General features: G+C 41.6%; 4 protein-coding genes across 5 annotated transcripts; all 4 read left to right on the forward strand.

The window, feature by feature from the left end:
- Window positions 1-19692: 19692 nt before the first annotated feature.
- LOC122328338 (forkhead box protein Q1-like) lies at window positions 19693-21048 on the forward strand. Its single transcript, XM_043223980.1, has one exon. The coding sequence runs from the start codon at window positions 19835-19837 to the stop codon at window positions 20651-20653; it is 819 nt and encodes a 272-aa protein (XP_043079915.1). The 5' UTR covers window positions 19693-19834; the 3' UTR covers window positions 20654-21048.
- Window positions 21049-23205: 2157 nt separating this feature from the next.
- On the forward strand, window positions 23206-26844 carry foxf2a (forkhead box F2a). 2 transcript variants are annotated; one of them, XM_043223961.1, is made up of 2 exons: window positions 23206-25147; window positions 26081-26844. In XM_043223961.1, exons 1-2 carry the CDS (start codon window positions 24163-24165, stop codon window positions 26248-26250), a joined length of 1155 nt encoding a protein of 384 aa, XP_043079896.1. In that variant the 5' UTR covers window positions 23206-24162; the 3' UTR covers window positions 26251-26844. The 2 variants fall into 2 exon arrangements, with proteins under 2 accessions (XP_043079896.1, XP_043079903.1); XM_043223968.1 differs by having other exon boundaries at window positions 23210-25147; window positions 26084-26844.
- A 6610-nt stretch (window positions 26845-33454) lies between these two features.
- Window positions 33455-34463, forward strand: LOC122361055 (stonustoxin subunit beta-like). The gene is made up of 2 exons (XM_043261999.1): window positions 33455-33810; window positions 33994-34463. Exons 1-2 carry the CDS (start codon window positions 33726-33728, stop codon window positions 34461-34463), a joined length of 555 nt encoding a protein of 184 aa, XP_043117934.1. The 5' UTR covers window positions 33455-33725.
- Window positions 34464-44215: 9752 nt separating this feature from the next.
- LOC122355892 (forkhead box C1-A-like) lies at window positions 44216-46259 on the forward strand. The gene is given in 2 exon segments (XM_043254486.1): window positions 44216-45206; window positions 45209-46259. Coding segments are annotated over 2 exon segments (1455 nt in total). The 5' UTR covers window positions 44216-44402; the 3' UTR covers window positions 45860-46259.
- The last annotated feature ends 25830 nt before the right edge of the window (window positions 46260-72089 follow it).

Here is a 72089-nt window from a genome sequence, read left to right on the forward strand (position 1 = left end):
GTGTTTGTCGCTGGCTCTGCAGATGGTGACCAGGACCTTTGCTTTCATGTTTTGCAGGTCTCAGATGAAGGAAACTGGGTAGAGTACTTACAAATTGTAAAGTGTTACTGATCTCAAATGACATGACGAAAAAATTGTAGTCAGTAACATAATCCATTACATTCTGTCTCACATTGATGTAAATATAAAAGAGAAAGAACATGTATAACGTAGATTGTTTTAAACTACATCGTGGTTTCCTGAATTGGGGTTGTGAGCTTAATGAAAAGCTAATTAAAAGTAATTAAATCACATGAAATGTACAATTAAAATAATCTCAGGTTCAGCTTGGTTCAGTTGGCAAAAAGAGAAATAATGTGAATTTGTGCATTTTAATGTGTTCAATGTGACAGAAGCCTTGAAAGACATGGATTTTGCTTGCATGAAAATTTGCAGAATAACTTTACATTTAACCACATCTACTGCAGCTGTAATGGCTGTGACTATAACAAACATGGTGATGCAGATATTACTGGAAAGTCTAACCACAGCCGAGGCAAGTTCATCCTTCAAATCTTAATTAACCCGACATCAGATCTTTTTCTTTCTTTTGGACGAGAACATTTGAGTCACAAATGTTCGCAATGGAGACGCAAAGCGTCTGCTGAAACCAAATGCGAATACACACGTTATTCACCCTGAGTCGTGACAATTAACAAGCTCTATGAACTCTACTGTGATCTGCTGCTCTGTGAGTAACTTAGAAGCAAAAGATAACCTTGGCCTGATAGCGCACGTACATCATGGAGCAAGATGAATTTGTAATGTTTGCTCATCTGCAATCGTTAATACCGTGTTTTCCACGAAACGTCACATAGCGTTTATTAGATGCCTTTACGATACCATGACCTTGGCTTTGAGCGGTGTTTATCACAATGTAACTTACGCTGCACAGCTATCCTGGGTTGTGTTCTGGCTTAGAGATCTTTTGACGAATCAGCTTCAAGCAAAGTGACACAAGTCTGATGCCACCACTGCCCCGGTTTCTCTTACTCCAAATTAAAGTACATTACATAGTAAAACATTTTTAAAGATCAAATGGCCTGATTTTTAGAGATGCTTATATTTACAATTGTTCATTTAATTATTATGTCCTACAAGCTAGCTTAGTTTAATAGTAATTATTAAGCTTTTGTGCTAAATCACTCTCTAGGCAAAAGTCTCTAAACTCGTCCTTTCTATTCGTTCTACTACTTGTCTCCTTCAAACCATTTCTCTCGGTTGTACCTGCTCTTACTCACATCATTAACTCATCCCTTCACACTATTGCTTTTCCTGCAGCATTTAGACAGACTCGTATAATCCCACTACTTCCCATCTCTTTTTTAGAACTGCAGGTTTGACTTCTTTTGTTGTGAAACACTTGAATTAGTTGTGTTCAACCAAGTCTCTGCTTTTCTTATACAGAACAACTTCCTTAACAACAGCAACCAGTCTGGTTTCAGATGTGAGCATTTAACTGGGACAGTTGTTGAAGACCTAAGACTGGCGAGAGCAGATTCCTAATCTACCTTGTTGCTTTTAACACGATTAACCACCAGATCCTTCTGTCAACCCTATTGGCAAAGGACATCTCAGGAACTCCAGTGGTTTGAGTCTTACCTCTGAGAACGGTCCTTGAGGTATCTTGAAGAGGTAAGGCGTCCAATCACAGCATCTAACTACCGGTGTGCCTCAGGGCTCAGTTCTTGACCGCTTCTCTTCTCTGTCTTCATGACATCACAAGGCTCTATCTTTCAGAAACCCGACTTTTCATATCACTGCTAGGCTGATGACACTCAACTCTACTTCTCATTTTATCCTGATCATCTGATGATAGCTGCTCTCATCTCAGCTTGTCAAAGAGACATTTCTTCCTGGATGAAGGACCATCACTTTCAACTAAGACGGAGCTGCTTGTCGTTCCATAAAACCCATAGTTTCATCACATTTTTACCATTCACTTGGGCTCATCAACCATTAGTCTTTAAGAAAAACAGCCAGCAACCATGGAGTTGAATTTCTCAGATCCCATTGCTAAAAATGTCTGGTCCTGCAGATTTGTTTTATTTAACACAAAGAAGACCAGGCCCTTTCTTGCTTCACAACTCCTTGTTCAAGCTCTTTAAACATGAGCAAACCACATTACAACATTTTGGCAATTTGCCTACAATACATAATCATGGTGGTGCTTTACAACAAGCACTTCTCAAAAAGTAAGATTTTACAGGATCTGTTCAAATTTCTCAGTGGGAAAAACAGAGCAGACTCACATAAGCCTTCAAAATATCTTGGCATGCAATGCAAACAGGTTTTTTAATGGTATTATTGTCTTCATCCCCTTAACTAACTGGTCTTGTGTGCTGTGGGCTTTTCAGGCCGGTTGTTCTGTGCGTGAGACGACTGTTTGCCGTGGCTTTGTTTTTGTTTCTTTAGTCTTGTCACTGAAAGTATGTGTTGTCAGACGGCGCTCATATCAGCCCGCTCAATCCTTTGGCAGGTGTTTCAAAGCCGGTTTCATCTGACTTACAATCTCGCTGTAAAGATGATGGCTGGCCAAACATTTCATGAGTCTCTTTAAGTACGGGCTTGGAATGCGAAAGCCCTTCCTACGTCATCGTGACTCGGTCTTATTTTCCCCGTCTGATCCGCATAGTTGCACTTCTTCACAAAAGCAAACAGGAAGTGCTTGGAGGTGCCCATCAAAAGCATATTTCCTGATCGATCCGATGAGATGCGTCCAAGAACCACACTCTTTCATTCAAAGTCCTGTCATCGGGGTGTTGCTGCGCAGCCTCATTTTTTAAATGACTGAAGATGTTTATATAAAAGTGATTTGTGCCGTTCGTCTGATAGCTGTAATCTGACGGCAGGTGGAATGATTGGTGAAATGAAGCGGAACGAGCTCTCACGCACCTCCTGAGCAACGACTAAATGAGTCATTACTCACACCTGAGACGTGAGATTGCATCAACAAACATTCAGTGGAACACAAATTACCATTTACCTTTTATATTGCCTTTCTAAATAAACATAACCCTGGCAAATGGCCCATTTTTAACACGTTGTCATAATACTCGTTATCCACATTTGTAAAACCGATTAATATCAAAATAATATTTAAAAACGACAGGAACAGTTCACCCTCGGGTCATCCAAGATTAGGGTTTCTTCATCAGGTTTGTAGAAATGTATCTCTGCATCAGTGGATGCTCAGTGAATGGGTGCCGTCACAATCAAAGTCTGAACTGATGATAGAAACATCACAATAATACCACTCCGGTCCTTCGGTTAACATCTCGAGAAGACATTTTTTATTTTTTGATGCATTTGTAATGCTAAACCATTGCTTTTGGATAAATAGTGCATAAATAGTCCATCAATATCAATAATAACGTTTCCACCAGCAAAAGTCCATCTCCTGTTGCCTCTCACGTCACAGATTTGTTTAGAGCTGTTCTGAACTGTTTTGGTTCAGAAACGCTGCTTAATTTGAGCAGATTTCTGATCACTTTTTCACTGGAGGAAGCGTTAGTGTGACCTATGGACTTTAAAGTAAAAAGAAAAGCATCTTAATTTTGTTTTGTTACAAAGATGCATCTTTTGCTTTCTCCAGATTCCTGTGGATTATTGTAATATTTTTTTCAGCTGCTCGGACTCTCGTTCTGACGGCACCCATTCACTTCAGTGTTTGTGTCGCTTAATGCAACAGGAAAGAGACCTCATGTATATCTAGCTGAATGAATCCCAATCCTGTATACACTGGGAGAAAACAGTATGTCTTTTACTTTATTTAAGAAAGGATTCTGCCAGTTCTGCCTATAACCACTAAGCTTGGATGTTTTTTACATTTTACATATTACATTATATTTATGTTAAGGGCCCATTATTTGTAATTAGTTGCTTGTTAAATTACTGGCATATTGGTTGTTTATTAGTATTTATAAAGCAAATATTAATGTGCATGAGCATATTTTGGGCTCCTTAATCTTAAACACACTTACTATTAATAAGAAGCAAATTAGGAGTTTAGTGAGGCAAATGGCGTAGTAAATAGCTAATAGCGAGAATTAGTGCCCAAACTCTTTTTATACAAGGCATATTTTATGAGATCAAATAGACAAATGATGGTAGTTGTTGGCTGCAGCCCTAACTGCTTTATGAACTCTTGGCAAATACTGTGTAATGAGTTATTAGATGGCTTTGATCTTACTTTGATCAGCTATTTATGTAATTAACACACCCTAAAATTGAAATTATAAAGAAACACTAGATTGCACCACTTATTTCCATTTACAGCGTCTTCAGTCACGAGAGGCGTTCCTTTGAAAACGACGGAGCGCATTTTAAGTAGGATTCTTACTTGTGGATTTCTAAGAGATATGTAGGATTTGGCTTGCTTGTGCTAATCTTCTGTTTACATAGCGGCCCATCCTAATACACAAGCTGTAATAAAGAGGCTGTTGATTGGCTGTGGTCTCCGTAGCCTCGCTGTCTTTGTGCTGCTGAAATCAGAGCTGTTTGTTATGGATGCTTCAGAAACGCCCTTGGCATTGAGTTCCCACCTGTGCTCCAGTGTGTACCTTCACAGTTGTGTATTAACTCCCGTCCTGTTCGGGAATCCAGGACATTACTCCTGAAGCGCTATGACGAGTTAATCTCTAAATCAGACAGGACTTACTTGCAGCATTGCTTAATTTCACATCTCTTGGTTGCACAGAAGCACATAGCTCATAGACTTTTTCCATGTAGCTAAAAAAACAAGTATGATAAATGAAAATATAAATTAGTGCCGTCGAATGATTAACCATGATTTATTGCATCCGAAATAAAAAAGGCTATGTGTGTATGCTGTGTCCATTTATTACGCACACCTGTATCAAATATTTTTTTACATTTATATATTAATTTATAACTTATGACTAAAAATGCATAAATATACACCGTATGTGTGTGTATTGATATATACGTCATGTAATAAAAGTTTGTATGTACCTGTGTTTATTTGGATGTGATTAATCACAACACTAAAAATAAATGAATACATTTTTTTTTTTAAAGCTTTTTCAACATTTTAATGAATATTACACAAACAGTCAAAGCAATTTTTCACCTAGAAATGGCTAGTACATTTCAGAAATAATTACAAACATATGGCGAGTTATTTTTGACAGTGCTGGTTTTTGTAAGTTCTTCCAGATGCAGGTAAACACTTTAAAGTTTAGTACATTAAACAAAACACAACCCGCAACAACAATAGCATCGTCTGTGTACATGATATAAAACGCCCAGAGACTCCAAAACTGAATAGGCCAAGCGGATAAGTCAATAAAGCTTTTTGCGAAGCCTTAACAAACCTGGTCCAACTGTAATGTTATAAATAGTCCGTGCATAAACCCGATCTAATGTCAACACCCAGGTGAGAGTTTACAGGACTAAACTCTATTACCTGTGCGGTTGCATTCCTCATACTGACGTCCATTTTGACGTCAAACCCCTGCCTGACATAAAAGCCAGCCATAAATCATTTGAACTTATTAGATGGTTGATGGCGATTGGGTGGGGGCCGGCGGTGGCCACATATACAATCCCTGCCTATTTTTAGACACATGTAATAGGCGACTGACAAAAGACCGTAATATGACACGGTTCAGGTGGAAACCCAAATACACACGAGATGAATCACGGCATTAGACACAAGCAGACGTCACGGAAGCCACACACACACACACACACACACACACACACACACACACACACACACACACACACACACACACACGCATGCACGCACGCACACGCCCTTAACAAACAGATGTCGAAGCAGCTCAGACCTAAACGTGTGTAGAAACGGCTAGAAACCGTGAGTTTCCAACAAAAACGCCGCTCTTCGCGTGAGACCTGCGCAAAGCGAGACCTTTTTCAAATCTTGTTCGTTTGCGTGGAGGCGCTTTCCAACTGGCGGCCTTGACCGCATGCGACGAAGTACTAAAAATGCACGTAAACTATTTGAATCCCTTGATGTAAACCACTTAAAGGCTACTGTAAATATTGTCAGGAAGAGCTGGAAAGAGAACGAGATCAAGCCGTCGTCGTAAAAATCTCTGCACAAGGACGAGAGGTAAACAAGCGAAGGTGTGATTACGAGGAAATCAGCCGCGGCCTCCGCAAGCAAACGGGCCGAAGTGTGTGACGAGTCTCCGGCGTCGGGAGCGAGAGTCCCACCGAGGCACTCCAATTAGCTAAACAACTACAAAAAGAAGGTTCATCAAGGAAATGAGGAAACTTTTTGACCTTAATTGGTCAGGTGTAGGGTTTGGCTTCGGACGCAGCACAAAACCATCTCTGGTGTGGAGGACCTGAGGTAGAAGAAAGAGTAAAAGAAGACTTGCAGATAAAATAGGCACACTGCTCTCTTTACTGAATCATTTTACTTCAAACCTGTTCATTCGTGTCGTATTTCTCACTTAAACACTGTTAGACACCAGAAAAATGTGCATTTTTGTCTTCTTTCATACTGATTACTTATTAATATGATTGAACTTTTTATTGTTATTATCTGTCGCACCTACTGCTTTCTACCGCTCAGTTACTTAAACCATATTATTAAAGATCGACCTAAAAAAAGCATCCATATATTATGATTCAAAGTAAAAAAGAAGGCCATTTATCTCTATAATATTTTGCCGTATCAATATCAATGGCTTGTCGTGTTCAATCACATTCAACGACTAAACACGTGACGCCATTCAAAATAAAACTATATATAAAAACTAAACGCTTTGCATCACTTGGCTTGTTTGTTGTTTGTCTAATATTTCTCTCATTAAATAATAATGTGAACTCTTTGACAGCTGGGAGTGATTTCAGACTAAATCCAGATCCAGACTAAAAATGTGGTCCTTGGAGCGTCTTGTAGCATGCAGTTTATCAAATGCTTCGTGTGCCTCGCCGTGTCGTGTGATTGTATAAACGCTCAGAGACTGAAGGAAACACCCTTCACTTGTAATCATCAGCGTCGGCGTGTCTTCTCTGACTGATGTTCCTCACTCTTATGTAAACATCTGAGCATGCGGCGCGTCCGGCAGCAAGGATGACGACCAAATAACAGACACACGCTGACATAACGCTCCTGCTCATTAGACACAAACAGCTCCAGCTCTTTATATACCCTAGTGCTTTATTTAGTGAGATCTAACCGTTCTACTTGTCCTCTCTAGACAGTCCTCCAGTATGAGACTGTAACCCGGATTACATTAAATGATGCCAAAAATTAAGATACTCATAGCTAAACTATATTGTATGTTTATCATACTTGTAATCAAGCTACAGTCATTTTTATTGATTATAATTTTCAATCAACAGTAATAAATTATTCATATCTCTCTAATTCTTCTTTTGAAATGTGTCTTTTTCCTGCTGATATTCACACAGTATTTTATGGAAGTATTTCAATGTTTTATCAACGACTGGTTGAACGATCTCTCAGTGGGTTATTTAATCATATTTGACGTTTTTATTTTGACTGTTGATACTTAATAATGTAATTGTAATTTTTTTCTGATTTAATCAGTGTATTCAATTGCGAAGCTCCTGTAAGTTCCTTCCTGTAACTCGCTTCATGTTGTGAATAGAAATAAATGGAATACGTTTTCATTCTTTTGCATTTTTATACTGGTTATCCTATTTATTTCAAACGCGTTGGATCAAAAGCAATCTAAAAGTAGTCATATATTTCATACTAGTCATAGATAATCTATTACATTGCACATTTTAGCTAGTATTATGTTACTAAGTCTTCGTGTAATTTGGAATCCATAACAGACTTAATTATTAATCTACCCAGCATTGGCCCTTTAATATTTCTATCAAAAAACATTGCGCCACTAAGCCATAGAAGAAGCTTTTTTTTCTCCAAATGGCTCCATAAAGAAGCTTTAACATCCGAAGAACCTTTTTTTTTGGCCAAATAAAGATTTTAAAACAGAAAGCGTCGGTTCTTTGACTGAACTTTGTGTCTGTGAACCACCTCTCAAGCACCTTTATTTTAAGGGTGTTTAGTCTAATACTAAATTTATCACTTTGTCCACCTTTACAGCTTCCTCTTTCTTTAATTTAATTGGCATCTCAATCGTTTGGACACTGACAAACACTTTTATGTCCTAGTGTTAGTCAGTATTGGATTCATTGGCCTGTCCTCTCCGTATTTCACAGTAAAGCGTCACACGCAGGATTAAATAAGAGCGGGCACAGCTCCTAACAGATTGCATGTTCAGGGATCCCCTTGGAAGACACTATTTTAAAAAAAATTTCGTAATTCTGCTCGGGTGTTGCCAGTGGCGCGAGAAACGACACGCTTCAGCTTGAAGCGCGACCCGGCCGTGATCGGCGCGAGGGGAGGAAATAAATATTGTGAAACGGGCCTGTCAGCTTTGATTGCGTCACGGCGAACGCGCTGCCATTGATCAAACCCCTGCCTACGTCTCCTCAGACATCTGCTCGGACCACCAGCGAGCTCTGTTTACGAAAGCCCGCGGCAGACACGCAGCCGTCCTCCCCCAGCGGCTTGACTTTCTTCAGTCGGGAGGCAAAACATGGACTCGATCCCCCCCCACGCCGGCCATCGAGAGCCGACTCGAATGTCATAACTCACTCCTGTTTTTCACTTATCTAAATCTGTTGTGACAGGGAGGCTGTCTGTTAAAGAAACTGAGAAAGGCGGGGGCTCTGCGTGACTCTTCCTTCAAAAAAGGAGGCGAGCGACTGGGTCAAGCAGGTACGGACCCGCCAGCCACGGCAGCAAACAGCGCTCTAATGCGAGCACAATGAAAGCACTGCGCTTACGAAACATGTCCCTCGAGTGACTCGTGTTTTCGCTGGCGAAGCGTGAACCTTTGAACCGTTTCTACGCATGTGGCCGTTTCGTGCAAAGCCCACGTTTCCAAGCGCTCACCTGAAGGGAGTTCCTAGCGTCGTTTGCACGCAGGCCTCATTGTTGCTGCGGCTGCATTTTTCCCCTCGCGCTTCTCCCTCCCCTCGCGTTTCGAAAATAACCCAAACAGGTTCTGCGTGTAGTAACCGTGATATTATCTAAGCTGCCTTCACCTGCAGGGGATCCCGGTTGAGTCTGCACGAAAGAGGCCCGGGGCCAAACAAGAGGAGCAGCACCCAGACAAGACCGGCCCTGCTGGCACCTCCGACTCCAGCCCGATACTTCCAGCGCCGGTTTCACCCCGCGACGCTCTGCGGTCGGGTTCGGGGGCCTCGGCTTTTGATTGTGATTGACAACTGCGAAAACATAGCAACAAAAATAGTCATCTGTCAAGCTCGGGCTGCTGCGCTGGCATGCGAAGGGTGTAACTGTTTACTCTGATGCGCTTCGGATCTAAAATAGATGAAGTGGGCCAGGAGCGCCAAGCTGTTAGACTGAAAAAAACACAAAAAAAAAAAACGGTTTTCGATGCATTTCATGAATAATGACACATAAACAAGAAGCAGCTAAGGTTTTGTTTACATCGTATATGTGTGTGTGTGTACTGTGTATTTGTATTATCTAAAAATAAATTCTATTATATACATAATATTAATTATACATACATCAATGTACATATTTTCTAAATATGTACTGTACGTGTGTATATTATGCACATAATAAATATAAAACGTACTATATATTATGCAAACAAAAGCTTTTTTTGCATGCGATTAATCGACTCACTGGTTAATTGCTTTAAACTAGTGATACCTTTTTAAAAGAGTAACTTTTAATACTTCCTTGTAAATTAAAAAGTAATGCAAAACTTTACCAGTTAAAAGTAATCTGATTCTCAAATTAAGTGTCATGCGGTCTCCTCAAAAAATGCTAGATCTTATTAAAATATGAAAATAAAAACAGGGTGAAGTTCATGTACTCTAGACAGGATCTCTAGACAGGATCGCCTCTGTTATTTAACGTCAAGAAAAGACAGCTTTCTGTTTCATTGTCACTGTTTGACTACTTTTTAGATTATTTATGGGTGTTTTATGATTAACGTAACATATAAAGCTGAGAGAACATCTAGCAACTTATTAAGTTAATTGTCCAGGAATCCATCCAGAAACCTCTGTCTGTAAACACAGTCCTCAGAGTCGCATGCAGAAGACAACTAAAGCTCTGTCATGATAAAAGGAAGACGTGTGTGAACATGGTCCAGAAGTATGTTGTGTCCTGTGGACCAAGACTCTTTTAAAACGGACTGTTTCAAAGTGTTTTTTGGTCCAGACCTGATATTCTTGTTCTAATGAACAGACTGTCCTCTGAGCTAAAGAAGAGATCTTCAGTGTGTTTCAGTTGAGTTCAGAAGCAGTATCTCTGATGGTATGGAGGTGTATAAGTGTATACCGTACGAGCAGCTTCATGTTCTGGAAGAAGACACTATGAATGCTGAAAGGTATATAAAGGTTTTAGAGGAACATATGCTCCCCTCCGGATGACGTCTATTTCAGGGAAGGTCTGGTGTGTTTCAGAAGGACAATACTAAACCACATCCTGCAGATATTACAACAGCATGACTTCATAGAAGAAGAGTCCAGATCTTTCACCTGTAGAGAACATCTGGAGCATCATTAAAAATATCTCAAACCACCAACTCTTCAGCAGCTGGAAACCTATATCAGACAAGAAGGAACCCAACTCCAGAAACTCATAACCTCGATGCCCAGACGTCTTCAGACTGTATTAAAAGAAGAGGAGACGCTACACCGTGATGAACATGACCCTGCCACAACTATTCTGACATCGGATTAGAAACCAGGTTGCTGAGAGCGAATCAGCCAGTGTGAACGGACATGATGAATAACGCTGTCTGGCATCGTATGCCGTGATGATGGCTCTCTGCAGCACTTCTCTCTCAGGTTATCAGTGATTCATGAAAATATGTTTGGAAGTCCCAGAGATTTTCAATGGGATCATTCACAGAGCAGACAGAAAACAAGCATTCTGCTTTGCATTTGCTTCCCTTAACTGCGCATTTGAATGTAATTGACACTGTGTAAGCTGCCGTGGTTTTGGGAGAGAGATAAGATTGTTGGTGTGTCTTCGCAAACCGTGCACTTCGATTTTCGCCATAATAGTCGACATTGTGACACTTCGGCATCCAGACAACTGTATGCAAACCAGCGTGAACCTATCAACGTTCAGCAGGTGACCGGGTTCGGCTCTGCCCACAGAACACAATGGATGTCCAGACTAACAGAAGAACTGGAGAGAAGTGGCCCAGAAGCATCACATCAGATAAAACACTTGACTCCGGCAAGCGCAGTTTGGTGTTATTCAAATCTCCCTTCTCCCTTCGTTTGCGGCCTCGCAGCAAGTGAACCTTTCAACTCTGTGAAAAATAAACGGCGATGCTGTAAATAACCTGGACGGCTTTGTGAGGAGCAGGCTCTTGCCTGCCGAAGTTTCTATTTTGGTTGTGTTGTCTTCTCACCTCAGGGCTGCGGTAAACAATCTGTCAGAGCAGGTGGAAGCAAAAATGCACCGGTACCATCAATTAAGATTGCGAGAAACCAAGTTCACGTACAGGTGAGGAGAAGCACTGTGTTCCCTCCTTCGTTTCTGTGCCAGCTGTAATTGCTGTCTTTAATGGTTTCGTTGTGAAAGCTGCGCACAAAAATAAAAGCGTAAAATGTCAACACGAATCTGGATTCATCCTGACTTTTACCAAAAAAACACCTTAAGACCGACTGAGATCATCGTGGCACTTATTGCGCTGCAATTATTGCACTTTAAAATTAAGCAAGCGCTTAGCAACCACACAGCAACACGCTAAACACCTTAACAACCGCATTGCACCAGCCTGCCGTGAGGATGAGGGATGATGGATGTAGGTCGCTGTGGAGCAATATCACAACTTTTAGTGTGGTTTACGGGCATTATTAGCATTTCTATGCAAGCAGGGGGATTGCAGTTAGGGTTGTAACGCTTTGTGAAAATTATTCAGACTGTATAAAGAGCCTAGATTCCCTTTTGAGACCGAAAAAAAGATTTTTTATCACATAATTACATTCCAGTAAATTCACACATAAATAAGCGAATTAAAATAAATCTTATTCGGCATTTAAATAAATAAATGCACAACCGAACAAGAAAGCAATTAGTGGAAGGGGTGTGAAAACGTACTTTATATATTACCTAAAAAAAGTATGCAGTTTTGCATTCATTTGTTTGTTTCTTTTGGGTATTTTTTATTCAATTATTTAATTTTACAGCAAATTTAGAATTTTTTTAAGGGCTTACTATGTTCAACTGATAGATTTGGCACTGAATATTTGGTTACCACTGTGTCTGTGGCTTTCTAGTTTTACAAGTTAATGCATTAACAATATTTATATATATATCAACATTTCTCAAGCTATGCATCATTAAATGAACTGCACTCATATTTTTACCCTGTAACGGCTAGACGCCGCTCAACAGCTCTGCATACCAGCTTACAAATGTCAGTCAAGAAGTAAACTATTAGCGCCCTTGTTAAGAGCTGTCATTATACAATCAGCTGCTTGAAAGCTCTCCTGTTTCACGCCGCTCTCTGCAGCTCCTGGCCTGTCACGGCTTGCTCCACATATCTCACAGTGGCCAAGCTGCGTTTGAAATATAACCTTGACAAGTAGAGCGAACAAATAAAACGCTACAGTCCTCTGACTTCAGGATCTGTGTGCGTGCGTGCGTGTGTGTGTGCGTGTGTGTGTGCGTGTGTGTGTGTGTGTGTGTGTGCGTGTGTGTGTGTGCGTGTGTGTGTGTGTGTGTGTGCGTGTGTGTAAATGGTAGCCGGCTGTGAATGTAAATGTTCCACTGAAAGCTGTCGAAGGCTAGGAGACACGGTGAACTCCAGGCAGAAGCAGGGTTTCAGCTCTGTGTGTGTTCTGATGTATTCCTATCTCTTCATCCATTACTGATGTAGTAAACTCTAGTAGCCATGAAAAGCACAAATTTGAAAATGCACTGAAAAAACTCTTTTTGTTCCTAACCGTTTCTTGTGCATGTGTCTTGAATTCAAGGGACGGTTCATCAGGAAGATATAAGATTGTAAGAATGTTGGGTTGATGGTAGCCATAGTGTGAAAACACTACCAGAAACTGTTTGGTTACAGCAGAGGAAAGAAAATCATACAGCTTTGAAACAACGTGAGGAAATTATGACATAGTTTTAATTTTTGGGTGAAATATCCCAAAACATTTGTTTTTATTGTCAAAATTAGTTATAAATAAAATAAATAATTGTTAAAATAATAGAATTTAATATGATATGCATATTATATATATATATATATATATATATATATATATATATATATATATATATATATATATATATATATATATAAATAAAAGTCAGAATAAGCATGTTGTTAAATTTTTATATAAATATTGTGTTCCGCTGAATGACAATGTAGCATAATTTCAACCAAATTATGACATTTTATTCTTCAAAAACCTATTTATTATGCTTTTATTATAAGTGGAATATTAGTAAAAAAATACTAATGACTCTAAACTGTTTTTTGGCCATTAAAATGTAAAGAATTGTCGCACTGAGAGCAAATGGAGATTTCTGTGTGAAGATGTTTTTCTATAGAAAAGATCTTCTCTGATCTTCCATCGAGCGTCAGAGATCTCAACCTGATCTCAAGCACTTCCTCCGTGACCTTTTCCCTGGGCGTTTTGTAGCTCTTACAATAATTGTCCCAGTTATCTATTATAATTTCTGATTTTAGGAGAAACGCGTACAGTAGAGTGGATACCGGACTGAAACTCAGTGATTTGTCCTGAAGCATGAACGAGCATGGATCCTCCGGCCGAGAAGAGAGATCTGCAAAGCAGCCGTTTCTGTCATCTGTAATCTGAGGACGATCAGTGTTTCTGAGCTTCAGCAGAGAGAGAGAGAGAGAGAGAGATCCTGGGGAGGGACGGACGGATCTCGTGCAAGCCTCCTGCGTGAGTAAGTTGTTTGGCTCTTTTTCAAGTTTAGACAGAAAAAAAAAAAAAAAAAAAAAAAAGTAGCGCGAGGAGGAGGGAAGGTTAGCGTGGATCCCTGATTCTCATCAGAGCCCATCTCTCTCTCTCTGAACGACACAAACATCAAAGCTGTGCTAGTCACCATTTAAACCCTTAAGAAGTGGATTTTCAAACATTTTAAACGGTAAATGTCATCGGTGCGTTATATTACGTACGCATTTAAGAATAAGTATTTTAGTACATATTAGTACAATAGAGTACAATAGAGTATTTTAATGCCCAATTAAATGCGTATTTTTTTGAGGGGGCTAATTTACATGATTTTGTAGGATTCAGTGACGAGGAGGTTTAGGGGTTAGCTGTAGCTCATTCAGACGACTTCATACCAACTTGTAGAATACGTAGACTTGTGATTAGCCACCTCTTAAAATACATACAGATTTCTGTGAGATCAGGCTGAAATAACCTGTGTATGTCCTCCAACTCTATAACTTTAAAAAGTACTTAAATGTAAGTATATGTGTGTGTGTGTGTGTGTGAGTGTGTGTGTGTGTGTGTGTGTGTGTGTGTGTGTGTGTGTGTGTGTGTGTGTGTGAGTGTGTGTGTGAGTGTGTGTGTTTGAGTGTGTGTCTGTGTGTGTGTGTGCGTGTGTGAGTGTGTGTGTGTGTGTGTGTGTGAGTGTGAGTGTGTGTGTGTGTGTGTGTGTGTGTGTGTGTGTGTGAGTGTGTGTGTGTGTGTGTGTGTGTGTGTGTGTGTGAGTGTGTGTGTGTGTGTGTGAGTGTGTGTGTGTGTGTGTGTGTGTGTGTGTGTGTGTGTGTGTGTGAGTGTGAGTGTGTGTGTGTGTGTGTGTGTAGATAGCAGCTTCTGTCCTCGTTTCTCAGGAGTGTCTTGGAGACACAGTTCTTGTAGATCGAGTCTCAGTTTGTTCTGTAACTTCATGTCGTTCCAGACAGACTCAAATCTCAATGAATTATTATAATTAAGGGCCAGCTGAACGTTTGGAGATGTACGCTGATATTTCTCAATGCACTACAGCAAGATACCGTTTTTAGAAGATACAAGCGTGTTAACGCTGCATATACACAAGACATATTCTGATTAGACGCTGTCCTCGTGAAGATCTCGAGTGTTTTAACGTGGGCTAGCTGTCATCGTGTGACTGAAGAATTCACTTCTGAGCACTTTTGTTCTCTCTTGTTTTAAATGCCGGTCTCGTTGTATTCTTGTTCGTGTCGAGGTTTTTTTATACAGTATCAAGGTGAGAGACCTCGGCAGGTCCAGACCTGTCTCTGTTTCTAGTCCTCACATCAAAGAACGTGAAAGAACTTGAACCCGGTTCACCTTCATCTGCTGATCCTTTACTGTAATTACATCAGCATTTCAGCAGGGAGTCTAATATCCAATCAAACCTTCTTTGCCATCGCACTCATATCATGTTTTAATCCAGACGGTGAAACTCTTCATTTCAAGATTCAGTTCGAATCGGGAACACGGGTTTATCTGATCAAGTCTTCAGGACTTTTATAATGCACGCACATTTCCAAACAACCGTCATGCTTTTAAAGGTAATTATGGAACAGAAAGTGCTAACGACTGTTATTATTTTCTAGTGAAAAAATAATGTGAAGAATGCATTGTATTATGAATTAGGCAGAGGTGTTAAAACTATGCTTGGCATCACAGGCATGTTCCCTTTAAGGTGTTTGTGTCCGGCCCTGGTCTGGAATCTTTATTCATCCAGAAATAAAAACAAGCATCGGTTGTCAGTCACGTCAGGAGCAAAGCGTTTTTAACGCTGCGTTTTCTTTCTTGAAGTCAGCGAAGAAAAGAGGATGCACGTAAAGGGAAGGTCTGCTTAATTTGCTAAATTTCTGGCAAATGGCCAAAACTCTTACAAAAACAAACAAACTGCGCTTTTGAGGAAAACTGATAAAGTTTAGTTTGGGGAGCAGTTTTCTGTGTTTTCCCTCAAAAAACTCCTAATCCGCTGCTTATTAATAGTTAGTAAAGTAGTTGTTAATATATGATACACGATGAAGACTGTAGTTAGTAATGTAATCTAGGTTACTCGTTTTAGGTAATGTAATCTGATTACTTCTGGGATTACTTTAAGATTTTTATACTATAAAGCAAGACATATTGATATAAAAAACAAAGAGAAAGAAAATATACTTCATGACCATTACTGCATTATCATTAAAAATACCATTAAAATATTAATTGCCAAATAAATATTGTTTTATCATTAAAAAAAAAAACACTGAATTCAGGAAAACAAAGAATTAAAAAAATGCAAAGATATACAGATTGTCAAGACAACAAAGATCATAAACAATCATGAAATGCATGCTCTCTCAGAATTAATAATGATTTACTGCCATTGTGTGAAAAATAAGTTGTCATATGTAAACAGAAAACTCTCAATTCTCAAAAATCATGTTTTTTTTTTAATAGGACAGAAGTTGTTATAAATACAGCTATAAAAATAATAATTTAAAAAGCATGACTTATCTGATATTGCACATAAACTCGTCATATGTGATTTATAAATACTAATAAATGGATAATGTGGTAGTAATATGCATGCTAATAAACAACTAGAATGCTTCCACTCAGCCCTATCCTAATAAAACATGAAAACCTAATAATCAGATTAATAAGTGTATTATTAGTTGTATTGGTTGAGCAACAAAGCCCTCATTCTGTGTTTTTATTTATGTTTAAGTAGCATATAGGTCACACCAAAGAAGAAAATGTATTTGATAGCTCTCCTGATAACTTCACTTCACTACTCTTCATGCGTCACACCTTGACAAGCATTTCTTCAGTTAACTGAAGAGAGCGAGAGACTCTGCGCCAGTTTCTGGATGATTTTTGCTATTACGGATGACTCCAGGCCTGAATCCCGAATGCTCCGTCTCTGTTTGCGATTATAAACAAGCGTTACAGAAGAAGGCCGTGGAAAACCGATCACGGCGGTGGTTCTTCTACCAGTTTTTGGATCAAAATGTAGCCGAGATGCTCAGTTGATAACGCAGGCCTGGATCCGAAGAAGATTAGAACGTATTAAAAGAGATTAAAAGAGTCTGAAGGTTATTGCTGGCGTCGGTAGGAGATCGTCTCGACAAAACAATGGAGCGAAGAGCGATAGGACGAGTTTAGCTGTGAGAAATTTCTCAATTCCAGCCGCATTGTTCAAGAAAAAGCCCATCAGGTCTGGCCTGCGCTCAGGACTGTTTATGCTCAGGCCTGTTAGTTGTGCGCTCCAGATTACTGGAAACAATTTCAATCTGGAAAGCCACATATAAACACAGGAGGGGAAAATTAGAGGGTGCACATGCCTGTAACTCCACTGGTCCATCATATTTTTTTTTGTTGAACCTGCCCTGCAGAAGGCAGCTCTGCAGACCGCAGTATGCGCCGTATTTATTTGGCTAGGCCGGCGAGGAGTAAGCAGGTCCAGGCCAGGCTTTCAGAGAGGAATACCCATTCATTCCCCGCTGCTGGAAGAAAAATAACCCTGCCTCTGACATTTCACATCACCAATTGGGCCAAGTTTTAACGAACCGCATTCAAATATCGGTACGGGGTCCAAAATCGTACGCTCATTAGAGCACATGAAAACCTTTCGTCGAAGTGTAGAAACCCAGGTGGCGTGCGTTTATTGCGCGCTTTTGACCAGTTTGAAAAAACGCCCCGATTTCACACAAATCTCTCGCGTGCATCAAAAACGAGCTTCGCGTTTCCCATTCCGCGTATGACAATAATTACATTTGTCCGATTTAATTAGCTCTGACTGCTTCAAAAAATGAGCGAACCTTGAAATGATATTTACAAATCTAATTGAAATCATACATTAGTCACCAAATAGAGCAGTCCTGCCTTTAGAACTGCAGAGGTGAGATCTCAATCAGGCGTTGTGGGCATTTAATACACAGCTTATTTTAATTGATTCATTAGCAAGGGACTGTATGCCTCATGCTTTTTCCCCGTCACACCCTGAACCTGTTTTTACGGTCAGTGAAAGGTGATTAGCTGCTAACGAGGCGCTCAGGTGTACTGGAAGTGGAAGCCCTGCTTCATCCGGTGTAGTAAACCTCTCCTCGGCACGTTAATGAGGATCCGCCGAGCACTTCAGATATAAATATTTGAGTTATGGTTCAGACCGCTGGACTCTCTCGCTGGAAACACAGACCCAACGTAGAAAACAAGAAGCGGTCAACGGATGGCTCTTCACAAGGATGAGATGGGAGGACGGTGATGTGCGTCTCAAACTGATTCTGGAACTAAATGAACGTCAGCAGCACACACAAAACCACTGACACTTACGAATGTTACTCTAAATATGCAAACATGTAAAGCATGCGTTTGAACTATTGAGTACGCTCTGAAGCCGAGGCATTACCTTTTCAAAAGGTGCGCTTTTCTACCTGTTAGGATCCAACGCGTACACTTAAAGTACTGATATGTGTCTTTAAGGTACCGAAATGGACAAACGCGAACCTTTTGCAAAGCTACCGCCCCAGAGACAGCTTTTGAGCTTTTATTTCTGAGAGAAGACTAGGAGAAAACGGAATGAGCGCATGCATCCAAACTATTTGAATTGAATGCATCTCCTACGTCGTTCATCAGAGACAGAAAGTGATCAGATGTTAAATGCTTATTGAACGTAGACCAATCTAGCATTTAGTTCAATAATTATATTATTTATTTCATTTATTTGTGCAATTGCATTGACAAAAGGAGGAAGACGCAAACACAAATAAATGAACTCCTTAAAGTTGTGTGATTTTCTGTTTTTTGAGGGGCTTTTCTTCATTGTGGCATTAGTATGAATGACATTTTCAATTTAAACCCTCCTCCCCAACAAGTAACATTTAAAAACGCACAGAATCATACATTTAAGACAATATATGTATGAAATGCGTACGTTTTCTTTGAGTCTGCAGACCCAAATGAGTGTCATGACACTGAAGCATGCATCCATTATCTGAGGAAATCATTACACATTTTTTTGCATGCTATCCTTGTTTGTGGAGTGTAAGCTGTTTTTTGATGCATTATGCAATTAATGTGTCCTTTCAGTGTTTAACGACAAATCTTTAATGCAACCTCATTTACCTGCATGACGACAATCATCGTTAATTTGTATCTCCATGTATAAATGGGACGCTAAGCAACTGCACAGGCAGGACATCATAGTTTTTCTTTTTAAAACGTCCTCTTCTGCAGTAATTTTAATGCTCCAACCGAGTGTTTTCCACCAGAGGTTTAATATCATAAACAACTGTCATGTAAGGCACTGCAGGTAATGACTGATGAGTGAGGTGATTGACGGGTTAGTAACAGGAGCGTTCCTCCTACAGGTGAAGCCATGTCTGATAAACGCACGCCACCTGCTTTCCTGAGGAGAAATTCTTCTGCGGAGCAAAGGTGAGCGAGGACGCAGGTGAAGCCTCGCTGTGACGAAACTCGACACAAACACGAGCAGTTCATCACGGGCCTGTCTGATGTCTGTCCACACACACACACACACACACACACACACGCACACACATTTCAAAACAGGGTGTGCGCGACCCATGTGTTTTTCTAAGAGTGATTTTAAGACTTAAAGACAGGCCCCGCCCCTGTAGGCATACCCAGAGGTGAGCGCCTATATTAGAGAGCCGAGCGCGCGCGAGGGATGTGAAGAGCACTTATCTGCAGCAGGTACAGGTCCTGTCAGTCTCGCGCGCTGGATCGTGTTTGACAGCTCCGCGTGGCTCTTCTAGCGCGCCGTCTCCGGTGTTTTCTCGCTCAAGTGCCACGAGCTCAGCCGATGAAGCTGGAGGTTTTCCGCGGGGGTCACTTCGACTCCAAGCCCGCGGAGCTCTGCAGCGACGCCGAGGGCAGCGTCCCGTCGCCGATGTCCGCGGAGGAAGAGCTGGGCTCGGATGGAGACTGCGTGGCGCACAGCCCCGCACCTGCTCCTCCGGGCGCCGAGGGCAAAGGCAAGCCCTACACCAGGAGACCCAAGCCTCCGTACTCGTACATCGCTCTGATCGCCATGGCCATCCGCGACTCGAACTCGGGCCGCCTGACTTTGGCCGAAATCAACGACTACCTCATGAAAAAGTTCCCGTTCTTCAGAGGCAGCTACACCGGCTGGAGGAACTCGGTGCGCCACAACCTGTCTCTCAACGACTGCTTCCTCAAGGTGCTGCGGGATCCCTCCAGACCGTGGGGCAAGGACAACTACTGGATGCTGAACCCACACAGCGAGTACACCTTCGCGGACGGAGTGTTTCGTCGGAGGAGAAAGCGCATCAGCAAAAAAGCGGGCAAGGAGCCAGAGGGGCCGGGCCAAGCTCCCGCGGTGGACGCTATCGCCACGCCTCCCTCCAGCGCCAAGTTCACGAGCTCCTTCGCCATCGACAGCATCCTCAGCCGACCTTTCAGGAAGGAGGAACGCAAAGCCGACCCCTGGCACGGCGGATACGTCATGCGGGGCTCGCCCGCGCTCGGACCCTTTGGAGCCCCGGAGGACTTCCGTCACCAGCGGGACTTTCTCCCGTTTCAGCTGACGGCCGAATGCCTGTCGGTGCCGCGCGCGTCCGCGGGCTTTCACCCGTTCAAGATCGACTATTTGCTGTCGTAACGCCGCGTGGCACTTTCTCTCTGGCACTTTCTGAGCACTTGTGACTCGACGAAGACGTATACATTTCACGCGTAAAGATCGCCCGGGAAGGTTTTACGCGGAATGACGAGGAGTGAAAGTTGAGAACTATTTCATGTCACTGTCCTGCTGAGCGGCTGCCTCGTTTCGAGCCGTCGACCCTGTATTTATTTGTCCCTTGTGTCTGTCCTGAGTGTGTTGAAGCAGGTGCCTCGAGAGGTTCTCATAAGAGCGAGCTCGTTTTAAGGAGACCAGCTCGATTTGAGTTCTCGTGAGGCTGCTGCATCTAAACTGGAATTGTTGTAAACTATTTTGTTTCTGAGAGAATGCATGCGCATTTTATATTGAATAAAAAAAAAACATGTTTTCAAATGAAACACGAACTGATTGTCATTCATCCAGATTTGTCTATATTATTGTCATCATATTTCCACGAATACCCGAGTATGTTGAGATAATTACATACGATTTCTAAAACGAACTAAAAGCTACACACAAAAGCTAACCCTGAATGTAATGATGGCAGGAGACTTTGAAAGCAGGTGGTGTTATGATCATGCCCTTCTCTCTTCACACCCCCTGCATCCTCATCCTGAACGCGTGTGTATTAATAGAAGAGACTTTGCTGAGGGACACTAATGGCTTCAGGTTCCATACGTTTCCACGAGCTGTCCACGGTCCTGAAGATAAGATGAAGTACAGGATCTACCTGATCAGAAGCCTGTCCTTTAAACGTTACCCGTCTCGAGCATTTCGTTATTACAAGTAATAGGAGCACTTTTTATCATCGTTTTTACGGTCGTTCGTTTTTATTTTTTATTCATCTATGCATTTACTTGTTTGTTTTTTTATATTCGTTTTAGTATTATTATTATTATTATTATTATATTTTTTTGGGATTGCGTAACTATATTAATCCTTGTTGTTATCTTGAAGCTTTCTTTTGACAAACAGAGGCGTATCGAATATATATATATATAAATAATTCTAACAAAGCATACGTTTCAGAAGCACGAATTATATCAAATAATCCACAATAAATCGATTTATTAAATGAATTGAGTGGGAATAAACCCCATCATTTCAAACGTGGACATGATTCGATTTAATTTTTTTTTTTGAATCATTCATATCTCCTAAATGTCGCTCACAAATGCTGTTCTGCTCCTCTGATCTGTTCTAAATGACAGACATCGTTAATCACGCGCCGCTCGCTCCCGCCAAACTAAGACGAAATGAATGGAGCTCAGCTTCTACGTCAGACGCGCAGCGTGACGTCACCGATCAACCTGACGGGGCCTGTGGCCATTTATGGAGTTTAAAGGGTTCATCCTCTGGAGAGACTATACTGCGACCTACAGGATGTAACGTTCACTCTCCGCCGCGCACGCGTGACATTACCTCGTTCGGTCCCCTTTTACGAAATATAGCGTTTGCGGAGCACATCTTCGTAGCTATCCAAATGTGTTTATTTGTCGTATTCTTCGCATCGAAATGAAGACCCGCGTCAGTAAATCCCCCGAGAGCGCAATCTCTGTTACCATCGCGCGGTTTATTTGTTTGATTGCCATTTAAACAATCTCTAGTCTCTGGACTCGAGAGGGAGAGAAACAGGCGCCTCGAGAACTCAGGGCTTTGTTTTCTCTTCGCAGAGTTTCCCCGAGAGCGGACACGGATATATTTAGCAGCTCAATATTTATATTTTCTGTCCAGAACTGCAGATATCCGTCCCCCGAAGCGGCCCTGTCACGCGGAGAGTAAAGCGCGTCGATATCGCCGTCATTCGGAGGCTCGACGTCGACCGAAAGGTCACCTGCAGCAGCAGAGGAATCCAGCAGTCTGGTACAACAACACTATCCCCGCGACCAGAAACCTTCAAAGTCTCTCGCGTATTTTTCTTCTGCACCGAGCGCGGCTTTTCCCAAACCAAGCGTGCATCCTGAGCGCAGCGGGGACGGCGGGTTTGATGTCGCCGGGGATTTTTGGGCCGATTATTTTCTTTACCTTTATTGTTATGACGAGGGCTGATGTTATCTCCACATCCTTTTGTTGCCTTTGATAGAGATGTGAGGCCGCTTGTTGCTGCCCGCGAATATTGCCCTCGCGCGTTTTATCGAACAGAAAAAGAGGCCTTGTCGAAACGGCAAGAGGCCGGTAAACAGTAGTGGAATAGATTCGTTTACAGAGCAAATAAACACATCTACTCGGACTCAGGGAATCGTTTTAAACGGGCCTAAGCGAGGGACGATAATAAAATTAAATTCGTTAACAATAGAACCGACTGCTTAGATTACGCGATCCTGAAAACTGCATCGAGCTATTATTATTATTATTATTATTATTATTATTTTTTTATTATGCACGCACGCTCGCGTTTTCGATCAAACATTTATTGTTTAAACGTCTCATCGAAACGCGCGCGCGCTTATATTGTTTTTCTCGTTATTGGAGACCTTTCCCTTCTTTTTTGATTTCTTTTTTTTCGCATGGCCAATTAAGCTCACTTTCCACAATTAATTAGGCCCTCTCTCGGGGGGGATGATAGGGGTCCGGGACGGTAAACCGACACTGCGCTGTGTGTGGTATCCGAGCCCTGGCGCAGCGGCTGATGGAAAAAGCCTGCTTCCACTCATGTCAAAATCATTTATCCAGAACAGCCCTTTACAAGAACTTGTATACACTCGGAGACGGGCTTTTTTTTCTCGCCCACCCCCATCACGCGCGCTCGACGAGATGCGCGCGCGGGTCACCGCCTTACGGGCTCGCGCTCTTCGCTCTTAGGCGAGGAGATGGACTCGTTCCCTCGACGGCCGAGCGCGCCATTACACCGTGCCACTCACTAGAAGTGCTTTTCAGCTTCGACCTCCCGTCCTCCAGCGCCAGAACTCTCACCAAAGCACGCCATTAATTACTGGAGCCCTGACAGCCTTCGCCCCGGTGTTTGGCGTGTGGCGCTGTTGATTGAAACGTCGGACTAGGCTTGATAAATGGCGTTATTGCGTGTATTTAGGCTGTCAGAGGGGAGGTGGGGAGTCTCTCTGCTCGGACTCTGCACAGCCTCCTGCCAGACCGATAGCTGGAGGCATGCCAGACATGGAAAAGGGGTGGGTCTCCGCAGTTTGAGGAGATTTCTTGGAGGAATTTAGCGGGGATCTAGGGGCAGAGAGAGATTTACGAATTGATAGGTGGTCGCGTTTTGTTTGGCCGCACGTCTTTGCGCCAGAGGACTCTGGAGCATTGAGTTTCCTTCTCTTAAAGGATTAGTCTTCGCGATGGCCACCAAGAGACTAAGGAGGGGTCGCTATCCTGGCGACACACAGCTGGTGGCTTCAACCGGGAGCACAATTGTGGCGCACTGACCTCGGACAGACGCTGGCTTTTAGCAGAGATTTGCTCGGAGTACGCGCGGTTTCCTCCCGTATTTTTAGCCCCAGACTCTTACTCCCTGAAGACCGAACCCGTCTTTTAACGTCCGTCCAGCTTCCTCCGCGATGACGACCGAGAGCTCCCAGCAGCCGCTGGACACGCCGGCTCCCATCAGGTCCAGCCCCGCGTCCAGCGCCATGCACTCGGCGCTTCAGAGCACGCAGACGGCGCTGGAGAGCACGGCCGCCACCGGCAGCAAGGGCAAGAAGTCCAACTCGGGCATGAGGCGCCCCGAAAAGCCCCCGTACTCGTACATCGCCCTCATAGTCATGGCGATACAGAGCTCTCCGACCAAAAGGTTAACGCTGAGCGAGATCTATCAGTTCCTCCAGGCGCGCTTCCCGTTTTTTCGGGGCTCCTACCAGGGCTGGAAAAACTCGGTCAGACACAATTTGTCTCTTAACGAGTGCTTCATCAAGCTCCCCAAAGGCCTCGGGCGGCCGGGGAAAGGCCACTACTGGACCATCGACCCCGGCAGCGAGTTCATGTTCGAGGAGGGCTCCTTCCGACGCAGGCCCCGGGGTTTCCGAAGGAAATGCCAGGCGCTCAAACCCATGTACCGCATGATGAACGGCATCGGCTTCGGCGCCTCCATGCTGCCCCAGAACTTCGACTTCCAGTCGCCCTCCGCGTCCCTGGCCTGCCACGCCAACGGCTACAACCTGGACATGATGAGCAACCCGGTGCCCGGCGTCCACGCGGGATACGACAGCCTCGGCACGGGCCACCACGTCTCCCACATGTCGCCCAGCTCGGGCTCCACGTACATGACGGCGTGCCAGGTCGCTTCCAACGGCGAGTACGGCCCGGAAAACAGCAACAGCCCGCTGCACTCTCCCCCGAGCGGCATGAGCGGCTCCCTGGAGTGCCACTCTCCGTACGGGGCCGCCTCGGCGCACTGGGCTTCTTCAGGCGTGTCTCCTTACATTAAACAGCAGCCGCTGGCCTCCAGCAGCCCGAACTCCTCTGGACTACACTCGAGCATGCCTCCTTACTCTCTGGAGCAGGGCTACCTGCATCACAACGGCAGAGAATCGGCGGACATCTCAGGTGCGTCTCGACTTTATATTTCCGCAGCTCTCTAAAAAACGCCAGAAACGGGCTAAAGCAACCCAGTTTAATATATTTAAAAAAATGCCACGCGTTAGTATCTGGCGTAGTTTCCCGTAAATAAAAACGCGGTTTAAAACGAAAAGCCTGCCTGAATTAAATCACAAATCAAGTGCGGCGCGGTTTTCCGAAGCGATTTCGTTAATGCTTTTAAAAAGGCGTGCTGTATTTACAAACAACATTTACAGAAAAGTGCAGATAGCCGTGCGAGCGTACAATCATATTTTATTTTTATAAATTGTATCGTATCTCTGTCCCCGAGGCCTACGAGCTTTAATGCGGTGTGTTAGGAGCACGATTAAAGTTCGTTTTCGGCCGCTTTTCCTTCGGCGCTGTTTTGGAGACGCGAGATAATTCGGAAAATGACTCGAAAGGCCTTTGTGAGCCGTTTGGGATTTTCCCCGTCGTTTCCCGGCGGTTCGGTGACGAAAACCCGAGCTTGACCCGAACTGAAGAGGATTTTACGCGCGTGCTCGGTTTAACCGATCGAGCCCCGAGGCTTCGTAGGAGGCCCAGGTGAACAGCAGACACACACCTACACACACAAAAGGCTTTCCGATAGAAGAAAACACAAGAAATGTGCCGAGAATAATCGTTATCATTATAACAGCGCGCTTAAAAATAAAAAAACCGAGGAAGTTTGACATCGCTTGAACTAAGTCCACTTAGAGAAAACAATGGCATTGTTCTTGAAAATGCTGGAAGCACTAGAATGCATTCTGTCTGAGCTGATAATAAGCATAAAAATAAAAACGTAAAAAGCGCTAAACTGAAACGCAAGCTCCACTTCCGCGCATGCTTCCGATAAAGAAATTATTCCAGCAATATATTAATGGTGTTTTGTTTTTTATTTTTATTATTATTATTCTCCAGCAGGAATGTCTCGATACCAGAGCCACTCATCGCCGGTCTGCGACAGAAAAGACTTTGTGCTGAACTTCAACGGCATCACGTCGTTTCACCCGTCCGGCAGCGGGTCCTACTACCACCACCAGCTCCATCACCAAGGAGTCTGCCAAGACGTGAAGCCCTGCGTGATGTAACCGAACTCTGAGCGGCCAAAATAAAAATAATACACCCGAGAGTACGGAGCGAACTCTGAAGTCCCGAAGAACGCGTGAAACGAGCGGAAGTCGATCTGAGAAACTACGAAGAAGAAGAAGAAGAAGAAGAAGAAGAAGAAGAAGAAGAAGTCGAGTGACCGCAGCAGAGGAAAGCGTTCGGGCTTCTGCTTCTTTTCTTGTTTTTGTTTTCTTTGGAAAGATTATGACGTATATTTACTATCTGGGAAAAAAAAAAAAACCTCGAAATGTCCGCGACGTTGTTTTAATCCAAGCCGTTTATCGAGTCCGCGAGCGTTTGGTTCGAGCGCGTTTCCAAAGAGAGAGAGAGGATACTACGGGAAAGCGCTCAGAAGCCGAGGATCAGGACACAGCCCGTGCATGTCGATCAAAGAAGTATCTCGTTTGTCTAAACCTTCTGTGTGTGTGTTTCTGACGGCTCTTATATCTTCAGGGGTCAATGGGGCCTACGAAAACCGTATTAGAATAATAATGATTGCACTTTTGTTAGTTTAAAAAGTTGACAAATTACAGTTATGTACAGTACAATAAAACTATGTATTCTCAAAAAAAAAAGAAAAGCAGATCAATAAGTGTATTTATTTATTTATTGCTTAACCGAGTTATTTTGTTTTTGCGCAAAACGCGACAAAGACTTTCTGGTTTAACGCGAATTATATTTTTATAGCTTGGTAATAATTAAAAAGCGGTCTTCAAACGGGACGTGCTTCTTCCGATTAAAATACATGTTTGGAGGCAGAACATTGCGTCTGAGAAAGAGTTTAGTAGAAATAAGAAGAAGCCGCTTCTTCGAAAGAAAAGAGCGAGTCTTTATTAGACTGCTGTAAAAATAAATACAGTTTACTTAATAAAAGACGTGCTGAAGAATAAAACGCCGAGCTGTGAAAGAAAGAAAGCCTCTCGTTTGATTCACGGGGTTTCTGAGACACTGAGCTTTTAAAACGCTATTTATAGGCCTGATATCAAGCACTATACCATTCATTAATTAAATGCATTTCGTGTTTCAATGCAATCGAATTTAAAAGCTATTTAACACTGAATCGGCGCCAGACGGCTGAAGTCTCTGCTGGGTTTGAGGATCACTGAGATGATCAACGAATAGAGATGAAGTCGCTTGAACCCGATGATCGGGGCAGTGTCTCCATCTACCGGTTCACCGGCGCCGGACGAGCAGCAGCACGGATACATACAGATATACAGATAGATATAGATATAGATATAGATGCGTTCATATTCTGAAACCTATTTAAATGTAGCCTGCATTATTTTCCTTCGAAGTGATACGAAACAATTAAATGACCTGAAAGAAAACACAAATAATAATAAAATAATAATCAAACAGTAGAACCTCAGCCGCCCGAAATGACCGATGTTTAAAAACAGCTAAATAACTAACACGATGAGATATTAATTTAAACCGTGCATGTTTCTTAAAAAGCGCTCGGAAATGTACTTGTCAGCTAAAAATAAAATAAAGCAGGCTATTCATTTTGTAATACTGCAACATCAGGCTGTGTGAAAGTAAAGAAGTGCACGGAGTCACCTTCATTTCGTTGTTCATCTTTATTATTATTATTATTATTATTATTATTATTATTATATTGTTCTGCCGCGGATGCCGTATAATAATGTCACTTTTCCTCACAGCACGTTTTTGTTAGGACTGTATTTTAAGGAAACAAAATGTTCTCCAAAGCGTTTATCAGGAGCTTCAAGACGTTCTGTAGAAACGCAACGAATCGCGCCGTTCCTTAGAGCTTTAATACAATCAAACGACATGTTGCTTGTGGTTTGTAGTGTGTTATTTAAAATATATGTATATAAAAAAATTAAAACATTAGATGAGCGAACACATTCACAATTAAATGATCATTTTCCCGCCATAAAACTGTTTCTATGAGGAAGGCTCAGGAATATAATCGCCTGTGCTAGTAATATTCATGCTAAAAAGCAAGCAGTTAATATTGAATATTGTTCCCGGATCGAAAGTGTTACCAGTTTCTTGTATATTTAGTAAACGCGTAAAAGCTGTGAAGAACTGAGAAGAGTTTCCTAAAATCGGTTCTTTACAAATGAGGAGATGGGCTTCGGTGGGCACGACTCTAATAAAGATAATAAAGTTGATAAAGTTGATAAAGTTAATAAAGCGCTCTGTGATTCTGAACGAGTGCGCGTGAAGCGTGAAGCGCGCGTTTAAAGGCGTTCCGTGTCACTTCCGCGCGTTCAGCCACACGAGGATTACATTCAAATATCCCACACACCGATGCAAAATAATAATAATAATAATAATAATAATAATAATAATAATAAAATGACCAAAAGGGTTTCGAGAAGCTCAGATGTAAAGGACTAATGGACTCAAGCGCGTATCTCAAAACAAGAAGATGAAATAAAACACACTGTTCTTAAATGAAGCTTTACGCGTCTTCAGGATATATGTTCAAACATCTCTGAGACGTCTTTAAGACGTCCTGAAGGTCAGGTCTGAAGGAGATGAAGAGCCTGCTCTGTTCTTTCTGTTGTTGAGGGCTCAGACTCTTATTACAATCGAGAATTATTTTGCCCGTTTTGGTACAATCCCTCGATGGAAAATAGCAAACATTATCAGATCAAACGGTATTATATTATAACATCATCATGACTTTAGAAAAACAGTATAATAATAAACACGAGAACACAATAAAATCGATTTAAAATAATGATTTTAATCATTTCTTTTCACGTAGCTTATACTTTATAGTTTTCACGTTTGTTCTTGTCCTGTTTTTAATTTAACATTTTATTATTCGTTCCTGATCGAAATGTTATTATTGAGCATTAAGCTTATTTTGCTCTGTTCAAATCTTAAACGTAATTTCTGAGTATCGTTTGATTGTTTTTAACCCGCACGGGCTTTAACTAGAATTAAACTAGTCCTTCGACCAGTTCTTGACTTCGGTCCCAGGCTTGCAGTGAAGGTGAGGAAGAGGAGGAGGAGGAGGACAGTGTTCACTAAGAAGACCTTCACTGACCTCCTCTCCAGAGATACTTCACTGTGCTGGTTAGTTGTGTTATAGTTGACTAGTTGTCTCCTGTAGCGGGTTGATGTGTGTTCAGTTAGGTTTTGATCTGAATGCACGCGACTTTAGCTCTCTAAAGCTCAGCTATGATTAATTAACATAACAATATTAATATCCGGTATAATATCGGTTGCAATTCCCCATTAGCAGTTCATCCATGATTTTGTGATCTTATAATCACTCTGATCAATACAAATTCAAGCACGCCTTGTTACTGAGAGAAAAAACAGTAACTAACTGATGTGTGTCCGACTGCACTGTACTGTAGTGAATCATTGAAAACAAAATGAACAAGTGAAGAATATTCATGCATATAAATTAAATTAGACAATAAAACACTCTCCTAAACATCAGTTTGGTCACACGCACGCGCACACACACACACACACACACACACACACACACACACACACACACACACACACACACATCCTCCTGAAGTACACAGCCCCCTCTAGAGGTAACAACCGGAACTGATCGTCCTTCTCATCTCCTGAGAGCTCGGGGTTTGATTCCCTTCAGGGAAGATATTAATATATTAGACAGGACTGCTGGGTGTTGTAGATGTTGTGGAATATCTATAAATGTGTTAAAATGATGAGACAGACTGCAGTATTGTCGTTACTTCTGATTCAGTGTGACTGTATCTGGGTTAAATCTGGACAGATCCACCCTGGGTTACTGCCCGGAAGGATGGGTCAACCAACTCAACCAACTGTTAGTCTCTGGGGTGTATTTAACCCAGCTGTTTTTAGTCTATTAATGATGGGTAAGTGTTTATTATATCTTGTGAATCAGTGCGAATCACTAGAAGATCTATCTATCTATCTATCTATCTAATGGGTGGACATTTTTCCCGATTCAATTCATAACAATTGCTGGGGCCCCAATTCGATTAAAAATTGATTGACGATTTCTAATAACGATTTATTATTTTTCGTCGAATATTTTGCACACACTGGACATGAATACATACGAGATGGGAGGAAATATATATATTTCAGTGTTTCTCTCGCAATTTTATTCGTGGGACACTTTAGTTATTCATTTTTAAATTAAACATTTTAATATTTGGATAATTTGCGAGCCATTATCTTTTTTTTTCCTCCAGAAATATTTAATATAAGCCATTTGTTGCTTGCAAAAAAAAGTATTTCTTAAGAAGATCATGCTACGTCTGTGTGAGGCTGACACCTGCTGGAGACTTCTATTATGTAGCTAAAGCTAAGCTAAATGGCTAAAGGCTAAGTTGAACGGCCGGGGTTCAGCTGGTTTTTAACTAATAGGATTAATAAAATCTTCATCGCTCTTCGTTTCGGGTCGGTTCAGGTTCTCTGAGGTTGTGGTGGGCTGTAAAAACATGTTTCTCAATCATAGCATGCTGTGAAGAGGAGCTCTTTTATAAAAACGGACCCAAACCAAAAAAATCTGAGAAACTATACAGGATTTATTTTCACTATTTTCTTTGATCATTCTTTCAGGGTGCCAATATAATTCTGAACACGTCTCCCTCTCCTTCTCTCTCTGAAACAGTTGCTTCATGTATAATATAATAAATGACAAAAATAAAAATACAGCTTTTAATCTTCTACAGAAGAAGAACTAATACTTGAGGAAGGCAGACGCTTCTGAAGACGAGAACTTATAAACCCCCAGGAGATGATGAACTGAACCAGACACACCTGAAGACAATGAGACCCTTAACTGAAGACAGAAAGTAGGTCACACACAGCAAACAACAACTAACACAAATATGAGACAACTTTACATAAGAATTCATTACAAATAGATTTATAGGCATTCATTTTTTTTTTTATTCATGCTTTTTATTTTTGAGCAATGAAGACGGAGAGATCCCTCTGATATTTAAATACAATACAACACACTATTAATCAACTGTTTTATTCAGTACAAACTGTGCTATAATATATGATCAAGATAGATGTTCATGTTTGCATTTTTACTATATATATATATATATATATATATATATATATATATATATATATATATATATATATATAAACCATAACTCATACTGATTTTATATTATATAGAGCATCATAAGAAATGTAGACTCAGTGAAGCCTCTGTCATTTCAGTCGCTTTTAAACACTTTTAGAAAAAACAAATACTTTCACATCGTATTGCTATCCATCTCATAGAACATAAACAAACCAAAAGACGTCCTGGCATCGTAAGACAGATGCACTGAATCATAATGTTTCTGATTATTCATTTAGTCAGGAAGTATAGTTTGAAAATGAGTGAAACTAGTCAAACGTGTATAAGAAAAGAAGATCTGTGAGCGCGTCTCAGTACATGTAGCCTGCAAATATAACATGATTTTGTAGTCATACAGTATATTCTTAGTGATTTGTGAAGAGTATTAATAATAAACGTGGTCTGAACAGTCTTCATGCTCTCACATTGAAGATTCAAGGAAGCCTGATATAGAGCTGAGCTTAGAAACATCATTACGTCTAAATAAATGTAGATGCAATGAAGTGCCTGTCATATTCAAAATGTTTCACTCGATTTCAAACATTTTAGTCTGCAAGCATAGTTTAAAAGAAGCAGTAAATGTGTTCAATTTTAGCTTTTATAACAATTTTATAACTCTTGATGAAGATCGCTCTGTTGCCGGTCAGCTTGTGCGTCGCATCTCGAGGCAAACTCATCAGTTCTTCTTTTCAGGCCCATTTTCACCCCTGGAGATTACTCCTGTGCTTCCTCTGGCCACCGGATGCTTCAGGAAGATCTATCATGTGGTCATTCCTCTGCCGAGTGTACTGGTTCCCATCGCATCTAGATCAGGCACAATGTGAGTAGAGTATCAATAGAGAAAGAACTTATAAACTACTGCGTGACTCAGTGCCTGCTTCAGTCCAGGTAACCTTCAGTTTTGTGTTTTTGGTTTTTTAAAGTAGCGAACAAGCAGGTATATTGATCATATATATGACCAATGTGGGTTTTTCTTTCTTTTTACTGGAATATATATACACACACACACACACACATGCACGCGCACACACGCACACATGCACGCACACACACACACATGCACGCACACACACGCGCGCACGCGCACACACACACACATGCACGCGCGCACACACACACACACACACACACACACACACACACACACGCGCGCACACACACACACGCGCGCACACACACACACACACATGCACGCGCACACACACACACACACACACACACACACACGTGACTTCGTTTTTTGTTTTTGAACAACCACAATAAAAAAAGAATACACTTATACAAATAATCTCTTCCCAGCCCAAATTATTTCACTCAAAAAAGGGATAAAAAAAATAAACAAGTAATTAAAAAATAAAATCTGTATAATAGTTTTTGCACCCAGGAGAGTACAAAGCATAAGATGGATTTATGAACCTGATATTTTAGTAGTTCTGGGTCTAACTACAAGTCCTGACTCCTCAGATGTTTTTTATCTATCAGTTATTACAACCAAATAAGCCATATGTTGCTTGCAAGACGTATTTCGTAAAAATGTCATGCTAATTAGCCAAACCTTGACTCTTGGGTCGTCCAAGCAGTTTCCCAGAGTCTGTACGAGACTGACACCTAGTGGACATTTATATGATCCTGTGATTTACAGACACGCCTCTCAAACACAGAACAGGAAGAAGAAAGAAAGAAAGGAAAATAAGAGCACGTCTTCCTGATCGACATACACATGTCCAGGAGCATGCAGAAAAAACACGGTGCAGTTATAAACAGGGCTATTTAATATACCGACGTTTAAAAAAGACAAAAAACCAACAAAAACTCATACTGTAAAATAATGAGTGCAAGTAAATCTACTCAACCCTACAATGAGACTCAACTGATGTGTTTGAGTAGACTGATGTTCTCAGCAGACGTATTCTCATCCAAACAATATAGTTTGCATATAGTCTAAGTGGTAAATGTTAGAATCTGTACATGTAATGTGATTTCATGAATACAAGAAGAACGAGGCTGATGCTGTGAAAGTGCTGGGTTGAGGTGTGATACTAAACACCAGCCGAATCAACAAGAGCCACACAAATCTGATGTTTCAACAAGTGTGGAGTTGATGAGTTTTTTCTGTTTTCTGTAGAGTCTCCAGTCTCTCTCAGCTCCTCCTGAATCTACAGACATAAATGATGATCTCTTCGGTTCTCTTGTTTCTTTTGATGATCTGAGAGAATCTGTTCATCAGCTGAGAGACAAACTGGAGGATTTCTGTAAAGAAGAGCTGAAGAAGATCTCAGACAGAGGTAAAGTCCTGGAGATTGATCTGCTCTCAGAAACCAGTCCATCATCATCTCATATCAGGGAGAACATCATATCAGAAATGTCTTAGGAATGATGCAGGATCATGAGAATAACTCTGTTTCCACAGTCACCTTCACCAACATTGTTCCCAGAACCAGGAACCACTTCCTACAATGTAAGTCAGTAAGAAAACAAGCAGGAAACTCACTGAGTGTGTTCATGTTCTTCTGTAGAAGGTGGAATAATTGACGATGTAGATGATGATTATGACAGATATCTGCTCACTGATCATACACTGAACATGAACAGATCAAACAGATTGATAATTCCTGATTCTGAAGTGTTTTATCTTCATCAGATTCCCGTCAGTTCACTCTGGATCTGAACACAGTGAATGAACTTCTTCGTCTGTCTGAGAACAACAGAATCGTTCCTCACACTAACACAGTCCAGTCGTATCCTGATCATCCAGACAGATTTGAAGGTGTGTGTCAGGTGTTGTGTAGAGAGAGTGTGTGTGGACGCTGTTACTGGGAGCTGGAGTGGAGCGGATGTGTGTGTATATCAGTGTCATATAAGAGCATCAGCAGGAAAGGACGGCGTAATGAAGGTGTGTTTGGATCTAATGATCAGTCCTGGAGTTTGATCTGCTCTCCATCCAGATACTCATTCAGACACAATAAGATAAAGACTGATCTCTCTGTAGAGTCCTGTAGAGTGTTTGATGATGATGATGATGATGATGATGATGATGGTGGTGGTATCAGGAGAGTAGGAGTGTTTGTGGATCATGGAGCAGGTCCTTCTACAGCAGCGTCTCTGACATAATGACCCTCATCCACACAGTCCAGACCACATTCACTCAGACGCTCTGTCCTGGGTGCCAGATTCCACAGATAAAATATGCCGCAATTTAAATATTTAGGTGAACTATTCCTTTAAAAGACGTTATTAATGATGCTCACGAGAAACAATGACATCTGACTTTTAAAACATTAAACACTGTACTAGCTTTACATCATTTGGATCTTCACATCACCAGGTCCTGCTAATAAATAGACTCTGGACACTCAGTGAAGCACGGTGACAGCGGGGTCTGCTCAAACACAAACACTCTTTTTCAGATGGGAGAAAAACGTCAACATTTAAATGAAGTTGTGGACTGCGGCCTTTTGTGACACAGATGTACTGTTAGGGTGTTTTCCCCTAATCCCTTGCCAGGATTGCTGTATCGCTTTGATTCAAAGTACCTCAAGATCATTTTAAATGTTGATGTCGTAGACCAAAGCCAAAGCTTAGATATTTTAGGCAACATAGAAATCCTGGTCAGGGAAAAATTGCTCTTATGGTCAACCTTTATGTTCACATAGTTGTTATTACAAAGAATATCCCCTGGGATAGAAAAACATGCAATAAATGGTCAAACTTTTCGCACAACATGAGAGACACTGAATTTCAACATAAATGTTTTGTAGAGCTGAAAACAGCCAAAGCTAGACCCCGATGGTTTACCCGTTTGCCCGTTAGTACTCTGGGAATAAAGGTGGATAGGGAAATGAATTTGGTCTGGATTCAAATGTTCTTAAAGGATGTTCTTGCTTTGTAAAAGTAAGTTACAGCTACAACAGATTATGGGTTATTTCTAAGATTCGGTGCCATTCGAGTCCCCACGACATGATGTGGTATTTTTAGAGTAAAAAAGGGTTAATACTTGTTTCTGGGTGCTAGTCTTACTTGCTGTAATTAAAGAACAACTGTAGATATGTGTGAGGGGTATGATTAGGAGGTAAGGATATAAAAGAATACAATCTGTACAGCAGATTACCAGATTACACCATTACTATGTCCTCTAAAACTGTAAACGTTCATTGGTAGAATACATTGATAAACCTGTCTGGTAGCCTAATAAAGGGATAGATAAGGTCTTACGACAGCAGACTTTAATGTGATAGAAGGCCTTATATGCTCTACATCTTGTATACAGAACTGTTTATCTGTTATAGTAATCGTATGCTTCTTGTATTAGGCAGCATGTTGAAATATACTATGGTTTAGTGGTGTGACGTCCACCCTGTAACCTCTGGTTGTTGGTTTTTGTTATATTATCTCTTTCAGCAATCATTGTCGCAAAAAACAAGCCCGTTATCAGAGCCGTGGTGTTTATTATATAAGCCATACGTTGCTTGCAAAACATATTTTCTGAATATATCATGCTTGACTCTTGGTTCAAGCAGCTCCCAGTTTCCCGGAGTCGGTCTGAGACGGACACCTAGTGGACTTTCAAACACAGAACAGGAAGAAGAAACCCAAACTCACGGAGATTACAGTAAATGGCTGTGTATCAAACCGAAGAGTGCTAAATCTTGTTTTGAAGAAGTACAGCGTTTTCTTTATTTCATATTTCATGTCTCGTAGAGGGCCAGCATTTGCCATCTACACCTGAGCTAAGCTACTTTAGGTAAAACGTATTTTATCATTACATTTCATAAATATGTGTGACATAGCGTCTTCTTCTTCTTATGATTGCTGATACACTTAGGTTGCTAACATGTGGCCATGCTAAATTCTGGCTTTAAAGCTGTAGGCTAACTAAAGGAAGTGTGCGTGGTACATAACTCAGATCATGCCGTCCTTACTTCCTGTACTCATCGTCTCATAGGTTGTTCATTTCTGATTCTCGAACCAGCAACACTGTTGTGAATAAAGCGGTGAGAATTAAGAAGTTAGCTGGGAGAGATTAGAGACAGCTCCAATGATGGACGATTTTGATTTATGATTCACAAAGCGTCCCTCGATCACTGGATTCCCATAAAACTCTAGTTATGAACTAAATAACACCTGAAATAGTCAGTCGAGGTCTTCAGGATTACCAGGGAACGTTAGCTTCCAGGCAGACGAGACGGATCAAGTTAAACTCTGAATCTCTAGACCGGGAATGGTTGTCTTTTATCTTCAGGACTGAATGCTCTAGAACAGAGCGCTTTGCAAAAATCTAAATGTTTGACTTAATTTGTTTATACTGGATTTTTTAGATTCGGATCTTATTGGAATCAAAACTAGGAATCCATAAGAATCTGAATATATATATATAGAGTTAACTAAACGAGTCCTGCCTCCTATATGCCCTGCTGAGTGTTCGAGGTGTTTTTATTTTATCCAAAACTTTGGTTAAAGTCAATATGAAGTAAATAAGTAACACGTTTTCTAATTGAAAATTTGTGCTGCAGTTCCTTGATGACAAAAAACGTTCTTAAGATGGCTTGTGGAGTCAACTAAACCAACGATTTAGGGGCCAATGTGACCTAAAAACATAGCTTTTTGTATGTTTGGTCACTCATTTACACAACGACAGCATCCTGGGGGTCTGTAAATGCAGACTTTTGTGAAACAAAAGACAAATGACTCATTTAAATTCATTTTATTGCTTAAACAAATCCTTCATTATAAACCAGGATGCACATACGTAATGACTACGAACGAAAAACCCAGTTGAAGATCATCAGAGAGAAATGCATTGGTTTTCATGGTTTTCTCTAGATATACTCTTCATGTCTGTGAAGGAGTTTCAGGTCAAGTTCACGTGAAGAGCTCCAGTTCGTGGAGATGAATGTTACAAGGTTGCTGCTACTTGCTTGTTCCAATGATAAAGACATAAACAAAAAATGTGCATGCTTACAGAGCAACACGGCTTTTTTAGCAGCTTTTGCGGTATCTGTGTGACAGAAAATATTTGAACACATCTTTTAGAGAGGCCTAACTTAAAAAAAGAAATGAGGTAGCACTCAACAGTTAAGACTAAAACTCCTTCCAGTCGTTTCTAAGGATCTGTTACTGCTATTACCTAGAGATCCTAAATAACCTATCAAACAACTAAATTCTTCCTTACTGATGTGCTTTTTCGCTCTATATCTGTACAGTAACACCACGTCACCTTCTTCTGATCAACAGCTTTTCATTTGATCATAGTTTAGCTCGCTTTAAAGCCCAGCGTCTGACAGATGAACACTTCCTGAAGAAAACACAAGACTCTGATGAGGAACAGCTGACACCAATCAAAAACACACACATAGATACAGATACGAACAGTAAATATATGTATATGTGTATATACAGCAAACACTCTGCTGGCTGGAAGTAACTTGCAATTTTCCTTAAGAATAATTTTTATTTCATCTTTGTTATCATAAATAAGAACAGATGCCAAAAAAGAAAAGTAGCGCAAACAATATTGGATTCCTTTTTAAGTGTACTTACAAGAAGCAGTTGAACAGAGTATAGGACCATTGGTTCGTCTCTTTTCAGTAATCTGATGAACCTTCTTGCACAAAGCAGCTTTTGTGAAGCAGATGTTCTTCAGACGTTTACAGAACCATTCAGACAAAAAGGTTCCTCTGAGTTCTGGTGAAGCACCTTTGTTTTTAGAAGTGTATGGTCAGGTGACCCAGGCTTGTTAGTCCTCAGTCTTCTTTTACTTCATACCAGGATTACCGCTCCTTAACACTATTCACATGTTTTATTTCTATTTAAAAGCCCCAGTGCTTCTCATCACAAGCCTCTATTGCTCGAGACACTAAAACACAGTTATTAAGAGACAGACAGAGAGAGAGAGAGAGAGAGAGAGAGAGAGAGAGAGAGAGAGAGAGAGAGAGAGAGAGAGAGAGAGAGAGAGAGAGAGAGAGAGAGAGAGAGAGAGAGAGAGAGAGAGAGAGAGAGAGAGAGAGAGAGAGAGAGAGAGAGAGAGAGAGAGAGAGAGAGAGAGAGAGAGAGAGAGAGAGAGAGAGAGAGAGAGAGAGAGAGAGAGAGAGAGAGACAGAGAGAGAGAGAGAGAGAGAGAGAGAGAGAGAGAGAGAGAGAGAGAGAGAGAGAGAGAGAGAGAGAGAGAGAGAGAGAGAGAGAGAGAGAGAGAGAGAGAGAGAGAGAGAGAGAGAGAGAGAGAGAGAGAGAGAGAGAGAGAGAGAGAGAGAGAGAGAGAGAGAGAGAGAGAGAGAGAGAGAGAGAGAGAGAGAGAGAGAGAGAGAGAGAGAGAGAGAGAGAGAGAGAGAGAGAGAGAGAGAGAGAGAGAGAGAGAGAGAGAGAGAGAGAGAGAGAGAGAGAGAGAGAGAGAGAGAGAGAGAGAGAGAGAGAGAGAGAGAGAGAGAGAGAGAGACAGAGAGAGAGAGAGAGAGAGACAGAGAGAGAGACAGAGAGAGAGAGAGAGAGAGAGAGAGAGAGAGAGAGAGAGAGAGAGAGAGAGAGAGAGAGAGAGAGAGAGAGAGAGAGAGAGAGACAGAGAGAGAGAGAGAGAGAGAGAGAGAGAGAGAGAGAGAGAGAGAGAGAGAGAGAGAGAGAGAGAGAGAGAGAGAGAGAGAGAGAGAGAGAGAGAGAGAGAGAGAGAGAGAGAGAGAGAGAGAGAGAGAGAGAGAGAGAGAGAGAGAGAGAGAGAGAGAGAGAGAGAGAGAGAGAGAGAGAGAGAGAGAGAGAGAGAGAGAGAGAGAGAGAGAGAGAGAGAGAGAGAGAGAGAGAGAGAGAGAGAGAGAGAGAGAGAGAGAGAGAGAGAGAGAGAGAGAGAGAGAGAGAGAGAGAGAGAGAGAGAGAGAGAGAGAGAGAGAGAGAGAGAGAGAGAGAGAGAGAGAGAGAGAGAGAGAGAGAGAGAGAGAGAGAGAGAGAGAGAGAGAGAGAGAGAGAGAGAGAGAGAGAGAGAGAGAGAGAGAGAGAGAGAGAGAGAGAGAGAGAGAGAGAGAGAGAGACAGAGAGAGAGAGAGAGAGAGAGAGAGAGAGAGAGAGAGACAGAGAGAGACAGAGAGAGACAGAGAGAGAGAGAGAGAGAGAGAGAGAGAGAGAAAGTAAGTGTCCTGCGTCTCTAAAGTGTTCGGTGGTGGATCTACAAGGAAGCTGTAAGTTTAACTTTAAAAACACTGCTTCAGTCGCTTCAGACACTTTCCTCTACAGATACCAACAAACCATCAACTTCTCACCATTAAAACCATCAGAAACGTTCTTCTGTAGTGTGTTCGGGTTTAAAAATTACCAGAAGAAGCTCAATGTGGAATGTTTTATTACCTTTAAAACGTTACACTTTTCGGTGTTGTTTTTCAAGAAGAAAGCGTACCTAAATATATATTACATAGACATTTTTAGTCATTTTTATCCCCTTATTAGTCGTGTTTATTGGCTCGTCTGATGACTTTGAATGGACTTTAAAAGAAGTGATTGAAACTAATACAGTTAACACAGCTGGAACTGCTGCTTACTTTAAACATACTTTCATGTGGTAAGAGCGGCTGGTGAGGAGTAATACTACCGCTCAGGTGTGAGTGTAAAGAGGAAATAAACACTCACCAGAAAACATCCCAAAACATCCCAAAACATCCCAAAGCATCCCAAAACATCCCAGGACTCTTCCCTTTCAGGTCTGACGTTCAGTGAGGGTTAAGAATGGCACTGTAATAATCCCACAGATACTTTATGTTTTTGAAAGAGTGGCCATTGTTTAATTATTACTCTTAGGGTGTATGATTCTACCAGTTGCTTATTATTCATGCAGCTATGCATATCCTTTTCATTAATAACCATTGCTTTAGATAGCTTTGTCCAGAACTCTTATTTTGAAAATATACCTAAAACTCAGTTAAAATAACACAAGCGCCTTCATGAGTAGTGTCTGCTCCTTTTCTAGTGCTATAGACACTTTATTACGTAGGCTGACTATTTGTTATTAATCAGAAACTATGTCTACTGACTCTCAGAGTGGAATATTAGGGAAGCTTTAGGGTTATTAGAAGAAGTTGGATGTTGTATGTTGGGTTAGGGTTAGGGTGCATAAACTTAAGACTGATAGCCTTGAAGACGGTCTGAACTGAGTTATACAGAGAGACACTCACGTCAGAACTCAGGACCTCTGTGACCTCATATAGCTGGCCACGCTTGTCCTGACAGAAAATGAAGTGTCCTCAACTAAGAGACGAGGAACCGAAACTCCTTCTGTGACAGAATGGAGAGAAAAAGCCTTGGGAGAAACCAGGATCAGCTGGATCATTCTCCTCTGATCAGACGAAGACAGAACTGTGTGTGTGTGTGTGTGTGTGTGTGTGTGTGTGTGTGTGTGTGTGTGTGTGTGTGTGTGTGTATCTGTGTGTGTGTGTGTGTGTGTATCTGTGTGTGTGTGTGTGTGTGTGTGTGTGTGTGTGTGTGTGTGTGTGTGTGTGTGTGTGTGTGTGTGTGTGTGTGTGTGTGTGTGTGTGAGTGTGTGTGTGTGTGTGAGTGTGTGTGTGTGTGTGAGTGTGTGTGTGTGTGTGTGTGTGTGTGTGTGTGTGTGTGTGTGTTCTGATCTCCGTTGATGATCATCTCCTAATGCTGAAAAGATGGTTCTTTAATCTAGATTAATAAAACAAAACAGTGTTATGGAGATTGTTCCAGTGTGTGTGTGTGTGTGTGTGTGTGTGTGTGTGTATGAGAACGCTACTTTCCTTTTTATGCATTTTTGATATCTCTTTTAGATATGGATATAATAAAATAAAACAAATGTAATAATCTAAACTCTAATGAGGTGTAATCGTGTGTCTCTCAGTGAAGTTCACTCTAAAACACTCCGAGATCTTCACGCAGGCCGAGTTTTACACCTATTGAGTTTCTTTGTAGAATTGTGGTAGAATTCTTGTGACTGGTGATGTCTTGGAGAAGCAGGGCTCAGGTGAGGTGCTTCCCGCTGGTTGTTAGGGACATGTACACACACACACACACACACACGACGTGTTTATTTAGCGTTTAGTGATTCGTATTTAGTTTTTACCCACATTTTTAAGATAATTCCATTTCATTCGAGCACTTTTTGTGGATAAAAACCTTGATAATGAACGCTAGGGGGAAGCAGCGTCAAGGTAATAAATCGTCTTTCTGTTTTTCTTTTTTTTTCTACGCCCGCGGAATAATAAATATATGCCTACATGATATCATATATCGCACGTCATATATGATATCACACGTGAAATATTCTATTGACATTTCTGTGCGCTTCCTATGTGTGTGTGCATCAGACAGACCTGTCCTGATGATGTGTGACCGAAGGAGGGCGCTGTTTTCTCTCTCTGGCCCTCACACACACACACACACACACACACACACACACACACACACACACACACACACACACACACACACACACACACACACACACACACACACACACACACACACACACACACACACACACACACACACACTCACACACACACACTCACACACACACACACACACACACACACACACACACACACACACACACACACACACACACACACACACACACACACACACACACACAGTCAGACTCTTTTGCTCTCAGCGTTCAGCTCTGCTTTGTGCATGTCATGTAGAGTGTTTTATAGCTGCTGCTGGTTTTATCGGGACGCATCGCTTTAGTCGCCCGTGCATCGAACAGTTTTTCTTCTCGTTAACCGACGCTTGTTTTATCGGGACGCATTCGCAGCGCTTTAAATCGTTTGGCTTTAATCGATCTCTACGCCATCAAATCTGACCTCTTTTCAGATAGCAGAGGCGATCAGATTTATTGAACAATTACATGCAGATATAAGTATCTAAATAAAGCGATCAAACCAAACGATTCAATTAAGGCCACGTGACAATTTCGGCATTTAAATTAATTACACTAATCTTTTTATTTTACTATTATTTACACAAACTATTACAGTCTGTAACTCAACCACAACCATAGTTTAACAGAATTGGTTTAATATAAATGTGTTTATATCACTGATACCATTTTACCTTTAATATTAATATTTTTGGTGTAACATAAAACAGCCATAAAATCGTCTTTTCACCAACAAACTCTATTTAAACGCAGCACTTTTTTTTTTTTTTTTTTTTTTTTTTTTTTTTTTTTTTTTTTACAGTTGCGTGGATTTATTTTTTTAACCAGTCCGTTTTGTTTTACATTTCACGTGACCACCGAAAAATAAAGACGCCTGATATTTTATGATCTTCTCGTCTCTCATCCAGAGGTAGCAGCTTTAATTGGCTGGAATGGGAGTCCGGGGTGGGCAGGGGTCCGGGGTTAAGTAAGAGGCGCGCGCTGAACTGAACAAATAGCCCGGGGCACAAGAAAAGTTCATGCCCGGGTCCCTGTAGGAGAAACCGGCGAGGAATCAGCGAGTCCACGGTCACTTAATCAGAGCGACCTGTGGGGGATTAGGAAGATATTGTGACCGCGGCCTGGCCTCACAATTATCATTCACAATTAAATGTTGTGTTCCTCCCCCAGGATGCGCGGAACGTCGTGCGTTTCAGGAATTAGGGCGGATTGTTTGGATCCCGTCTCCAAATAACGCCGCGCGTTCCCTTGCGCGCTTGTTAGGCCTGCTTTTGAAATATATGGAAATATATCGAATGATGACGCTTTAAAAGAAATAGCCGTTGCAAATCGAATGATAAAATAAAAGCGTGTTTTTAAACGAATGCGGCTAAAGACGAGGCCGTCCAGAAGCGCGCGCGCGCTCCGTTAAGTCCTTAACGGCAGATAAACAAACGCCGTTACTTCGAAATCGGGTTTATTGGCGTGCCATAAAACGGAGGTGACGGATGACACGATTCTCGCCCGTTTGCCCGGCTCTGACACATGCGAGGTGTTCTGCTTTACCCGTTTGTTTCTCGGTGCTTTTAATCTCGCTCGCACTCGGAGCAAACTTTCGCACCTCCGCTCTTTCTCCAGCGTCTTTAGCTCGCTTAACTCCAGCATAATGAGCTCTGCTCGCTTTGATCCGCTCGTCGGTGTTGATTGAGGCCGTTAGCTAACAGCAGCGTTAATGAAGAGCCTGAAAACGCGACTGAAAACGCAGGAAGCCGGAGATTATTTACGCTAATTCGCGCGGCGATTGCTGGAAAACAAATGTTCTGCGACGCTTCTAATGGACATTACGATTCATTATCAGCACGACCGGGTCGACGTTCGTTTTAAAGGGTCGTGCATGAATTAATGAATCGAATAATTCAGAGGAGGAGCGCGATGAATCCGCGTTTTATCGTTTATGAGGAGAGTGCATTTGCAAGAACAATTAACAATTTTTTTCAAACTCCAGTTGGGTTATGTTGCTTAGGTGAAACAATAACAATAAATAAAAAATATATAGCATACAAAAAACATGAAGAATAGCTTCTATAATGGCAAATAAATATATGTACATATGTATATATATATATATATATATATATATATATATATATATATATATATATATATATATATATATATATATATATATATATACATATATATATATACATAGTAGCGCGTATTTTTCAGGTACGCGTTAAATGCATTTATAAGACGTCGCATTATAACCATTAAAGTGTTTTCAATCTGGCCGCTTCGCGAGAGTGTATGGTTCTTTAAGGTCTGGAGAAGTGTGTGTTTGGCCAGGGTGGGCTGGGACGTCCCAACACCTCTCGTTTTTCTTCAACCTTGTGTGTGGCCGCTCGCTCCGCGCGGCCCGGCCTCCCATTGGACGACTCAGCTGTTATTGGGAGGAGTCTTACTGGCAGCAAAAGGGGAAAAGAATTGGAAGTGCGCAAAAGTATTACGCGGTGACCGATGCTCAGCGTTCAGAAGTTTTCCGATGCGCGCTGCGACAGACAGAGGCGGCCAGAACGCGAGTCCGATCCACTAGTCGCGTTTTGTAAACACGGTGGCATAGAGTGTGGACTCTCGGGCGGACTTTCGGAGGAGTTTGCGGATCGCTTCAGACTTCTTGACGTCCTGTTTGGAGAGAAGTCATGCAGGCGCGCTATTCCGTCTCCAGTCCCAACTCGCTGGGAGTCGTGCCGTACATCAGCAGCGACCAGAGCTATTACCGGGCCGCCGCCGGAGGGGGGTACACCGGGATGCCAGCCCCGATGAGCATGTACTCTCACGCGGCCCACGAGCAGTACCCCGCCAGCATGGCGAGGGCGTACGGACCGTACACTCCGCAGCCGCAGCCCAAGGATATGGTGAAACCTCCGTACAGCTACATCGCGCTCATCACCATGGCCATCCAGAACTCCCCGGACAAGAAGGTGACCCTAAACGGCATCTACCAGTTCATCATGGAGCGCTTTCCCTTCTACAGGGACAACAAGCAAGGCTGGCAGAACAGCATCAGGCACAATCTGTCCCTGAACGAGTGCTTTGTCAAAGTGCCCCGCGATGACAAAAAGCCCGGCAAAGGCAGCTACTGGACCCTGGACCCGGACTCGTATAACATGTTCGAGAACGGCAGCTTTCTGCGCCGCCGCCGGCGCATCAAAAAGAAAGACGCCTTGAAGGATAAAGAGGAGCGCAACGTCAAAGAAGCGCCTTCCCGCCAGCAGAGCCAGCAGAATCAGCCGAGCCGCGACCAGGAGCAGTCTGGCCCGGGCTCGCAGCCCGTGCGCATTCAGGACATCAAAACCGAGAACGGCACGTCCACGCCTCCGCAGGCCGTTTCGCCGTCGCTCAGAACCGTTCCCAAGATCGAGAGCCCCGACAGCAGCAGCGTATCGAGCGGGAGCCCGCACAGCATCCCGTCCACGCGCTCTCTCAGCCTGGACAGCGCCGGGAGCAGCAGCAGCAGCAGCAGCAGCAGCATCACCACCAGGGCCAGGGCCAGGCCGCGGCGCAGGGCTTCAGCGTGGATAACATCATGACCTCCCTCCGCGGCTCCCCTCAGAGCTCCGGCGAGCTCACCCCGTCTCTCGTGGCGCCCTCGCGGACAGGCATAACCCCCGCGTTGTCCCTCAACTATTCTCCCAACCAGACGTCCGCGTACAGCTCGCCCTGCAGCCAGAACCCCATCTCGACTACCTCCAACGCCACCTACCATTGCAACATGCAGGCCATGAGCTTGTACGCGGGCGGGGATCGCTCGGGCCACTTGGCCACCACCACCGTGGACGAAACCCTGCCCGATTACTCGATCACGACCACCACGTCGTCCCTAAACCACGGGAACCCTCAGGAGGGCCACCACGCGCACCAAGGCCGCCTCGCGTCGTGGTACCTAAACCAGGCTGGAGACATCGGCCACCTAGGCGCCACGTACCCCGCGCAGCAGCAGAACTTCCACTCGGTTCGAGAGATGTTTGAATCGCAGAGAATCGGTCTGAATAACTCTCCGGTGAACGGGAATAACAGCTGTCAGATGTCGTTTCCCCCGAGCCAGCCCATATACCGCGCGTCGGGGGCTTTCGTGTACGACTGCAGCAAGTTTTGACCAAACAAGTAGCCCGTGTGTCTCTCCCGTTGTCTTTCTCGTGATGGACTGAACGCGAGTTTGTTAAGGACAGTGTTACTTCGAATAACACGTAAGTCTTCTTGGTTTTTGTGCGCTATATGCCGGGCTGTGTTGACGCGCGTCAGACGTTTGTGGACTTGTTATTACGTGTAAATTGCATATAGTAATTTATTTCTAAAGTGTAGCCGGATATTACGGACCAAAACACCAGACAGTGTTTCTGAATCGAACTGCATTCATCGTCCAGATGTTCCACTATAGCGAGGAACGGAACATGTATAACGCCATATTCTTGCAAATTATCTCCTTTTGTTGAAAAAGTATTCTGAAGGATCTGCATTGTTTTGTTTAATAAATTGCCATGCTATTTGAGTTAAAAGTAGGCTTCGCCTGATTTCTTAAAACCGCGTCCGACGAAGAACGCGTCGAAATAATTCGGCTTTTCTCGATTTAATCCTGAAACGAATAAAAATAACCACAGGCCCTGCGGGGAAAAAAATGAATTCGTGCAAGCGCGCGGTAGCTCCCCAAACCCGCGCGTTTTCATCTCATCGGTTAAATGCTGTTTAGTCGTTTCCTCGCTGCTGGCTTTATTTAAATGTAGCGACATTTTACGCGCATTTTGTAGACGAGAAATCAAAATACGATTCGATTAAAAAATGTAATTTGTCAAGAAGCAGCTCTGATCTTATTATTCTCAATACGGTTGTTATTTTAATCGCTTTAATCATCTGCATAATAACTGTAAAAATATTGAGTTGTGTTAGCATGCAATCCAAAACACATTATTCAACGTGACCGAATCTTTGTCTTTAAACGACCACTGCGTGTTTCACGCGCTACAGAGCAGCGGGAACCGGCCGACCCCGGGGTGTTTGGTCATTGTCGTTCAGAGCTTGTGTTCGGTGTCCACGTGTTTACTTGAGCAGAGCTCGCTTCATATCATACCAGACGTGCCAGAGCTACTCAGACCACCGCTAGAGGATCGAGCAGGACCTCTGGACGCGTGGAGAGGCCCTGAAGAAAACCTCTGCATCTGAACGATGTTAAAAACAAGCACGAGAGAGAGACGCTGATTATATCGAGTTAAATCATCTGGCGTTTTTTGGGCATCCTCCAGTCAGGTTATACAGGATCCCCGTATGTTTAAAAGCGCTTCTTGATTCAAGCGCGCGGCCTCTTCTTTACTTTTTATTCGTTTTCTCAAGACGTGCGGCTTTTCCGAGCAGTTCAGTTACAATGTGAAAAACATGCGATTGTTAAAAAAAAAATGCAGTTGCAATTTGTGCCTATTTCTAAATATTAATTTCTATTGGTGTATATAAATGCACGTATTTAGGTCGATTCGGAGATGTTAAATCATATTTTAGTTTTTACTTGAATGAATCCATATAGTAATGAAAGCTCGATCTCGTTTTAAACGTTTAGGTTTGTGCATATTTATTTTTGCCTGTTGTTATTATTACGATCAAGCTATGTTTTTACGTGTTTATTTTAGTCTGCGGCCCAAACACCTCCGGGGCGCGTGCACGGCGCTTCATTAATCGGCCAATTAACCTGAGCGCGTCACCGAAGCCTCTTTCACTCGGGATGCTGTGTGGGGAACCTGCCGGGTCGTTGCAATTTTTGCTTTTAAAATAGTACCAACACTGACTTTTCAAAACGTATGCATATTTATGAATGTTCAGAACTAATTCCGGAGCATTTGTCGGTGCCTGCGATAATAACAGCCCGGCGTAGGCCGGTGATTATTATTGATAATAATGCTAATAATAGGTTTCAGTATCACCAATTGCACATATATGTAACCCTACGCTCACAAATGTAGTTCGAGCTTACAGATAATTGTGCGTCTGGACACAATGGGTTCTGGCCTCGGCGGCGCATTCTCTCCCCGCGAAAAAAAAGTTGTAATCACGCTCATAAAAGTCATTAGAGCCTTTCCCGAGTAATAAACAAACGTCGTGTTAAGCCCAAGATTGATGGCGCCCTCACAGAACGGGCCAGGTCAGGAAGGAATAAAATTCAATCAGTGCGCAGGAATCATTTTTCATGAGACGGAGAAGGCAGAGGGGGCCGGGGGTCAGCGGGGAGGATGTCGGGAGGATGAGGGCCGCCGGAGCAGGAGCGGGACGGGCCCGGTGAACGCGTTCAGGCCGGGGACCTCGCGCCATTGACTCGCGATTCGAAAATGACTCGCCATCAAAGCGTATTTTCATCGACACGAAACCCAGCGGAAGTACCAGCAGCACATCAGCAGCAGTTAACGCAAAATGCTCGTCTTCGATTTATTGTTCGTTCTAAAGCGCGCTTTTAAAATGTTCAAAATGCTTATTAATAAAATGCTACGCAATTTCCAATTTTAGATCCGATGTCTCTCAGGCTCTGCTTATTATCTTTATTATTATTATTCTGCTGCTCACGTGTTTTCATAAGTGTCCAGATATTTAGGCGGGACGGCCATTTTGATATTAGATATTAGCCTACTCTGTGTATCAACATTATTTTTAATACAGCGCCTTTAAACGCATCAAAAAACACCCTTTGATCTCACAACGTCCCGCGTTTAATTTCGTTTAATGATAAGAGAATTGATCGACACTTTCTCTTTGACAGAACAAGCCAAAGCACTAGATTGAGCTGAAATGAAGCCTCGGAGGAGATATCACTAAACAAAGTCTAAACACATATGGTTTATGTAAGAAAGCAAACCGTATTGCACGAATAACGTAACGTCTATTTATCCGCACAGAGCTCTAATGTGTCTTTAAACGACATTATTAAAACGATTAAGGATCGAAAACGCTTTGATTTCATTTAATGCTCACTAATCAGTCGAGAAGCGTCCTCGAATCAGCTCTTCGTCAGTCCATCCATCAAACTGTTTACCTGCTGAACTCTATTTATTTCATTTTTTCGCACAGATGAGAATAAAACATTCATCAGACACGCGCTTGCTAGATGCATGCAAAAAAAAGATCTGATGTGCATTTTCAATAAAGTCATATTTACGAGTTTGTTGCAAAACGACGGAACGCGATCTGTGTCGTTATCCCTCATCAGCGCGTCACGTGAAATATATAACCCCACGTGTTAACATTTCAGTGGGCTGTTTTAGTTTTAATAACCTTGAAAGCAAAAACAAATAAACAAACAAAAAAAAAACACCATATACCACTCAGTTATTGTTTGAGCGCGCGCAGGCAGAAATGCGTGAAATGAAGAAATATACAAAAAGGCAATTAGTTCTGAACATGTAAGGCCTTTAATTATATATATATATATATATATATATATATATATATATATATATATATATATATATATATATATATATATATATAGCGTTAATTAATTCTGTGTATCGTCCTTCAGACGTATTTAGAAAACGCTGCCGCTTGTTGTGAGATGGATGAAGATGTTCTTCTTCTGGTATGATCGATAACACTAACCTGTCACTGTATTTAGGGTACCTTTTGAACGGTTCGGTGTTTATTGGTCTAAAGCACGCGCTTGATTCGCGTCGCCCAGGTCACGCGCGCAACCCGAAGCCTCGCCGTCATTTCCCGGGTGAGAGAGACACACCGTGCACCTGTGTGCTCGAGCGAGAGAGCCGAGGCTGAACGGAAAAGAGCAGAGTCTCCTCAAAGCGCCATCTGTTTTCAATTAGGAGTCCACATAGACCCGGGCTCTGTCTGACAGTCGAGCCGCCAGTTAAAGGCTCAAAGACTTGTCCTGAAAAAATATCCCACCCCGTTGCCTCCTTTTTAGCGTACTTCGAAAGCCACGATTTTTCTATTTAAGCTGAATAAATGGCTTCCCCGCGGAAGACTCTTCTCTGAGACTCGGGTTACGGAGTCGACGACAGCGCTTCGCTTAATTTAATCAGCGAACTAAAACTGAAGCTAATTTTTGTTTTGTTTACTGCACGGTTGAAGTCGGGGCGCGCTTTTAGTGCGCGCGTTTAAAACGAAAAGACGGTCGAGCGATCTTAAGGAGCTGCTCGCCGTTTCTCTCGCATACATCGCCGGCTCCTGGCCGCTTGGAAGGAATAAAGGGACCAGTGTGATTTTAGACTTAAGGGAAAGGGCCGAGCCCACCGACCTCTGGATAACCCGAGCACCCTGGCACAGAAAGGCGCCTTGACTCCAGACCCGGGGCCCACCTCTCCGCGCGCAGCCGCGCTAATTATAGCCGCTTTTACCTCAATATCTCGATTCTGCTGCTTTGACATAGAAGATTTTTGTCTCAATTTAAATTTACGATCAGATTTTCCCCTGACGTCTTGGCCGCCCTTTCCTATTTTAATTACCTCAGCTAGAGAGGGAAAACATGATCACTCGTGAGGGCCTTGATGAATGAAACCTGCTCGTGAACCTGTGCTTTTTTTTTTTTTTTTTTTTTTTTTTTGCTCGGGTCAAAAAGTCACTGTCTCTTTCGCGCGTGTTTTAATTAAACGCACTTTAAAAGCAGAAATGATCCGGACATCGAAATGAAATTTCATTCTGAAGGGAATTCTATTTGGGGTGGCCTATGGGTTTTGAAAGGTTTAGGCCCGTCCGATTAAAAAAAAACCGACTGGCTAGAAAGAAATAATAAAGAAATAATACATTACTACATGAACCGACGAAAGGATGTAAAGTTGGAATGGCGTAATAATTATAATGCAATTAATGTTTTTTCTTCCGTAGTTTATTTGTTATTTGATACGTAGATATGTAATTAATGCCGCTAATAAACACACTTTTATACATGCATTCAGTAACATTTTATGTGATAGCTGCACACTTTTAAAACGGCAAAGGTGTATAAAAGCAGCCAGTCTTCTCTGAAATACAATTCACGGCCTTTCGATAATTTTTTTATCATTGTTCTCATTAAAATCTTCTTTTTCGTCGTTGTCGCAATGTTTTTAAACCAGGACTAATGTAACGTACAGGTGCACGACTATATTAGCAAAGGTTAGAAGTGAAGGGATTTAAAGGCACAGGGTTCGTTTTAGTTTTAATGTCGCGCGATTTATGTAATAATATGTTTTATGTTTCTATAAAATAATGATACAATGCATTTACCGTCTTTTATTAATTTTATTCTTTTTTCACGCAATGGTTGATACAACATGCATCCTTATGCTCATATGCTTATAACAAATTTCATAAAGCTCATCTTTAAAAACAAGTACTATTAGAGGAAGGGGCTTCTCTTGCTGCGCTCATAAAGAAGATGTTATATGAGGATTGATAGTAATCAGCACTATACTTACTGATTTATACTTACAGTCTCAGGCAGATGTTCAGCGACTTTCTTCAAGGTTTCTGGGATGTGTTTTTGTGAGCAGGATCAGTATAAACACGCAGGAAATCTGAGCCTGGATCTCTTCTTCTGCTTTGAAATACATTATATATACAGGTGCAGAGATCTCGGACAAGGCAGGAGATTTGATTTGATTTATTTATTCATTATTTAAAAATAAGTAAATAATAAAAATCTTCTCCATGCAAACGTGTCAGTAGCCGGAGAGCATGCTGGTCAGAAACGGCGTGTTTGTTTTACTAAAAAGAACAATAGCTGGAGGACAGTTTGTGTCATTCTTGTATAAAATGCTGGGAAATGTTTTGATGGGCAAGTTTAATAAACATCCTAAACTCATGTCATATTGATATTTATTCTTTATATCATTTTTTGGATAGCTTCTTCACGTATAACACACAAGATGCATTGTTTTAGAATAATTGTCTTTAAGACTGCTGAGCTTAAAACGAGGCATCGGTGCTGAAACCGATCTCTGGAAATTAAACTTCAGCTAAAATAAGCAGGATAGTGACGGCGGCAGGTTTTATGGATGCTATAGATGACAAACAGAAGCGAAGGCTTCCTCTGACTGCGTGTGTGTGTGTGTGTGTGTGTGTGTGTGTCCGGGGATATTTGTGCACGGGTTTTCTCTGCTCCAGATTATTTCGTGTTTCCACTCTGATTATGATCTGTGTCTGTGTCCAGAATACCAGGAAACCAGGATTTACCTCCTCGAGCGGAGTGTCATAAACACACACACACACACACACACACACACACGCGCACACACACACACACACACACACGGTGTCGGAGAGTCAGCGTTAAAGTCAACATGGATTCATAACCCGTTTAACTTCACTAATTTAATGCATTTCTGACTGAAACAGGACACTCGATCAGAACCATGAAGACTTTTTTATTCATGCATAATATGCGCAGCTGAATTGTTCAAAATAAGAGCAGGGGTGTACTAGAAAGGCAAATAAGGTCATTTTTGATTTCATCTTGATATCAGGTGTCCGCTAGCCACTTGTGAAAAATAAGCGTGCAGTTCTAGTGTACTTCAAATCTTCTTCAAAACACCCAAAAGCTTCTGTACCTCGCATACGACGTAAGTCGCATTGGATAAAAGCATACATGTAAGTGCACTAAAGTAAAAGACCACCCTAGTGAGTGTTTCTTGCACTTTTAAATGACGCCGAATGCGCTTTAAGCACTAAAACGCTCTCACAGCTTGGATCTGAAGGTGACTGGCTGCTGCCGGGCGGGTTTCATCTCTCGCTCGCTTAAAGTTCGACATTCTTTAACTTTGCTCCTCATTCAATCCCACAATCCCTGCTGGAGCCCATCGCTCGCTCCCACAGACAATCGTTTCTGTAAGAGATAAATAAGAAAGAATCGGGAAATTCATCAAAAGCATCAGAATATATCCACCCTCATATGCACAAATGTTTACGTGTTTCAAAAAATTCATTAGGAGTTATGACCAGAGACAACGGCCATCATATGGATCTAGTTATGGGCCACAGCGGTAACCTCAGACTAACCAAATATGTCCTGTTTTATCAAGTTGAAGCGACCTCACTGAAAGCTCGCGCTCGAAGCAGAGAAGCAGGTGGGGTCCTGGAGAAATGCTTAAATTAAATCTGCTCAATTGAAACATTTGGCAGAGTTCGCTCCTGTCGTACTTTTATAATGTCTCGAGGAATGCGCGCGCACAAAATACTGGCTTAAGTTACAGGTAAGACGGAAGGTAAAATCAGAAAGAAATGCAGTGATATGCCGATGCCGATGGTCAGGGCGAAAATGGACACTCGATAGTCCCTCACTGATGTTAGTGAGGTATGGCAGACGTCCATGTTTCTCTTTGTCCTTCTTTCTCACTCTCTGAACCCCCCAGAAATCTACACACACACACACACACACACACACACACACACACACACACACACTAATCTCAGAAAGACTCTGTCAACAGCTCCTTTATTTGACCTGGTTAAGCAGAGTTCTTGTTTACATGCTACCATTAAGTTTGATTTCCTTTTTCTTGGCCGAGTGTGGAAGACATCATGTCAAAATATTAAAGGCATGGTGTGTGTGTGTGTGTGTGTGAAGGTGCACAAAGGAAGGAAACTCTAATGCCTTCTATGAATGACGCTCATTTTGGCTTCTAAATTTAAAATGTATTCATGCAAATTTGCACGCAAAGGTTAAAAGCTGATCTTGATTCTGGAGAGCGCTCAGATGAATATGCACAGACAAGGCGGTGAACTAAAATATGCTCAAAATGTCCTAAAAGTGGTAAAAGTTTCAGACTGGACTTTCCCCTGTTGAACAGTATGTGGATTACACAGAGCATTTACAGCAGCCTTTTTAGCAAGGAAGTGGTGCTTTTAATTGTCCCACTCACACACACAACACACCCACTCACACACACACACACACACACACACACACACACACAACACACATTTTATCTTTTATCATACATACATCTGCAGAGACTTTATCTTAATGCACTCTTAATGCTGATGACATACAGCCAGGCTCGGTGGAAAAACCCCTCTGTCTCTCTGCAAAACTCCCAAAACATACCAACATCTACAATTCAGTGCCTTTTCTAGATGAGAATAACACTAACGTTCATTAAAACACACACACACACACACACACAAAAGTTAATTTTTTGATGCAAAATGTGATAGGGCAGACTGATGAATAAAAAAACTTCATTTCATGCTATTTCTTTACGAATTAGTATTTTATACAATTAGATATTTGCATCACATATCGCTCCGTATCGTGTGTGTAAACGTGCTCGTAGCGCGCACCCGTAAAGCAATGCGGAGAATCACAAAACTCAATCAAAGAGCTCAAAACAAGCAAGAACATATTTTTAATCAATATTTGCTTCCGATGACACGATCAGTTTACAGGTTTAATGTAGATTTGATGTTAATTTCAGATGCAGCCTTTTGCAGTGAATGTTGTTGAGCAGCGATTCCTGTTTATTTGATTTTGGGGACACTTACTTGAAATCTGAATGAAAGATTGAAGTGTTTATATAGTCACATATTTAATTTTCGACCAACCGGCGTAAAATTTAATTCTCTTTTAGTTACTGGACATTTCAATTTCGCTAAATCAATAGCACAGTCATACCGTCGAAAAGAAAACGATCGACAGAAGCAGAAAAAGAGGAACTCAGCTGTTAACGTCTCACGAATGCAGCTGGGATCATGTTGAAGCCCACACCGAGCAGGATTCTCAAAATGCCATTAATCCTCGAGGTGTTGTCTTCACGTCGGAGGCTTTCTGGAGGTAAGTTTCATCACACGGAGAAAAAAGTCTCCGCCTGACTTCGAGATCAAAGTCAATGCCAAGCGTGGCTCGACCCCCTCTCCAGCGTCTGCTCTCAAACAGCGGCGTAGGGGAAAACCACAGACTTCAAAGGCCAGACAGAGAAAGTCATTTCTCCTTATCTTAATTGATGCACAATTTTAATAATGATCTTACACTTTTGGGACCATGTCAGGATGGGAGGGAGGGGGGCGCGCGTCGAATGAAGTGGACGTGAAACGGCCTGCGCTACGTCTCCAAAACCTAATAACCTCGAAGTGAAAGTAGCAACGTGAATAATGCTAGAAGTACAGTACGCTAGCTCATCCGCGCTAGGGAGTCGCATACATCACGGCCTGTTAGGACAAGCAAAGTTCACGTTCTCCCGCGAATGTGCATGTTTTAAAATCCATTTGTTTTCTCTGCTATTTTGGTTATCGCTTTCACAATCGAAGGCCGGCTATCGTACAATTATGCCTCTTCAAGTCTGTCATGGAGCACAATTGCTACACTTTAAGCACTCTGACCCTTGACCCCCCAGCGTTTCAAGTGACTGGAGTGGTCTTCGACACCACGCTGCCAAAGCGCTTCCACCGCCAAGAAAAATAAACAGCACATCTTGCCTCGAGAAGTGCTCTACGGAGGAGCTGTCTGATTATCTTCTGGCATCATGCAGCTCCTTCAGAGAAGCTCGCGCATGCTCCTTACGTTCATCTGACCATTCACGTCCTTATGTTTCATGCTCATCTGTTAATATCATCCTGACACTTATGTTGTTCAATAGCGCTACCGATGTAATTACAATGTAATAATCGCGCTGAGGAACAATGCAAAACCTAGGCGACACTGAAGGTTTGTGCATTTTGTATGATGCAGTTGTATTATTAAGGTTAAAAGTGCATTGTATTGTTATTTATTTGCACTTTATTTTGAGGTGTCCTTGTTACAGTGCTGAGTAATATTAATTAAGAATACAGTTAGGGTTACTTCCATCTAATTATACATATTTAACAGTAATTATAATAGAAAGTACATGTAACGTGATGTATTTGAATGTAAACACACTCAGTTCAAGACAACTAATATAGAGTGGACTTTTAGTTTTTTGCATAGATAGTCAAGTTTCTCAATTTGCATTTATTATTACATAATGAAATGTTTTGATAAGTTGCTAAGCATCATGATGCTATGTTGCATTACGTACGATCAGGTTTTGTGCGTACAAGAACCGTAATGACACGAGTAAAAGAAAGCTGATAAAGTCACGTCAAAGTGAAATACGTAGGAAATACTTTCAGCTGTCTTTTTTGGCTGAACGTTCGGCTGGCACGAATCACATCGACCCACACAGGAACAATGCACCTCGAGGCCAAGACTTAGCAAAAGTTTCCCCACCTCGTCTCGTGAAGACTGGCATTATCCAATCGAGAGGCTTCGCTGAGAACATGTGAGCGGCGGCCAAGGGTCGGAGGTCACGCGACTCAAGAAGACAACCCTCACAAACAAGGCCAAGGGGGAAACACTGAGAGGAAAGAGTGGAAGATCTGACGGGCCATTCCTTCTTCCACACCCAGAAACCTGTCGCTTCACATCGCTCGCTCTTTCCTGTTCTTCAGTCGATCGACCTACAAGTGAAGGAAATGAGCGGGTTTGAGGAATAATAAAAGTTAAGCTCCCCGTCTGAAGTGAAGAAGCAGTTCAGTTTTGTGCATTTTGTTAAAAGTGCATTGTAGCAAATGCTGTTTATATATGCTTTTCTTTAAAGTGTCCTTGCTACTATGGTTAGGGTTGTAATTATAATAGTAAGCACATGTAACGTGTAACAAGAACACCCTAAAATAAAATGTTACCTTACAACTGACTTTGAATTTTGAACTTGAATGTGAGCACACACAGTTCAAGACAACTATAAAGTGCTATAAAGTGGACTTTTTGTTTTTTGTAGTCACCATTAAACTGTGTAGAGAAACCGATCTCATGCAATCAAATGACTTTGCAACGATGTCTTGATGAATATACAGTACACCGCATCCGATAAAACTATTTAATAGGATTGGATTTATTCAAACAAATTGGCAAAACCAAACAAGAAAACAAGAAGAAATGTGCTGAGCGACACCGAGGTCCTTCTCTGATAGGCCGGCAGTCGCTGTTCCAAAGTAACTATGCATTTTTTTTGTTTCTTTGTTGTTTACAAGGCTGCCAAAGTAAACCTCCTTTGCTGTCTTTTCCTTCCATTCAAAATAAGAAGTGAAAATCCCATCAGATAGGCATTTCCTTTGCAGCGGCCTCTGCTGAAACATACTTATCTTATCATCAGCTAGAATCTTGTGTCTTGTCGTGCCCAAACAGGGAGCCAGCGGCTGCTTAAGAAAGTGTGATCTCACCCTCAGAATCTCACAAACATGCAGTCAGACCCAAAAAATAGGCTTCCAACCTCCGAATCCAACACTGAATACCATCAGAATGGTTTCTGATGAACTAAATCTCAGTGCTTTTTCCCCCATTTGAAAACGTTCAATCGAGCCATGATTTGAGCAAATTAATAAACCAATAAAGATGACGCATATTTAGATTTGAGAGGTGAAAGCGGTTACATCATCTTCAGTCCGCTCCAAGCCATGGCTTCAGAAGACCAGAGTGTGCTTCTCTGCTATTTTTTTGCCACTTGGCAACTGTAGTCCAGTTCAAACTGTAATAACAGTAAATTACGCATAATTACAAGCAACTAAACCAAAACCAAAACCAAACCGTAATCCTACCCTGTAGTAAGTAGATATAGTAAACAATGTTACTTATTTGTATAACTGCACTGCGACAAGGACAAATAATGTCTTATAAATTGCACCAAAAGTTTAACTCCTGTTGTTAAATAGTTATAAAAAGTTAAATGCAATGTAACAAACACATCTATCTATCTATCTATCTATCTATCTATCTATCTATCTATCGTGTTGACAGCTTGACAGCTAAAAAAGTATATAGAGTAAAGTAATGGTACTCAGTACTAACACTGAGGTATGCTCATGATTACAGTAAGTGAAGCTCATTTCACGTTGTTCATTAGTAATAACAATGTAATTGCATTGTAACAAACACACTACTCACTGACCTACAAATGCAAATTACAATAAACGCACCAACACTCATATATCTATCTGTTGTGCAATAATTGTGTCTCTTAAATTGCTTATTAATTAGTATGTGTATACTGTAAGAGTATCAAACTGAGTCACATATGTTTTCTGCGTACACTTCTCAAACACCTCTTTGAGACTAGTAGTAGTTCTCTTTCCTTCCCCTCCTCCCTGTGTGTGTGTGTGTGTGTGTGTGTGTGTGTCAGGAGTGATAAGAGAGGTATAAGTCAAACAGCACGAGCAGTCTGGGTCTGCGCAGGAAGCCGGGGCCGATCAGCAGAGCTGTCCGTCAGCGCCAGGGTCCCGCCCACAGCAGAACAATGGCTGCAGGGGAAACATCACAGGCCAGAAATCTCAGCTGCCACCGACGCTGGAGATAAACGGCGGAGGAAACGCGCTCTCACACACACTCACACACACTCGCTCGCAGCCAGCGGAGGTATTGTTCTTCCACACTCCAGCTAAAGCAGCTTACATGACAGTTGCTTTCTGACACACTCTCGAAAGCCTAAACACTTACAGAGCTCACAAAACGGATGAATGCCATGATATTAGATTAAAAGTTAATCAGTATTCAAATCTTGATTTAATGACATCAGCCGTATGTAGCTTGATTTGAAACAGTAAAAACACACCTAGCAACCGCATGAGCAACACATAACACTAACTTTTTTTACTATCAGTCTGTAGTACTGTAGTTCGGTCTAATTTAGCCATTTATATACACCAGTGTTATGTATTATTGGATTTTGTTATTTTATTGTTTTGTTTTATTATTGGATATTATATATAAAAATATTATATATTATAAATAATAAAAAAAATTATATATATATATATATATATATATATATATATACATAACACAAATATTTTATAAAGAATTATAAAAAGAAAAACTTATTTTGGATGCAATAATTGTGATGAAATATATGTGTGTGTGTGTGTGTGTGTGTGTGTGTTTGTATTACTAAATACTGCTTTGACAACTAGCTGAAACAAAATACTTCAGTTAACATATTGTTTATTTTTATGTAAAGTTTTTATAGTTATATTTTTAGATTTCTCTTGAGTAAATGCAAGCTAGGCTCATTGGAAATACATGCCTCTTCATATATTTCTGCAAAACTGAAAAAATGTACGAATCGCTGCAGTTTCCAGTTAAATTGAACACTAGAAGCAGTCAACTTTGTTTCCTTTTCACACAAAACTATGGTTTACAGATACATTTTTGATTCATAAAGGCTAATTTTCACACAGTTACTTGCAGAATGTTATCTTTTGACTTCAAAACATTTTAAACATCCTGCATGATTTGCTACTTTTGAACGCTGTCGTCTCTTATACGGCTTCATACATTTGAGTTTTCTAGTTTAGTAGGTTTACTCGGTGACACCTCAAATCAGCGTAAGGAAGTTAAAACAGCACCAGTGCATCAGTGCATACGCTTTTTCCATTTAGCATCGCTTGATGATGTTTTGTGGGCAAAAAACCAAGTAGTTTTACTAAATTTGGAATTTCATGCAAAAGATTTCCCAATGCAGATTTCACAGTTAAGTTTTATTGAGACTGAGCCTTCATCGCGAGACATAACAAATATGTTTAGCAGTGAATCAAACAGCGATCTAAAGACCAACACGTATGGGTTCCTCACAGTCCCCGCCGGTATATCTTAGCGTGTCACGCTAGCATGTGCTGCGGCGCTGCTAATACATTCCTGCAGCGGCTTCCATTACTAGGCAGGAAATCTAAAACCAATCATCCAATACAAAGTGAGGGTGAGATATACTGTGAAAACAAACAAAGCACCCCAGCTTGTTGATTTAATGCGTTTGTGGACACGATTGCTGAAAAACTCTGAGCCCTGCCAAAAAACCCAACACGGCCTTCCACTGCGGCTTTCTCTCAACTGTCCGACCAAAACAATTATTAAATCCAAGCTGAATTACTAAATAAATACGCTAGACGTGGAATCTTGCGAGAAGGCAGTTTCTAAAGGAGCGATCCAACGAAACGTAAGACAAACACAACACGAGACGGACTGTCAGTCAAACGCAGAGGCTTTCGAGGCACAATGCGCTCGTCAAGAAAAAAAAAAAAAACGCTTCAAAGTGTGAAAATAAACAAGTGCACATCATCCTCCCTGAACCTTTAAGCTGAAACTCGGCCGTCCAGTCACAATAAACCGCGCGTATGTGCAGACTGAAATATTTCGGTCTGAAAGTCCCTGGATTCCCGCGTGCCGCCGAGCGGACAGATGCAGGGCATGATGGGAGCAGTTATGACATCACAGAAGCGAAAGTCACCATTTATCACTGGCCACCGAGCATTCTGAGAATCATAACATCCTGACAGGAAGATCTTGTGGAAAATTATCAGATGGGCTTTGATGAGCGCCTCGGCTGCCTCTCGGACGCCGTCCAGCTCTCTGTGACCCTGCTGTCCGCCGAGCGATGGCTTTCTCCGCTTCGTAACGGGGCTTTCGGTCTCTTTTGTGATCGCTCTGTTGAAGATACGAGTGTGACCCTGGAGCACAAAAGAAGCAGCACAGGTAGACTTGTAGCAATAGACAGCAGTACATTGTATACATTGTATGGGAGAAATCATTGGGGTATTGAGGAAAGATCATGTTCCATGAAGATATTTTGTAAATATATCAAAGCGTATTTTTCATTAGTAGTATGTATTGCAAAGAACTTTAAAGGACAACTTTAAAGGAGATTTTCTCATTTTTTGTCTTCACCCCCAGATTTTCAAACAGTTGTATCGCAGTCAAATATTGTCCAATCCTTACAATCCATACATCAATGAAAAGCTTTCTTGTTCAGATGATGTATAAATCTCAATTAATATATAACATTAATTTAATGATCGTTTGTTTGTTACATTGTAATTACGCTGTTAGTACTGATGAACAACCTGTAAAAACTTTACTGTATATAACAGTTTTATTCGTTACAGTGTATTTATAAACATACATACTACATGAAATCCTTTTATGAGATGGTTTAGAAGTATGCATAGGTATATGCATGCGTAATGTACTATTTTACTGATTTAACTAGTAAAGCGGCCAAGCATAGAAACAATGGATGGATCTGAAGTCATTGTTTTCTGTTTTATTGTTTGTGTAGTTACTGTATTTTCTCTTTGTAGGTCAGTATGTTTGTTACGGTGTGCTTATTACATTGTAATTACTAATAAACAACATGAAAAACCTCAGTGCGACTTTGTCATTTTATCATTTTAATTATCCAAATAACTACTGAGTAATATTAATCGATGCGCTTACCATACACTGGGTTTCGTTTTAAATTAGTTGCTGGCGATTATGCATAATTCTTATTTATTAATATAGCACATGTAACGTGCAACAAGCTCAGTGTAAAGAGTTTCAAAAAGTATTTTTTTTGCAATGCATTGCAATTTAACTTACGCTACAAAGTAAATGCAAAAGCTATTTTGTTGTCGCTACATATGACGTTTATTTACCCCAAGGATTTAAGTCTCTTTCAGTGTTTTAAGAGATAGCAATGCCTGTTTAACGTATCGGATTTTACTCATAAACAGGGACGAGGACATGACGGTGTTTTTCCTCATTCTTCTTTCATTCGGGAACAAAGGATGGTCCTTCCTGTTTTACTGAAATGTGGTGCCTGCGTGGCTGCCAATAGTGAAAAAAGCCACGAGGCTTCCTTACCCCGTGTCAGAGGGTGAGAGATGGGACATTGTCTTATCTCAGGAGGGCATGGACCTCAGCCAAGCCTGTCCTAGTGCTTCCTATTTTCACACCCTGGAGCACCTGCCCTCCACGGAGCATGACGAGGAACGCGGCTGAGAGAGGAGCACTGAAAGGCATTCTTCCCCTCACCTTTCAGTCACCTGCGGCTCAGGGTCACGGCGACACACACCGCTGCCTTTCGGGAAAAGCTTAAAAGGTAGTTCTAGGGCTGTAAATGAATTACATACGATGGCAATTAACTGAATGATTGTCTCTCTCTCTCTCTCGAACCTAATCAAACTTAGCATTCTTTTTTTAATTGAAAACAGCCTTATTTTCCAGCTCCCCTAGAGTTAAATGTAACACTTTATTTTGATGGTCCCATTTGTTGACTTTAAATAACTTTGCACCTACAAGTCAACAAACTCTCATATTAGTGCACCGTCTGATTATTATCTTCTAACTCTTTTTTGCGATGTTCTCTCAACAGACGTTCTACTGAACGCTACAAGAACATGTCAACTTATTCTAAGCCTAACCCTGCCAGCCTACTAATACTCTACTAACACTCACATACAAGTTAGTAGATATGTAGGTGCAAGGCTACTATAGTCGACAGAATGTGTTAAGGGCCATCAAAATGAATTGAAACCAGTTAAACTGTTGAGTTTGAACCCGACCTCTCAGCAGATTTGACTGTTAGCATCTCGCTCAAAACTGACCAACGGCTCTGTATATTAAACTGTGCACTAAGTATGATGGAAAATGACAGGTTGTGATTTTCTAGACTGATATATGATCTATTTTCCCATGGAAAAAAGGGAGAAACTGTTTTTGTAACACATCTAACGTCAGAAACCCTCATAACGTCACGCACTCCGGCGTTATGAGGGTGAGCCGACAACTCCGGTAGCTCAGCGAAGCTCAAAGAAGGCGCGTCGTGAGAGGCATCTAAACATTAACTGGCCCGCTAATGTAAACTGACCATTCAGATCATTCACGTAGAGTTTGAGAGCAATCAACTCAAACTGAAATCTTACACACCAGTAGAGTGAACACGAACAGATTACCGTATATATATATATATATATATATATATATATATATATATATATATATATTAAATGTTTCATGAAGAGGGCAATGCATGACAGTTGGGGAAATAAATGAAAGAAGCAACGTTATATTTCTAGTTCATTTACCAAAACTGCTTTAAAACAAAGACTACTTGATATTTACATCTAGCACTTTTCACACACGGATGAAATACGAACCCCTGGCGGATGCGTATCGCTCCATTGTGCCGCTTCACTGGTTGACAGCCAGCTCATAATCTGTGTTAACAGGAGTTATATAATAACTCATCCAATAAAAACACCGCTTGACTAATGAATTGTCCTGAGTTAAAAGTTTCTCTGTCTAAACATTGAACAGCTCGGAGGGTAAACAGAGTTACAGTGCAGAGGGAACGCAACGCAGCTGTTATCTGACAGTCCTCAAACACAAAGTCATATCTGCCTGAAGCCCTGCAGCATCGGTCCACACGAAGCACAGCGCTTCAAATCATGTGGTTTTTGGCCATTCTCTTGTACAGCTGACACAGTATAAAAACGTGTAACGCGTGCATTTCACCATGTGTTGGCATGCAGTCTCACTGAAGTTGTTGTGATGATTTTTTCAAGTATGTGATGTGGTCAGTTTTGGAGAAGTGCAGCAGCAATGGATGCTCTGCAGTGAATGGGTGCCGTCAGAACAGCTGATGAAAACATCGCAATAATACACACCTCTCCAGCCCGTCAGTGAACATCCGGAGAAGACAAATGAGTCCGTAATCTATGAAAAGTGTTCCGGTCTGAATCAGGAGAGAAATCTGCACAGATCAAGCAGCGCTTACAAACAAATTTACACCGTTATCTAAACAAATATGTGGCAGATTTAGATGTGAGAGACAGTGGAGGAAGTCATATTTTAGTAAAAAAACAGCTTCCGACTTCTCAAGATGCACTGGTGAGCAAGTGATGGAGAATCTGTTCAAATCTGACAAACAAACAAACTCTACCTCATTGATGGCCTGAGGATAAGTTTTGACCTATTTTTCATTTTCGGGTGAACCAATGCTAATGGCAAACTATACTAAAACTAAACAAAAGAAAAACAACTGGATGAAGTAAGTCTGGAAACTACTCTTATTGATTGATTTGCACCTGTCCCTGCAAACACAGCAGAGAAAGAATGAGCTGCAAGCAAGAAGAGGAGCTTCATTTGTGTGACCATGAGGGGGTTTTCCTCTAAAGTATTTTTTTTTTTTACAATGCTGCTCTTTGCACACTGTTAACACACTTTTTTGCTCTTTGCACATTTTTTTTTTTTTTGCTTTTAAAAAATAAATGAATAATGGCTGCTTTGGAACGACAGTGAAGAGGGCTGTAGTTCTGGTCTCGTCCAGCAGAGGCTCACCGCAGAAGAAAAGAAAACTGACAGTGATATCTCAATGAGCTCATTTCACATTAAGAGATCGCATGCCACTTTCAATAAAGGACAAACAAGTTGGCGCTTAGCCAGGACTGGAGGTGCTGATCGAGTCTTTCCCAAACACATAAAAACACTGTCAATTTATACTTGGAACAAACTCTAAGACTATCATGAAGCTGTTATTAAGAGGAAGCTGAATGCTCTTTTTGTTATTTTCCGCTCTCCGCTTGAAACAACAGACACGGCGAAGCACACATTTGTTATGGATTTGGGGTTTTGAAACTTGTTTTTAGTAGATTAGATGATTACACGGAGTGACATCATGACCACAGATTGCTGCTCAGGCTCCAGAAGAGCTTCTATTCCTATCTACTGAGAAATACTCACAGCCACGACAAGCCGAGGAAAAACAACTTAAAGTCCTTTTATATGCAGTCCCTTTCATGCTACATGTTTATTAGCATGCATATTACTACAATATTAGCCATTTATTAGTGCTAATTAAATACCTTATTCTACACCCATAATTGTACCCAATACTTAAATTGAACAACCACTTTCCTAACTATTAATAAGCAGCAAATTAAGATTTTTTTTTTAACTTGTAGTTAATAGTTTCCAGATATGACCTATTATAGATATAAATTAGAGCTGCCAGTAATTTTTTGCATGATGTGGCAATTAATGAATCAAATTAATTGCAAATTCAATTTGATTGTGAAAATACACCGATAAATAAAAGCCATTATTGTGTCACACGCTAACATGTCAAGCGGACATTACAAGTTGCACGATGTGATTTATGACATGCATAATGAGCAAATCGGTCCAAAACAAGCCTCGGCCAATCAGAGAATGTGCTGCTGAATAAACGGCGCTCCTGTCAGTGTTGGTAACTCTGTTATTGACAGTAAGGACAGTACACTACGTCACAAAGCCGTCAGTGTAATCGTATCTGACAGTGCTTTTGTTTTCGACGATGTAGAATCCGTCCTGGCATGTGCCGTAGAAGCCCTGGTAACTTTCCAAGCAGACAACAGGGCTTTTTCTCCGAGGAATTAAAGAAATGCAACCCTCTGCAAGATGTCTGAAGTAGCTCAGATATGTTGTGTCTCCACCCGCTCGCATTCTTCTTCCCCGCTTCTCCGTCATCGGCCGCTGGAGTCTTTCAGAGCGATGAGGGCCTCCCCCATCCCATCAGCCTCACTATTACTCTTCTCTCTACCTGAGGCAGCCAGACCAGGGTTAATGCGGTTCATATAAATCAATGTTAAACCCCAACTCATCTTCTGACGGTTAACCTTGTCCCATACATCCTACAAGATGTATTACTGGGTTGTTGTGACAGCTCCAACGTAAAAAATGATCAGTAAGGTTTATGAGGCTTTAAATGATGAAAAGAACTCCTTTATGCAAAGAAATCGAAAAAGAGCTAAAGAGCGCAAAGATATTTTTGGTTCGGCGAACTCAAAACAGAGAGTCGACTTGGCCTGGAAACACTGAGGATTTGACAGAGTCCAGGGTGCACAGGCCAATGGCTAATTAATCATTCCTCTGGACTGGCCGGGATAAGATAATGAGGTCTTTAAGTGGTGATTAATTCACACTAAAATAGAGCATCCTGTCAGTTCCCAGAAGAGCCAGGACGTGGATTAAACGCTGACCTGGGTTTATGGTTTAGCTAAGGTGACTTGTGGCACAAATCCCATTCAGTACCTGGCTAGCGTTCTGTTTAGGCTTCCCGAAGAAGAAGAAGAAGAAGAAGATGTCACGCAAAGGTCAAGCTGTCTGTACTCTCTCTGTGTTTTTCTGTCCGAAACAGATCTAGGCGCTTTTCACACCTGGTTCCTTTGGTTGGTTTGACTCAAACCCTGTACTGTTTTTGACATTTTGACAATTCACCACCAAACCCTTGCTCCTCGCCTTCGAAGGTGATTCAACAAGCTATAAGAAGTGATCCCCAGCAATGATCTTTTTTAAAACGGCCCTGCAGCTCGATGAATGTTTTAGGATAGCTTACCGTTTTTTCCACTTTCAACTCTGACAGGTGAGTGAATGCACAGAGACGCTCATTCTGACGCTGTGAAGTATGAAATCGTGTTGCTCAATAATTTTTTATTTAACTAAAAACACCAGACAGCAGAAACTGGGTGAGACTTCTGTGTTCATGAAAAAGGCAGATAAGTCGAGTTTGTTATCACCTGAAGTGTGGCTGTTTGTATTCCAAAGCAATTCATACAATGAAATGAATGTAAAGCATGCTCATCTGAAGTTTTTCAGTTTGACTTTGAATAAATTAAAGACTGTTATAGTGCATAATTATGTATACATCAACCCAGTCTCATAAAAATATATATTTGTGCACAATTTACGCGCCTTGCAAAGAGTTTCAAAGAGAAATGTGCACTGAGTGTCACTAAAACACAGGTTCAATACGTGAACCCTGGCACGGTTTTATTATGTTGATATAGATATATACTGCAGCGGTTCAGAATTAAAATATCTGTGGACTGTTGCTAAAAGTTAATGCTCTATCATGTTGGAATGTTTTATTACCAGGTGTATGCTTGTTAATAGTATTGCAATTTTGACCAGGCGCGGCATATTTTATACACAATACAGTAAACAACTTTTTGTCTTAGTTCCCAGCAAGGTTTGAAAATACTTTGCTGTTAAAACAAAAGAGTGATTTGCATGAGCGCACCTGCGTCACAGGTGACTTGATTCGATCGAGGACGAACAGAAACCAGCTCAGCAATATGATGGTTTGCAATACTGACAGGAATCAGATGGAGACCCCGAGGCGAGCTGAGCACAAAGGATCTTTTACCGGGCTCCCGTACAAACTGATTCAGTGTTATGAAGCTGTGGTTTAACGTGACAGTCAAAGAGAACTCCCTCGATCTCCTCAAACCACGGCCTGTCGATTAGCTCCCGCCCGCTCGAGGCCTCGGGCGACGGACGCACCCACAAACATGCCAACGGCTCCGTCCCAGTCCTATCATCTCAATCAACAGCCGAGGAGAAAATACACGTGTTTAACGCCTGCGCCTCTAAATAACCCGAACAAAAACAATCGGTAAACAGACCGGAGTTGCGCAGAAACCACATCGGTTGGTGCTGCTTTAAAAGTTGGCGGCAGCACTTCTTCACAAAACCACAAATCCATCAAGATGCATTAAAACAAATCTCTCTCCTTCAAACTGTTAACGTCTCTTTGGACTTGGCAGGTTTGCAGTCATAACATTCTTCAAACACATTTTCATATCTGTGTGATGGTCGTTGGAGACAGTAGTTGCTATTTTGCCACGCAGTAAGTGGTTGGAGCCACTTGGGTTTAACTTTGGTTAATGCTAGGCGATGGAGCGTTAACTAACTGCTGATTCATTAAAAAAAAAATGGAAATGTCCTGAAAATGTGCACAACTTCAACAAAATGTAGCATTGAATGCTCTGCAGTGAATGGGTGCCATCAGAATGAGAGTCCAACAGCTGATAAAAACATAATACACAGCACTCCAGTCCATCAGTGAGAAACTGAGACAAATCTATAATTTTAACTAAAATATGTCCATAATCCATAACAATGCCGAGTGTTCTGGTCTGAATCAGGTGAGAAATCTGCACAGATAAAGCTGGGAGAGACAACAAGAAACGGTAAAAAAAAATTAAAAACAAATCATCCTAATGCTGGATTTGTTTATTTTGTGTTCTCCAGATGTTAACTGATGAACCGGAGGGCTGTGTATTATTGTGATGCTTTTACCAGCGGTTTGGACTCTCAATCTGACGGCACCCATTGGCTGCAGAGCATCCATTGGAGATGCATTCATGCAGGGCTACATTTCTCCAAATCCGATGAAGAAAAACTCTTTTGGGAGAACTTCTCCTTGATCTTCAGTTCGGGGATCTGTTTCTCAGGTACGATCTCCCCCGACCAGTACGTTTACGTTTTAGTCACTCAAAGAGTCTCTTGTCTCTCTCAGGACCGAAAACTAATAATAATAAGAGCGAGCGAGCAGGACGGAGAGTGAAGGATTTGATCAGATCCCCTGCTCTCACAGTCAGCTGCAGGGCTCCCAGCGTCTCAGCGCAGGTCAAAGGTCATCCAGCTGTGAACCCGCCCTCTCTCATGACACGGAGGAGAGCAGCGAGGTGTGGGGTCCGAGAGCCCATCTGGATCTGATTACCGCCAGACAATCCAGGCCTTTATCAGCCTCATCCACAGCTCGCTCGCAGGTACCGGTCTGCATCACCTTCAGCTCGGACAGCCTCTGTCTGGACTCTACGTGCATGTGGAAATCAAAGAAATAAACATTAACATTAACAAAATGGAAATCCAGTGCCTAACACAAACTTTAAGACTTATTATGTACGGATATCACTGCATTAGGCACAAATGTAAGACTCACGTATTTGAATTGCGTTAACTTGAAAGAACTAGTAAAGTTAATGAGATGTGTTTGTCAGTCGGGTCAGATCTGTGTAATACACTCTATTTATAGTGAATGCACAACATTCATCACATTTTAAATAATTCAGCATTTCTTGTTACAGCTAGCCATATTTTAGTAGTTTCATACTTTTAATTTAATTTCCATTTCAAATAATATTGTTAACATAAAAAAAAGGTGCAATGCAAATTAAATAGGTGCATATGATTAATAATGATATGCATATGCTGATATGCATTGCATTTTGTTTATTAGTTTGTTCAAGCTAAAACGGCCTAATATAGAAAGTTATGCAATTAAATTTAAATGAAAACTTAACATTTTGTATTTACTGCATGTATTTAAAGTGTCTAAACACATTTCGGGGCGGCCTTAACAATGCGCCCCATAAACTGCTGAAACATGTGAGCTGTGTGCATAAGTGTCAGTTTAATTGCAAGCGGCGGAGTAAAACACACACCTGTGCGTGTAGCTCCATTCCTTCACGTAATTCTTGTTTTGTATCTCATATCCCTCTCTTCCCCCGAGGCTGGCGATAAATCCATGCATGTCAAACACACACCATGACAACTTTAATGATATACTGCAGCTACATTAACTAAATCACCGACGAGAGCTGGAAAGCCTCCGCCGGGTGTTTATGGAGACACGCGGCCTGCCACGTTTGTTTTTTGTCTTTTCGGATACAAAACACACACAAATGCGCATTAGCGCCTGGCCTTTTATCTCAGGTGGCGCTTTTGTGCGAAACTTAAGCGCGCTTAGCAGAAACTCTTTGCACCTGCGGGAAAATCCTCCCGTTCATAAACACGCCGGGATCCTTCATCACCGTAGTGCTTGATTATTTTTCTCTCCGCCCTGAGCTTTGTGTTCGCGTTCATGCTCGGATATTAAAAATGAAAACCTGCTAATCGATTTCCAGTTTCCTCAGCCGTGCACTTCGGCTTTATTTTGCTTAATGCTTGGATTTGAGCTGCAGAACAGCTCGTGGTTCTATTGGCACGAATCCGTTGACATCCTCATTCATCTCAGCGGCGGTTGCTCAGTAAGAATGAGCAGGAAGTCACTTCATGACAATGTGGATTGACTGATGGCTTCAGGAGAACTGAGCAGAGATGTTTAAAGCAACAGACAGAGGAAAAAAAGGCTAAATAAATACATGCAAACATACACACGACACTGACTTGATTCTGACGGTGATCATCTGTATAGAGCGTCTCAGGATTTCTTTGTCGAGCTTCATTATAATGATTTAGAGCTTGAAGTGTTCTTAAAGTCTTAAAAGTATACTGTGCATGCAATATTAAAGAAATAAAAAGTGCATTTAAAGAGAAACACTTGCTTAGCACACTTACGTTGACTTTAAAAAAAGTGCATTTTATTGTGGTAAAGCAAGCGTTTTCGTAAAGCAAGTCGTTTTTAATAATCTTTCGTCACACCGAGTAACATACAGCATGTTTATCATTTTTAATTGCAGCGTAATTCAACGTTGCATTTCCAGTTTCTATATTTCATATGATCTCCTTTCATCACGAATGTCTAATGATAAAGATATTTACTTTAACCACATCTCAAAGACGGTATAATTAAGAAATTACACATAAAAGTGTACTTATGTAAGTAGGTCAAAAGGACTTTTGCATTTAATGTAGATTAAAACTATTTTATGTATTGATTTAACTGCAGTTGCAATGAAGTGTGGCATTATAACCAGTTAGCACTTTTTTTAAGTAATATATTTAATTGCTGTAATTAGCATACTTCAAATACTCTGTAATAGTATGGATGTACAGTAACATCAGCAGAAAACAACATTTTAACCAAACTGCTCTGAGTAAGGACACTGTTGTTTTCTGAACTCATTTCATAGCTGATGAATTTAACAACTCTGCGTTTTTCCCCATTTGTTATAGAAACCTCTCGAGGGTCACAGAAGACTCATTCCAGTCGTGTTTCTCCGTACCTTCACCCTCCTCGTGTCATTATTCACCCGCTATCAGACCCCCCGTAGAAGAAGAGCTTTCCTGTCCCACCAACAACCTCCAGCTCTTCCCAGAAAACAGCCCTAAAAGCGTCAGCACCTCGTCCTCCAGCGCTGCTCCACCGGCAAGCACCAAAATACATCATTTAAAGGGACGCTTCACCCAGAAAGCTTCTATAAATACAGTTTCTGTCTTCTGTTGAGCACAAAAGAAGATGTTTTGAAGAATGTTGGAACTGAACGGTCCCCATTGATCTTTATCGTATCCCCCCCCCCCTCTGTGGAAGCTAATGGGAACTGCTTGGTTTCCCCACATTTTTTACAAATGAAAAAGTCTTTCGGAAAAAAAACGGCAAACAACAATCAAGAAAAAGCTTACTTTGAAAAATTGTGGCAACCGAACAGTTTCTGGTTATGTTTGCATGCATTTATTTAAAAAAATAAAAAATAAAATAAAATAAAATAAAATAAAATAAAATAAAATAAAATAAATAAATAAATAAATAAATAAATAAAAAATAAAATAAAATTAATTTAATTGAATTAAAATACTATTGAAGTCAACAGAGACCAGAGACAGTTATCGCAGAATTCTAATGTTTAAATGAAATTTTAACATTACGTTTTAATTTAATGCATGCAATCACATTAGCATTTAACTTTCCCCAAAATATCTTCCATGTCCTATCTCTTCTGAAAGCAGAAGGCCTGAAGTGATCGAACAGATGGCCGTTATTCATTGGCCATCTCTCCGATGGTTTTCTCTGCTCTTGATCTAAATGCTAATGCAGATCTCCTCCTCCTTCAGCCCCTTCAAACGCCCCGGCGCTAGCATCCAGCGCTCCTGCTAAGACCACCCGAGTGTTGTCGCGAAGCGCTGGGGGTTTGTGTACCAATCCAGGCCATTTGTTCGGTGTGTGTGTGTGTGTGTGAGGTGAGAAGATCCTCAGCTAACAGGCCTGATGAGCTCCAAACTGCTTCCCATCTGCAGTAATAAAGTCCAGCAGGTGATCACGCCTCCTGACGACTCAATGCCACGGACACGTCTCACACAGCTCGTCCTCCCCGCTTCATTCTTCATTCATTCCTGATTCTGACACAGAACGTATTCTTCTTCTTTTCTAGTTTGCACTTGGTTTGCTCTTGGTGTTACGTGCTCGTCTGTAAAGTTTATAACTTAAGCCATTAGTTATGCATGTAACTTGACATATGTAAATATATTCACGCAGCAAACTGCTTTGAAAACAAATAAAATACAAAAAGCTTCATTCTAAAATACTAATTCTAAAATATCACTTCAATTGAATGGTTGCAAAACATTTCTGATTATTATTATCAGTTGTGCTGCCCAATATTTAATTTAATTAAATTTTTAATTTAACAGAACATTGTTTATTGGAAGTAGAACTGTTTTTTATTCCTGTGAAATAGTGCTGAACAGTAGTGTGTGAGTATGTAGTGTTTCTTTATTCGGGGGTTTGATCAGGCTCTGGTAAAGATTTGAACCTCCACAACTTCTCCAATCTTCTTGTCACCCGAGGAAGGAGGTTCCCGTCCCATAACGTCCTTATGATCTATTCAAGGCCGACCGTATGAAGTGCTAATCAGCAGCCGGCGCTCGCTGTGTTTGTGACGCTCACCGAAGCGAGCCAGTTGGTCAAACATGTGCGGGAGTGTTTTTGTAGGGCCGGGGGCAGGAGGAGGCCTAATTAGAGCTCATTCACCAACTATGGGCCAAATGGAGCAATTATCTGCCCCAGTGAGTAGATAATTCCCCCCATTCATCTGTCAGCATCCAGTGTGACTCACCA

Source organism: Puntigrus tetrazona, chromosome 2 (assembly GCF_018831695.1).
Source record: "Puntigrus tetrazona isolate hp1 chromosome 2, ASM1883169v1, whole genome shotgun sequence".
NCBI lineage: Eukaryota > Metazoa > Chordata > Actinopteri > Cypriniformes > Cyprinidae > Puntigrus > Puntigrus tetrazona.

Coding starts and splice junctions, on each gene's coding strand:
- LOC122361055 (XM_043261999.1), top strand. CDS start 33,726: ATGATGCAGGATCATGAGAATAACTCTGTTTCCACAGTCACCTTCACC. Junction 33,811..33,993: donor CAGGAACCACTTCCTACAAT/GTAAGTCAGTAA, acceptor TATCTTCATCAG/ATTCCCGTCAGTTCACTCTG.
- foxf2a (XM_043223961.1), top strand. CDS start 24,163: ATGACGACCGAGAGCTCCCAGCAGCCGCTGGACACGCCGGCTCCCATC. Junction 25,148..26,080: donor AGAATCGGCGGACATCTCAG/GTGCGTCTCGAC, acceptor ATTATTCTCCAG/CAGGAATGTCTCGATACCAG.
- LOC122328338 (XM_043223980.1), top strand. CDS start 19,835: ATGAAGCTGGAGGTTTTCCGCGGGGGTCACTTCGACTCCAAGCCCGCG.